The sequence below is a fragment of the Cydia splendana genome, chromosome 20 (genome assembly GCF_910591565.1).
Source record: "Cydia splendana chromosome 20, ilCydSple1.2, whole genome shotgun sequence".
Lineage (NCBI taxonomy): Eukaryota > Metazoa > Arthropoda > Insecta > Lepidoptera > Tortricidae > Cydia > Cydia splendana.
In genome coordinates, this window is record NC_085979.1 from 3,610,209 (window position 1) to 3,680,827 (window position 70,619).

The 70,619-nt window shown below is 38.9% G+C and overlaps 2 protein-coding genes and 2 long non-coding RNA genes across 4 annotated transcripts; 2 read left to right on the plus strand and 2 right to left on the minus strand.

Moving 5' to 3' along the window:
* Positions 1 to 11,129: 11,129 nt before the first annotated feature.
* On the minus strand, positions 11,130 to 13,280 carry LOC134800615 (zinc finger protein 883-like). Its single transcript, XM_063773099.1, has 2 exons — positions 13,193 to 13,280; positions 11,130 to 12,950 (listed from the first exon to the last, which is right to left on the minus strand). The coding sequence occupies exons 1-2, from the start codon at positions 13,278 to 13,280 to the stop codon at positions 11,131 to 11,133; spliced, it is 1,908 nt and encodes a 635-aa protein (XP_063629169.1). The 3' UTR covers position 11,130.
* Positions 13,281 to 44,957: 31,677 nt separating this feature from the next.
* LOC134800892 (uncharacterized) lies at positions 44,958 to 46,065 on the minus strand. Its single transcript, XR_010145589.1, has 2 exons — positions 45,612 to 46,065; positions 44,958 to 45,217 (listed from the first exon to the last, which is right to left on the minus strand). It is a non-coding gene; the product is annotated as an uncharacterized LOC134800892 (long non-coding RNA).
* A 5,701-nt stretch (positions 46,066 to 51,766) lies between these two features.
* Positions 51,767 to 53,234, plus strand: LOC134800616 (uncharacterized). Its single transcript, XM_063773100.1, has 2 exons — positions 51,767 to 52,106; positions 52,975 to 53,234. The coding sequence occupies exons 1-2, from the start codon at positions 51,800 to 51,802 to the stop codon at positions 53,232 to 53,234; spliced, it is 567 nt and encodes a 188-aa protein (XP_063629170.1). The 5' UTR covers positions 51,767 to 51,799.
* Positions 53,235 to 57,453: 4,219 nt separating this feature from the next.
* LOC134800451 (uncharacterized) lies at positions 57,454 to 58,778 on the plus strand. The gene is made up of 2 exons (XR_010145543.1): positions 57,454 to 57,612; positions 57,769 to 58,778. It is a non-coding gene; the product is annotated as an uncharacterized LOC134800451 (long non-coding RNA).
* The last annotated feature ends 11,841 nt before the right edge of the window (positions 58,779 to 70,619 follow it).

Sequence of the window (70,619 nt, forward strand, 5' to 3'; positions counted from 1 at the left end):
CGTTAAAAAGGTTAAGGCCAATTCCCAGTGGAATACTATACCAAAGATGTGAGCTTCTGCGTCACTTTCCTATCTACCTCTAATGGCAAATTTTAAGCGAGGCTAAAGGCTAAGCTCAACTTGTGCCGCATAGTTGATTTTCTCAATAGTTAATATTTTGCGAGGCTGAACAGCGATTGTCCGACCATAAGACCAAACGATTAGAATCAACCTAATAATAAAGTATTTCCATATGTTAAAATTACTTAAATTACTAGAGTTACACCAAGATAAGCTTGCAACAATTTTGATAGCACTCGCAGTGCAAGTGTTATTTTAAACGTCAAAACTTCTATGAAATTATGACGTATAATTTTAACACTTGCACTGCGTATGCTATCAAAATCATTGTAGACTTTTCTTGGTCTAACTCTATTCATTCACCAGTCAAGCTAACATGTAGATGATACAGGGTCAACTAAAGAACGAAAAATATACGCGAGCGCAGCGAGCGCGAAATTTTTTGTTAACAATATCGCAAATTGTGAAAGCGTGTTAAAAGGCCGGGTATGGATCTTCATCTGGGCCTAAAAGTTCGAAGTGCCCCAGTGAGGCGAGCTTTCATGCGAAGTCAAAGCCGTGCTTCATCAGGCTTCAGGATAAATAGTTGAGCTCAGACACGAACCAATGTCCATTGTATTAAAAACCGAGACCGCAGGCCGAGCTTGGCCAAAGGCTGAAGTAGAGGAGATGTGGAACACAAACCAATGGTAAATTGAGGTAAAAAGTGAGGCTGAAGGTCGAACGTTCCTATGAAAAACTGGGGACACGTTCGTCTTCTTTCTTTTTCTTTGTTTTAATCAATAGTCCTCGTTATTCTGAGTTGAAATAACCCAAAAGTTGTTGGTTGTTCGAAAAAAAGTGAACCATTTTTCCTAAAAACCCCTATTATTACAACTTTACAATAGGTCCGCAGAATACGCCCCGTAAACTGTAACGTATTGCTTCAATTTTATTACAGTATTTCATTAATTTAAAGAATGGATCGAAAAATAAAAAACCGGGCAAGTGCGAGTCGGACTCGCGCACGAAGGGTTCCGTACCATAATGCAAAAAAAAAACAAAAAAAAAACGGTCACCCATCCAAATACTGACCACTCCCGACGTTGCTTAACTTTGGTCAAAAATCACGTTTGTTGTATGGGAGCCCCATTTAAATCTTTATTTTATTCTGTTTTTAGTATTTGTTGTTATAGCGGCAACAGAAATACATCATCTGTGAAAATTTCAACTGTCTAGCTATCACGGTTCGTGAGATACAGCCTGGTGACAGACGGACGGACGGACGGACGGACGGACGGACGGACGGACAGCGAAGTCTTAGTAATAGGGTCCCGTTTTACCCTTTGGGTACGGAACCCTAAAAACAATAACAAAGCATACTCATTATTATAGGTAAGAATAAAAAATTTACTCATGAATTTTGACCCTATGGAACAAAATTTTATTTGGTGCGCGCTGAGCCGCCGGGGCCCCCTAGCCGAGGCGGGGCCCCTAGGCAGTTGCCTACTTTGACTTAGGGTTAATCCGGCCCTGATCCAGGGTCTTAAAAAAACATAAATTTGACACAATTCTAGGGATTGACAGGGCAAGCTATGATGGCGCCATCTGCTAAAAACTTCCACCGGCCAACCCCATTAGGTAGGTATATAAATACCTGGAAGACCGAGCTTTGCTTGGAAAACATATAAAAATTAATAAATGCGCGTTTTCGCAGAGGTAAGACATAGCTAGATCGATTTTTCGCCCCCGAAAACCCCCATATAGCAAATTTCATCGAAATCGTTAAGAGTCGTTTCCGATATCCCCGAAATATATAAATATACAAAAATTGCTCGTTTAAAGGTATTAGTAGTAGTAGTAGTAAAACACTTCATTGTACAAAAATCAAAACAAAACAGGAAAAATAACATTCGTCATTAGTACAAAGGCGAACTTATCCCTTTAAGGGATCTCTTCCATAAGGGGTCATCCATTAATTACATCACACTTTTAGGGGGAGGGAGGGGGTCAAGAAAATGTGACATGTTGTGACAAGGGGGAGGAGGAGTCACAAACTTTGTGACGTCACTTTAACTTCATCAGTAACCGAAAATGTATATAAATTATTTTATTCGCTATACAGTTAAACAACAAGTTTTTGAAACGATAATCGTTTTTATTCGTTTAATTTTATTTCTTAATCAGTTTTTGGGTTAAAATTACTAATATTTCTTTTATCAAAAATATTTCGATAAAATATTAAATAAATATTTGCCGATTTCGTTGAAGAAATGTGACGTCACACCAGGGGGGAGGGGTTTGCCAAATGTGACCAAGTGTGACAAGGAGGGGGGGAGGGGTAAAAAAACCTAGAAATTCGTGTGACGTAATTAATGGATGACCCCTAAGATATGTTTTAGGTGTCTTCGCAGGTGCTGTTTCAGGCTGCACTTGTTAGTTGCAATTATTAAGTACCTATAAAACCCTACTCAGAAGCCGAAAGGCTTCTCGCTGCAGAGAAAATACCTACTGGTGCCGCCTCAACAGAATCCGCACAGGTCATGGCAGGTGCAATTACATGCGACACAAATGGGGATGGAACGAGAGTCCGTTGTGTTATCTCTGTAAACTCTTATTATGTAGGTTACTCCGTAAATGTCATTTTAGTTCTATTAAAGTTCCGCCGTGTGGCGCCTCTATCAATGCGAAATAATGTAACTTGAACTTACGTGTTGGAAGATAAATAATAATACAGTTATATAGAATTCTCATAGTTTAATTGATTTGAGCCTGGCCCCGATATGTGTGACTGCGGCCTTCAAGATCAAACTACCCAGCACATTGTTGAACGACGCCCAAAGAGACGTTTCCAGGGCGGCCCGGAGGACCTCTATACCAAGCTGACACCTGACGCGATCAGTTGGCTGCGTAGCTTGGATGTCGACTTATGATAAGTTACACTATTAGCATATATTATATTGCCTACAATATTAATACGCCATACGCTTAAGGGGCTCCCCCACGCCAATGACCTTCGACTCGAATCCGTTAGTATTCTAAAGATTTTTGTAACTTATCATATTACCAGCAACGGCTTTGAGCAATATAGTATCCCATATTTACTTCAAAGTTCATTGTCTTCGAGATATTTGACATCAAAGTTGAATAATTTTAGGCCAAAAAAACTGGTATTATAGCCAAAACTTTTGTGTTAATTAGTTTAAAATTAAAATCCTAGACACGTTTTTCGAGACGTCAAAGATGAAACCAAATATGTATGTAGATTTCGTGTAAGATTCTTCACAGCAATCTAGTTACGAAAAAAGTGTTTTTTTAGACAATGTATAAAAAAACATAAAAAAATAAGACTAAAATGAAGATAAAAGATTGAAGAACCGAAATTTGTCTTATAAATCAATATGTAGTGCAAATGTAGGAGTTACGATTCAAAACTCGTCAAAAATCGATGAAAACTGCAGGTAGCGCCTTAAATAAATTACTTATAGGGTTCCGTACCTCACAAGGAAGAAATGGAACCCTTATAGGATCACTTGTGTGTCTGTCCTTTTTTCTCCAAAAGTACTGGACCAATTAAGTTGAAATTTGGTACACATATGTATCGTCCGTGGGCGCTCTGAGCAGACGTGTCGCAAAATTTATTTAAAATTGAATAAATCGTAATCAATCTAAAATCAACTAAGTGTGACGAGCATAAGTTATAATTTACCTATGCTCGTCTATTTACAACGACGCGTATACGCTGTATCAACTGTGCGTAACTTCGCTAATCACCTCGAGAAAAAAGGACAGGTTGTTATTTTTTATCCCTCTCCCTCGCCGGTAGCTACGTGTAAGTGCATCCGATATTATACCCTAACTACTCAAAAACGAAGAATGTCTGGAAGAAATTCGCCCGCTTTAACTACAAACAGCACGTCGAACCCCGAACTCTCGAAGTTGACGGATGACGAAGGCAAGTTAACTGCACTTAGAAAACGTAAGACGCCGCCAGGCCCGGACTGTGAATGCCAAAAAGAACTATCATTAATACGGCAAGATATAAGAGACATGCTTAAGGAATTCACTAATAACCAAAACCAATTCTTTAGTTCGATGCGTGAAGACGTGTCTCAAATAAAATCAAAAATAGAAAATATAGAATTGGCAACGCAACAGCTTACTTCTGAAAATGAGTTGATGGGTCAAACAGATCACTGTGTTATGTCTTTCCTGTAGACATACACAAGAGTTAAGGGCTATAAAGGTTAATTTTCTTATTTAACCCTTATCCACGTGAAAAGATCCTCCTTTTATTGAAAGAACTATGATAAAATCATTACTTACATGCCCACAAGCTGTTTACTATTGCCCACAGGAGAGAAAAGTAGGGTGTTATCGCGAACAGTACATTTTTCTCTTTTGTGGGCAATAGTTAACAGCTTGTGGGCATGTAAGCAATGATTTTATCATGGTTCTCTAAATAAAAGGAGGACCTTTTCACGTGGATAAGGGTTAAATAAGAAAATTTACCTTTATAGCCCTTAACTCTTGTGTATGTCTACAGGAAAGACATAACACAGTGATCTGTTTGACCCTGATACGTGCTGAGATATCACAACTCAAACAACACAATACTGCTACAGAAGAGAAAATGCAACACCTAGAGAGTGACATAAATCAACTAATTAACGGAACAACAAGTGCTTCTGCTGAACCTCAACCTTTAAATGAACACTTAATCCGCGAAATACGAGATCGCGCTGAACGTGAAAAGAACTTAATTATGTACGGTGTCACGGAATCTACTGATGAAGAGCAAGCAATGAGACGAGAATACGACAAAAATAAGGTTATCGAAATAATTCAAGCTGAAATCAATAACTTACCAGATCCTGTAGCTGTGATAAGACTAGGGAAACCGAGCACCGGAAAAAATAGACCAATCAAATTATGTTTCGCCTCTCCAGAAATTGCTAAACAAGTGTTAAGAAACAAGAGTCGAATTGACAAAGATGGAATAAAAATATTTTCCGACTTAACAGTCTCTCAACAGTCTTACTTAAAGAAATTACGTGAAGAGCTTCAGCAACGACATGATAATGGTGAAACTAATCTCACAATAAAATATATTAAAGGTACCCCAACAATAAAAGAAAAAAGTTCGCCGCCAAAAAACTAAAACATTTTGCTACAAACAACAAAGCCCATGTACAGACTGACCCTGACGTCAAGTTTCAGTTATTAAGCTCATATGAAGACTTAAAATTAAATGCAAATTCTATAAATTTCTTCTATACTAATATTCGCAGTATAGTTACACCTGGCAAGCTAGAAGAACTAAAGTGTATATTAAAATCGACTGGCAATAAAATTCACTTGATCGTTTTGACAGAAACATGGATTAAATCTGAACAAGAGGCACTATCTATACAAATACCAAACTACACTCATCATTTTAACTATCGCACAGATGCAAGAGGAGGTGGAGTATCCATATTTGTACGGAATGATTTAAAACATGACGTGAAAGAAGAAAAATATGCAAATGGGAATAACTACTTATGGATTCATTTAACTAAACCGGCTTTCGACATTGGCGTTACATATAAACCAGGTGATACAAACTTTAATAATTTTTTAGAGGACTTTGAACACCAGCTATTACAAAATCATCGAGCAATTGTTTTTGGAGACTTTAACATAAATCTGTTAACACCGTTGGATGCAAAGACTGATAAATATACAACTATGTTGCATGAAGTCGGATATTATACCCTCAACCAAATTGACGATAAATATTCCACACGAACAACGACTACAACGAAAACTATCTTAGACCACATCCACACCAACATAATGAATATCAACTACAATTTATCTTTATTGGATTCCTCACTATCTGATCACGCACAAATGTTCCTAGAAATACAGAAACAGAAACCTAAAACAATCCAGCGCACACAGTATGAGACTCTTGATTATGAAAATTTGAATAAATCAGCAGAGACATGTGACTTCCAATCCTCTGCGCAGGATTATTTGAAGCTGAAGACGACGATAAAAAACATAATTGGTAATAATACAATAAAGAAGACAAAGATTTTAAATGCTCCTCGCAGAGACTGGATTAACAAAAATATAATCACTGACATAAACAAAAGGAATAGCTTATGGCAACTAGCGAAGAAGAATCCAAGAAATGAAGATTTACAGGAAAAACTTAGGCAGAAAAGGAACGAAGTAACTCAGCTTATAACTAAAACAAAGGACAAATACTACTACGAACTGTTTACCAAGTGCAAAAACAACCCTAAGAAAACCTGGAATTTAATAAACGAGTTGTCCCAAAATAAAATAAAATGTAACCGTGCTCCTCCAAAGATCTTGACACAAACCGGACTAATTACTGATGGCCATGAGGTATGCGAATATTTTAATAATTTCTTTGCAAATATAGGATCACAATTGGCAAATCAAATACCAGCTCAATATCATAACAACAAAACTTATACACTTATCCACACTCAAGTCACAAATAAACTACAGATTTTTCCCCCATGTTCTGAAAATGAAATTTGTAAAATAATAGATGATTTGGATCCTAATTCTAGTGTTGGTATTGATTCTATAAGTACAAAAGCATTAAAATGTTTGAAAAACCATATTCTCAAAAGTCTTACCATCTGTATTAATAATCATCTATCAAATGGCACCTTTCCAGACGATCTTAAAGTTGCAAAGGTTAGTCCAATTTATAAATCTGGCGTCAAAAATGATCCTAGTAATTATCGACCGATTTCAGTTTTGCCAGTAATCTCAAAGGTATTCGAGAAAATCATATATACTAGACTTAATAACTATTTAACTGAAATTAATTTCTTATTCGCGCGACAATATGGCTTTCGTAAACAATCTAGTACTCTTTCGGCCACAATTGATTTAGTAACTAAAATTAAATCCAACATCGACTCTAGAAACGTTGGCCTTGGAATATTTATAGATCTAAAAAAGGCATTTGACACCGTCAGCCACTCTATACTATTAAACAAACTAGAAGACATTGGAATTACTGGCAAAGCTCATGAACTGATTAAATCGTATCTAACAAATAGGCGTCAAATAGTCAAGATAGGAAGCTACCAAAGCACCTCACAACTCTTGAATTACGGTGTTCCGCAAGGATCTATACTGGGGCCATTATTATATTTAATTTACGTTAATAATATCAGTGAACTCAAACTACACGGTGAAATTTCATTATACGCAGACGACACGTGCATTTTTTACTTTGGTCATTCGCTGGAAAACATTTTAGCACTCGCTCAAGAAGACCTTGATAATATACACAGATGGTTTCAGTGCAATTTACTTACAGTTAATATATCTAAAACTTCTTATATCATCTTTAAATCCAAAAACAAGAAAATTAATAACCATGTAGATTTAAGCATAAATAATACCAAACTAAAACATTCTTCTGAAGAAAAATATCTAGGATTGATTTTGGATAGTAATCTCACATGGAAACCTCACATTGCCAAAATTCGATCAAAGTTATCATCCCTCTTGGGATCACTTCGTGGTATTGTGAAATGTCTTCCGCGCCAAATTAGATATAATATTTATAATTCACTTGTCAAATCTCATCTAGATCATTTAATCGAAATATGGGGACACGCCGCGAAAACGACTCTAAAGGATCTTCAAGTCATACAAAATAAGATTGTCAAGGTACTTTTCCACTACGATTTCCTTACACCTACTAAAAAAGTATATGAAGAAACTAAGATCCTATCTCTTAACCAAATATATGATTTTAATACATGTATGTTAATAAGAAAAATAATTAAAAAACAGATACACTGTGAAACTGTTTTTTTCACTAACAGAGAAAAAGGACGGTGTAGACTTCGCAACGCAGACCATCTAGTAGTACAGTTTCCCCGCACAAAAAATTTTGGCACCAAAAATATAAAATTTGAAGGGGCACGGATGTATAATAAGATACCGAAACATATAAAAGAATCTCACACCATCAGCACTTTCAAAACTAACCTGAAAACTTATATTGTAAATAACATCCCTATAATCCGAACCTAAATGCGGCCCTGGCGAGTCACCGCTGACCATTACTTAGTGCAGTTGTACAGCGGTGCGCGTATGAATTTAACTTAAGTATGTATTTAAACTTACTTCTACCCACTATACTGTAACTCAACACAACTTTTGGTATTTAGTTATTGTTACTTACTTACCTACCTACTTACCTACTTGTATATACTTACTACTTAGTGTAATGAATTTAAAAATTGTAAATAGAATCAAATTGTCGCTCAAGGGCGCAAACTAACGAATTAGCATAGAATAGTATTAGTGCATGTATCTCATTAAGTGAAATGTAAATTTCTTTTGAGATGAATAAAAAAAAATCTTTAACCACAAATTCGAGACCCAAAGACGGACATCTTACGTAAACAAATTAATTTTAAACATGAAGGCCGTTTTTGGGGGGTAAATGAGTAAATTAACCTTTTGAACGCCAAACGGCGCATACATTTGCCATTTGCCGTGCCACTGACGCCACGGGGGTAAAATTTATATTTGTGAATAAATAATGCCAACCTAAAAGTGGGGCGATTTTCAGTAGATTTCCATCAAAAAACGTCGTTGTCACGATTTGGCGTTGACGTCAATTGCCGTCTGTGGCGTTCAAAAGGTTAAAAAAAAATGTTTTTTAAACTATATCGTGTTACATATCACACATACATGTCACATATTTCTGGAGTGGGTAGCTAGTGGTAAACCTAGGTCGGGAAGTATATACCATGACATGTGTGACAGTAGGCGCAGGTTTAAGTGTAGGTTAAAGTGGTGCCAAAACCACCAGGACCAAATTAAAATGGATGTTTTGGCCTCCCATCGCTCAATGGGTGATTTTAGGCCCTTCTGGAAGCACACTAATTCCCTTAATGTAAGACCTAGCCTGCCAGTTAGTGTAAATGGATGTAATGAGCCAGCGGAGATAGCACGGTTATTTAAAGATAAATTCAAGGTAGAATCACCTCTGGGTTCCACAGTACAGTCATGCAATGCTGAGTTCGGTGCTGAGTTCACCGTGTTCACATGTAAGGGAGTGTCCGATGTGATCCGTCATATGACGCGAGGAAAGTCACCGGGACACGATGGGCTCAGTATCGAGCATCTGCAGGCCGCTGGCGTACACTTACCCAGAGTGTTAGCCATGCTGTTTTCGCTGTGTATTGGTCATGCCTATTTGCCGGATGAAATGTTGAGGACAATTGTCGTACCAATAGTTAAAAATAAAACCGGGGACCTGTCAGACGCAGGTAACTATAGGCCCATCTCTTTGGCTACAATAACAGCTAAAGTACTAGACGGTGTGCTTGACTTGCGACTTGGTAGATACCTAAATGTACATGATGCGCAGTTTGGTTTTAGAGAAGGATTATCTACCGAGACCGCCATTTTAAGTCTAAAGCACACCGTCAAGTATTACACAGAGAGGAGCACGCCTGTATATGCGTGCTTCCTCGATCTGTCTAAAGCGTTTGACATGGTGTCCTATGGTGTTCTGTGGGAGAAACTAGCAGCAAGTAGGGTCCCGCGTGAAATAGATATTTTTAAATATTGGTACGGCAACCAGACCAGTACGGTTAGATGGGGGGTAGCACAGTCGGAAGCATATAGGTTGGAATGCGGAGTGAGGCAGGGGGGTTTAACCTCACCGAAGCTTTTCAACTTATATGTTAACGGACTGATAGAGGAGCTCAGCAGAATGCCGATGGGGTGTTATGTCGACGGCGTTAGTGTGAACAACATAAGCTACGCCGACGATATGGTGCTGCTGTCCCCCTCTGTCAGTGCACTCAGGAAAATGCTGAGTGGCTGTGAGGCCTACGCGAAAACTCATGGTCTGGTATACAACTCCAAAAAGAGCGAAGTCTTAGTCTTCAGGTCAAAGAAAATGAACCCTGAACATGTGCCTGCTATAACTTTGAATGGTAATGACCTACAGATGGTGTCACAGTTTAAATACCTCGGGCACTATGTGACTGAAGACCTCAAAGATGATCTCGATTTGGAGAGGGAACGAAGGGCATTAGCGGTCAGAAGCAATATGTTGGCTCGTAGGTTTGCCCGTTGCTCGAAACAAGTTAAAATCACCCTTTTTAAGGCGTTCTGCCAAGTATTTTACACGGGTAGTCTATGGGTCAACTACACGCTGAAAGCCTATAATGCCCTTCGTATCCAGTATAATGATGCCTTCAGAGTCCTGTTGAGGTTGCCACGGTTCTGTAGCGCGTCAGGAATGTTTGCCGAGGCACGTACCGACGACTTTTATGCGATCAGCCGAAAGCGGGTCGCATCTCTTCTAAACCGTATCCGACGCAGCGACAACAGGATACTGAAGGTAATCGCTGACAGACCAGATAGTTCCATCCTGTGCACTTGGGTCAACATTATTAATTGATAAGATAGGACATTTGTTTATTTTTATTTGTACTTTTGATATGAAATCATTATTTATTTGAATAACAATATTGTGACATCCTTTCAATTCTAGTCAATTATATTTTACTTATTTATTTTATTATATATTAATGATTTCAATTAATTTTAATGTATTTATAAATCTTGATCTCATGTAGCTGTAATGATATGATACTAACAATATTGTATGGATTTTTTTAATATTCTGAAATAAAGATATTTTATTTTATTTTTATTTTTTATTTATATCAAATGAAAGAGCTCATTTTGAGAATCTCAAATATATTTGTTTTATAATTTTAAAATAAATGGTTCAGAAGTTATTTAACAAAATAGTCATTAACTGACCCCCCCCCCCCTTTATCTCCGAAACTACTAGTAGTCTAAAATTTAGAAAAAAATATACATAATAGTTCTTTACCTATAGATGACAGGAAAACCTATTAGAAATGTGCAGTCAAGCGTGAGTCGGACTCCTAAGGGTTTTTTAAAGACAATTCACTCGCGTTTCACATATAAAAATAAATTGTTAAAAATTGAGTAATGTACGGAACCCTTGGAGCGCGAGTCCGACTCGCACTTGCCCGGTTTTTTAGGCTATGTCCCAGTATGCGTCTCCTGGTGACGTCGTAGGGTGGATTTATCACTGAATTTCCAATCACAGTAGCTACACTGAAAAGGCTTCTCGCCAGTATGTGTCCTTTCATGTTTTCGTAAGGTTGACAAATCACGCCACTTGGAACCGCAATAACTACATGTGTACGGCTTCTCTCCGGTGTGTATCCTCTGGTGTAATAGCAATCTTTCTTTCCGCCTACACTTGAATTCGCAATTGGTACATTTATATGGGGTTTCTCCAGTGTGTATCATCTGATGATTTCGCAAGTTATCTTTCCGACTACATTTGTATTCGCAACTGCTACATTTAAATGGCTTTGCCCCAGTGTGTGTCCTCTGGTGTAATTTTAAATATGATTTCCGATTGCATTTGTAATCACAGTGACTACACTGAAAAGGCTTCTCGCCAGTATGTGTCATTTCGTGATCCCGTAAGCTTAACTTATAACTGCAACTGTAATCACAGTAGCTACACTGAAAAGGCTTCTCGTCAGTATGTGTCATTTCGTGATTCCGTAAACTTAACTTATTACTGCTCTTGTAGTCACAATGACTACATTTGTAAGGCTTTTCCCCAGTGTGTATCCTCTGGTGTATTTTTAAGTGTGATTTCTGATTACATTTGTAATCACAGTGGCTACACTGGAAAGGCTTCTCGCCAGTATGTGTCATTTCGTGATTTCGTATGTTGAACTTATTACTGCACTTGTAGTCACAATGACTACACTTGTAAGGCTTTTCCCCAGTGTGTATCCTCTGGTGTATTATTAAGCGTGATTTATGATTACATTTGTAATCACAGTGGCTACACTGGAAAGGCTTCTCGCCAGTATGTGTCGTTTCGTGATTTCGTAAGTTCAACTTATTACTGCACTTGTAGTCACAATGACTACATTTGTAAGGCTTTTCCCCAGTGTGTATCCTCTGGTGTATTTTTAGGTGTGATTTCTGATTACTTTTGTAATCACAGTGGCTACACTGAAAAGGCTTCTCGCCAGTATGAGTCATTTCGTGATTTCGTAAGTTGAACTTATTACTGCACTTGTAGTCACAATGACTACATTTGTAAGGCTTTTCCCCAGTGTGTATCCTCTGGTGTATTTTTAAGTATGATGTTCGATTACATTTGTAATCACAGTAGCTACACTGAAAAGGCTTCTCACCTGTATGTGTCCTTTCATGTCTTCGTAACATAGAACTAACACTACACTTGTAGTTGCAATGACTACATTTGTAAGGTTGTTTTCCAGTGAGTATTCTCTGGTGCCTCCGGTTGTGCGTCTTCTGGTGACGTCGCAGATTTGATTCAACACTGCATTTGAAATCGCAGTCGCTACACTGAAAAGGTTTTCCAGCCATGTGTATTGTTTGGTGTTTGTGTAAATCACGTTTCCACGAACTCGTGTAACTACAGTGACTACAACTAAAATTATTCTTATCTGAGTGACTTTTTAAATGAGTCTCCAAACTTTTCTTGAAACTTGTTGTATACTCACATTCAGCACACATGAAATTTGTAACACCGTGTTCACTTTTCTCGTGTTCGATTACAAGAAATTTGGTTTGAAAAGTAGAACTACAAAAATCACAAGCAAATGGTGTTGGTCCGGTGGCCAAGTGTGTGTTTTCTATGTGTTTTCTTAAAATAGTCTTGCTTCTGAAATGCTTGCCACAGTGTCCGCAGTAGTATGGTGTGTCTCCACTGTGAACAGACGCGTCGTCGCGGAGGCGCTCGAGCACCACGGAACAAGCCATCGCGAGCTGTTCCCTGGAGCGGGCGGCGCTGCCGTCCGAACAGCCTGAAACACAAATTTACAAAGCATCTCAGTCTCAAAAACTGAGTCGAGTCTGAAGCAGAGGACTCAGAGGACTCTAGTCTTAACCAACACTAAATTAACCAATATTTGGTATATTTTTTTATATTGAAGAACATTGATTGTTGTAAGTAAAGTTTTATTTCAGGACTTTTACAACAAAATAAAAACACTACGAAAACTTATAAATAAAAAGGCACGAGCCTCTCTGCCGTCTAACTAGGAACCGTCTCCTAGATTCGGCACATAGTCCGACAGATCGAGCTCGTCTTCTTGCCACTGCGGAATGGGAGTCGGGTCTGTGGTTACAGACATTACCATCCACAACTGTTGGCATATTTTTGGATAACACAACATTCCGTTTGGCCACATGTCTCAGACTAGGGGCACCAACAAACATGCCCCACCGGTGCCAATGCGGAGATATGGTTGATAATCTGGGCCACCACGGCCTCTCATGCAGCCGTAGCGCTGGAAGGATCCCCCGCCACGTCAGCCTCAACGACGTCATCCGAAGGGCCCTTATCAGTGCCAAGATACCGGCAGTCCTCGAGCCCAACGGTCTGGCCAGGGTCGATGGCAAGAGGCCTGACGGAATGACGCTGGTGCCTTGGAGTATGGGACGGCCACTTGTCTGGGACGCTACGTGCGTAGATACCCTGGCGCCGTCCCATATTCCAAGCACCAAAGTTGGCGCTGGTGCGGCCGCATCCTCGGCCGAAAGCCTCAAACGCCGCAAATATGTCACACTAGGTAGTAGCTACATATTTGCGGCGTTTGGAGTGGAAACCCTGGGGCTGTGGGGACCTAGCGCGCGTCGCCTCTATGAGGAGCTGTCAATGCGCCTCATAGAGGTCTCCGGTGACCAGAGGGCTGGCCAATATTTTGCCCAAAGGATCAGCATTGCTATCCAGCGGGGCAATGCGGCCAGCCTTCTGGGCACCCTACCTACAGACCACGATTTAGGGCAAATTTTTATTATTATTATTATTCTCTTTATTCATTTCTCATCTTAAGTTAAGTTATTTATAATATGAATATAAAAAGAAAATATAAAAACACTTACAAAACAATAAAAATTAATATAAACACAGTATAAAAAACCTAACCTAGGGTGCCGCCAGCAGCGGGGCAAGGCCCAAGCTACCGGTGGTCAGGGCTGCAGAGAGAGGAACCGGCGGACTATCCGCGCCGTGTCCAAGATCACCGCCTTCTGCATCTGACCCTTGATCCAACCACCTAGCGAGAGTCTCTCAAGGTGTTGGTCGAGACTCTTCGCTATTAGACCATTCACTGAAACGACTATCGGGACAATTATCGTCGAGTCAACATCCCACATGGCTGTTATCTCGTGAGCCAAGTCTAGGTACTTACTGGACTTGTCCTTCTCGGCTTTCACGAGATTCTCATCATGGGGGATGGTGATGTCAACGAGCACGGCCCGACGTTGCGATCGGTCTATTATCACGATGTCAGGCTTATTGGCTACAATAGTCCTGTCAGTGATGATAGATCGATCCCAATAGAGCGTGGCACGACCATTCTCGAGAACAGGCGCAGGTAAGTACTTGTAGTACGGTACTTCGCGGTCCACAAGGCCGTATAGAAGAGCAAGTTGCTGGTGAATAATCCTGGCTACGAGATTATGTCTGTGCAAGTACTCGCCGTTAGCAAGATGAGAACAACCGGAAATGATATGCCTGAGTGACTCTCCGGGACGGCGGCATGCCCGACAAATGTCGACCGTACCGTCCTTCAGGATATATTTCCGATAGTTGTTCGTCATCATCACTTCGTCCGCAATTGCACAGGCAAAACCCTCGGTTTCTCCGAAGAGGTCCCCGAATCGTAACCAGTTCACCGACGCGAGCAGGTCCACGTCGGGTCCCGTGAGGGCCTTGTAGAACCGCCCGTGTAGCACCTTACTCTCCCATGCCACCTTGCGATCCGCAGTACTTAGTACCACAGGTTTGCGCCAGTTCTCGTTTGCCAAGGAGAGCGGCGTTAGGTTCCTGTCTACTGCCACCACATCACGATGTATCCCACACTCGTTGTTAAGGAAATAATTCCTGAGATTGTACACCTCGCGGTTATGGAGATCCTTGGCATTTAGGAAGCCTCGGCCTCCACACTTCCGTGGGATGTACAATCTCATAACTGACGAGCGTGGGTGTAGCATACGATGTGTGGTGAGCAGTGATCGGACCTGGATCGGAGGATCCAGGGCGTCCAGCTCGGTCTGAGTCCACCTTAGTATGCCAAAGGAGTATGTGAGTAGGGGCATTACCCAGGCGTTGAAGGCGCGCACTTGTTGCCTCCTGACAAAAGACTGTTTAGGACTTTAGTGAGCCGACTGTAAAAGCGCTCCTTCACCGACCGTCTAATACCCTCATCCTCAATACCCAACGACTGTGACATACCAAGGTATTTATAGGTTTCTGATTCAGAGATAGATCTGGCCCCTGTTTCACCAACGTGACAGGTGCGACGAATTGTAAAATCACTGTTGCTGACGTCACAGGCATCCATGGGCTACGGTTACCGCTTACCATCGGGCGGGCCGTATTCCTGTTTGCCACCATCATTGTATTATTAAAAAAAACTTTATTATATCGGATAAAAACAGATATTTCTCCTGCGAGGTTTCTGACAATTGTCACAAGAAACACTACAATTGTCACGAAATTCCGACATATAACTCATTACCTGTCAAGAATTACCTACAATTCTTCTAAATCTTTGACAATTGTCAGAAACCTCGCAAGAGAAATATAGTTTTTATCCGATATAATAAAGTTTTTTTAAATAATACAATGATGGTGGCAAACAGGAGTACGGCCCGCCCGATGGTAAGTGGTAATCGTAGCCCATGGATGCCTGTGACGTCAGCAACAGAGATTTTACAATTCGTCGCACCTGTCACCGATGTGAAATTGGGGCCTGAAAGACATTGTCTCAGAGAGTTGTAAATTTGTTGAATTTACAACCCCCCCCCCCGCTGTACATGCATAACCGCACATTTATCGATACCAAATTCCATGTTGATGGCATTACTGAAGACTTCGGTGGTTTTCAGTAGCTCCAACAAGTCTTGGCTATTTGGTGCAAATAATTTGAGGTCATCCATGTACAGAAGGTGAGAAATGACTTCACCCTCTCTCTGAAGCCGGCAACCTAGTCCCAAATCTTTCAGCAGGGAGCTGAGGGGATTCAGAGCTAGGCAGAACCACAGGGGACTCAGACTGTCGCCATGAAAGATTCCTCGCTCAATCCTTATAAAATCCTGCGGGCCAGGGCGGTCATCCCCGCCTCCTGGTTGACGAAGGACTGTGATCCACTGCCTCATACACGTGCTTAGGAAGGCTCTCAAAGCTGCATCAACTTTATACAACTCTAAGACCCTCCCCAACCATGAATGAGGCACCGAATCATAGGCCTTCTTGTAGTCAATCCAAGCGGCTGAGAGGGCCCCCCTGTTCCGTCGGATTTGTTGGCAGATGGTCATGTCTATAAGGAGGAGCTCTTTAGTACCACGGGACCCAACCCTACATCCATTTTGAGCGGAAGCCAGAATATTGTTTGCAACAATGTGCGCGTTGATTTTTGCTCTCAAAATGGATATAAGGAGCTTGTATAGTGTAGGCAAGCATGTGATGGGTCTGTAGTTCTTCGCTTCCGTGGTACTACCGGACTTATAGAGCAGGAAGGTGACACCAGTTGTTAAGGAAGGTGGAAGAGAACCAAGCTCGAGGGCTTGTTGAAATTGTGCTGCCAAGCGCGAGTGCGAGCATCGGAACCACTTTAGCCAGAAGTTGTGCAATCCATCCGGCCCAGGACTTTTCCAGTTCTGGGCCGTGCGGATGGCACAACTCACGTCATCGGGGCTGATGATGACTGCCCCCATGGGTTCGATGGACTCGCACTCATGCTCGACAACACTCATCCAACTCCCCTCGGTGTGCCCGGCAGGCACCGACCAGATGCTACGCCAGAAGTCAGTCATGGCAGTAGCATCCGGCGGCTGCGTGTCGGGCGTACGAAGGTTGGCTTCCTCCCACTTTCGGTACACTTTCCTTTGGTCACTTTGAAAAAGGCGATTCTGCTGGAATCGATCCACACGCTCTCTGTAGCGGCGAATACGGTTTGCCCATGCATAGACTTTTTGCTTTAGAAAGTCGATGCGCTCTGTGACATTGGCCATGTAGTCGCGGGGCCTGATAGCCGTTCCCGCGAACGCCTGGTTCACAAAGCGCATTACTCGGGGGCGATTGTTGCCGCCCCTGAAGCAGATCAGCTTTGCGATGAGAGTCCTAAACGAGCTGATACGTCGCTCGATCCGCACTTGCCATGCAGGGACACCACCGACGGTCCTAGGTGCACGTTCAGCGTCCGGAAACTTGACGCGAGCAACACGGCACGCCGCGATGGCTCCGCAGTACATGATCGAGTGCGTATCATCTAAATCTTTACTAGTCCGTAAATATATATGGCTCTAGTAAAGCGTTTAGGGCTCCCATTAGCGCTAGATTGCGTCTATTCATAGGCAGACGTGGTAATCGTGGCCTAGAGTTGGTTGTGACGCGATACTGCGTAATCGCCTCTTCCAAAGTCCTCCTCAGTTGCTCATTAGCAGTCGAACTCACATTCTGACTCGCGAAGTCCCCCTCGTCGGTACAGAAATCAACCCGTGGCGCCTCCGGTGCCAGGTCGGGTACGGGCACCGGATCCGGCGACGTGGCGGGTAGATCTCGCACCAAGGTGGAGTCCGCGCGAGCAGAGAGAGCCTCCTGGCGAAGTCGATCAAGTGTCGCGTCATCCAAGCGCTTTAGCCGCTGAATGACGCGCACCTGATCCGATAATCGCTGCTCCGACACGGTGATGGTGGGTTCAAGAGTCTGAAACAAAGGCAGTATTCTCGAACGATAGGCGGACAGCTGTGTTCCCCCCTCTGTAGCCCCATAATAGGAGCGCATGACATTCTCGTTCATGTCTCGAGTCCATCTCATGCGTCGCACTATACCACCGGTAGCGGGAGCCGTGGGCGGGGCAGGATGTCCCGCAGGCCCCAAGCGTGCCGGCAGCGGTGGCCGCCCTCGTCGCGCAGGTGGTCGTGGCGGCGGCGGCGGTGGCGGCCCGCTCTCGTCACTGGACCCGTCTGTGTCAGGCGCCGTTGCGAACTCGTCGCCTGACGACGATGTGGATGAGGAAGTGGACGAGGCGGGCGGGGGTGGTGGGCGTGCGCTTGTTGTTACCGCTTTAGTTCGACTTCTTGTTATCATTTCTAATTGCCTGGTTTTGCCGGTGGTGTATGACTAATGTCAACACGGTAGTAACGACTGCAACCCATTGTCGTGGTTTTTAATACTCAATTATATCAGTTGTCCGTTATTATTATTATTATTTCGTTTTAGACAGGCAGCAGATGCTGGTGCGTCTAAATCATAGTTCACTTAGCACGATTTCACTGTTTAGATAGTTTTTTATTTATAAGTTTTCGTAGAACATTGATTTATGAAGGAAAACTTTAAAAAATATACTATCCTATTCAGAAGTCGACTAAAGAAAAATTTATAAAAACATCTTAAACATTACAGGAGGATAAGTTGGTATACAACGTATACGACCACGGCCATCCTCTGAATGTCATTATGAATGTACGAGTATAGTAGCAGGAAGGAGAAGAGCAGGACAACATGACCGCACTAACCCGCCGCTGACGAGTCGCCGTCACTCATAACATCATCCGTCTCCGATTTGACGAGGGGGTCTTCATCTGGAACAATAACAAGGAGATGTGTTACATGTACTCAATAAAATATTTAAAAGATTATTTTTTTGTGCTACACATGTGTGGTATGAAAGAAATAAATTGTTTATTTCTAAACAGCAACACAAACACTTATTTACCAAAATAAATGAAGTGTCCAAGGGATAATGATTGGCAAATATTATTGCCCTTTTTTTGACATCGTAATTAGTAGAATAAGTAGGTACACGTTTGTACAAATTTACCTTTACAATATGATATATTATATGTATCAAGATATGAACTCACCCATGAGCTCCTTGCTCTTCTCTTCGCCGACCTGTGACTGATCCACCAGTATGGGCTCCTCGTCTGAAGCAAAACTTAATTATATAAACCTCAGAACAAACACCACTTTATGAAGCATTCACAAAGAGTCGTGACAACCATAACTCACTAATTACTACCACAAGCTCACAGTAATAGTGAACCGTAGTAGTACCAAAACTAGCTTGATTTTGTTAAGTAATGCCGTTGGACTTAGTAATTGAATTACCTGGTAAAATAGTGCCTAGGATAAATAAATCTAGTTCCAATTTTAATTTTTATAAAGCTGACTATGACATTATTGTAAGAGAGTTAAATAAATTTTCATGGCGCGACGTACTAGACAAATATAGCGATATAGATGAAATGGTAGAAAGGTTCTATGAGATTTTGCGTGACATAATCAAAAGAAATGTGCCCATGACTAAACACAATTGCAACCGTGCCTTTCCGGTATGGTACTCAACTCATCTAATATATCTTTTAAATAGAAAACACAAATATCACGTTAGATTTAAAAAGTACCAAAATCCACTAGATAAGCTAGAGTTTGATTACCTGAGGGTTGACTGTGAAAAGATTATGAAAACATGTTACAATAGTTACATACATTCTATAGAATCACAGATTAAAAAAAATCCTAAGTATTTCTGGACCCATATTAAGAACATACGTAAAAATAGTTCAAATTATCCTCCAGTCATGTTGTATGAGGATAAACAAGCTAGTAATTCTAGTGAGATTGGTAACTTATTTGCAGAGCATTTTAGTTCAGTGTATGATGACAGCGATACGAATAATAGTGTATATTCGTCACTATTGTATGTCAATATTGTATGTTCGTCAATTAAAGAGTAAAGCAACTTTCAAAATAAAATATCGACTTCAACTTCTTAACCAACAAAAGCATATGCCTTAAACTCACTCTTGCTCCCTTCTTTTTCTTGTTCTTCTTAAACCACTTTTTACTTTGCCAACCGCACTATTCGGGTAGTACCTAATAATTACGAAATTTTTAATACTGTAACGTTACTAAATGTCCAAAAATACACACACACACACACACACACACACATACACTCACACAATAATGTACACGTCACACACAAATTGCACAGTAGTTTTTTCTTATATTACTCGTACCAACTATTTTTAAATAAGCGTTGCATATTTGTATGTAAGGTACTGGCAGAATACCAGCGATGTGGCTTGCCGCATCACAATGCTGAGCCAGCGCCTTTTCTGTGCCACGACACATGGCTTCATAATTTTTTAATGTAATAGTTAATAGTTTTTAGTAATTAAGTTGCTTTGCATGTTCTTATCTTGTACTTTTTCAATGCCGTGTATGTTGTGGGTATGAATAAAGAAATTATCTATCTATCTATCTATCTATCTATATCAACCAAATTGGAGTAGCGGGGAACTAGCTGTAATACGGACGGGAGATGTATCTGGTGTATTAGCTTTCACACAGTTTGAGGTTGAATTACAATTGCGAAGGTTAAATGCTACGAAGGGTAAAGGCCCAGATGATATTCCCCCCGTATTTCTAAAAAACTGCGCGAAGTCACTTTCCATGCCACTTATGATTATATATAATGCATCTCTAAAGTCAGGGTTATTCCCATCAGCGTGGAAACGAGCCAGAGTTATTCCGGTATTTAAAAGCGGCCGTCGGGAATTAGTTGCAAATTATAGACCCGTTTCCATATTGTCTTCGGTGGTCAAAGTGTTCGAGAGGCTGGTGTATGCTGCACTATTTGATCAGGTTAAAGGCGGGCTCTCTCCATATCAACATGGGTTTATGCCCAAGCGATCGACTTGTACAAATCTTTTTAGCTACGTCACTGACCTTACAGAAGCTGTCGATGGTGGTCATCAGGTAGACGCGGTTTACACTGACTTTTCGAAGGCTTTTGATAAGGTTAATCACAAAATCTTAATTAATAAATTGCACAATTTCGGCATTACAGGTAGGTTACTTAATTGGTGCCAGTCTTACCTTCAGGGCAGACCTTCAACTGTGGTAATTGAAGGCACTCAGTCTGACTGCTACACGGCACTCTCCGGTGTACCGCAGGGGTCTAATTTGGGGCCATTATTATTTAACATATTTATTAACGACATTACCTATGAGTTCAATAATTCGGCTGTATCGCTGTTTGCGGATGATCTAAAATTGGTACGGGTAATAAAAAATCCGTCGGACGTCCATCTGTTACAAGAGGACGTGGACGTATTAGTAAAGTGGTGTAGGACTAACAAAATGGTTCTGAACCCTAGTAAATGTTACCACATAAAATTTAATCGGAAACAAAATCCTATACCATCAAAATACTTCATTCTCAACAAGGCTTTGCAGGAAGTCAATGAAATAAGAGACTTGGGTGTCACAATGGACAGCAAATTACGTTTTGTGAGTCATGTAGATAAAACAATAAATGCTGCCTTTAAATCTCTAGGGTTTGTGTTAAGATGTGCTAGGGAGTTTAAAGAATGTTCAACAATGGTGACCCTCTTTAACTGTTTTGTAAGAAGTAAACTAGAGTACTGTAGCATTATCTGGAATCCTAGTTACAAAGTACATATTGAAAGGATTGAACGACTGCAAAAACGATTTACTAGACATCTTGCGTATCGCTTTGGAACAGGCCGCCAAGGATATAATACAAGACTTAAACAATTTAAATTAATATCTCTTAGTAGTAGGCGTAGTACGCTGGACCTGATGTTCATGCATAAGCTTCTAAACGACAAGATTGATTGTATGCATATGGTTAGTCAGATAGGGCTAAAAGTGCCGTCTCGTTTGCCACGTTATCCTTGTGCCTTACTCTATGTGCGTCGTAGTCGAACTAACCTATTAGCTCACTCCCCTCTGCCTCGCCTGGCTCGCCTATACAACAAGCATGCTAACATTGTCCCCTCACTGGATGTGTTTCACGACAGTGAAGCCTCATTTAAAAACAAATTATTATCTGCTGGCAACCTCAGCTAGCTCGTCTAACTCACCTTAGTTACGTTGTGTGGAAAAATTATTGTTAATATTGAGTTGTTAATTAGTATTTTATAGTGACTTATTCTAATTATTGTAACTTATACTTACTTAGTTTTTTCTTGAGTGTTAACTTGAATGTGTAAATTATACATTATAATACTTAATGCATGCTGTGATTGCCTGTAAGTGGGGGAGCAATAATAAATGTGCCCTCTTAGTATGTTACTTATATTTAGTATGTAAATTGTATCTTCTGTTGGTGATCCTAATAAATAAATAAATAAACAAATAAACAAGTAATTCAGGTAATCATGTCATGCGTGTGTAAAAATAGTTCTTTTTTAGGGTTCCGTACCCAAAGGGTAAAACGGGACCCTATTACTAAGACTTCGCTGTCCGTCCGTCCGTCCGTCTGTCACCAGGCTGTATCTCACGAACCGTGATAGCTAGACAGTTGAAATTTTCACAGATGATGTATTTCTGTTGCCGCTATAACAACAAATACTAAAAACAGAATAAAATAAAGATTTAAATGGGGCTCCCATACAACAAACGTGATTTTTGACCAAAGTTAAGCAACGTCGGGAGTGGTCAGTACATGGATGGGTGACCGTTTTTTTTTTGCTTTTTTTTCGTTTTTTTTTTTGCATTATCGTACGGAACCCTTCGTGCGCGAGTCCGACTCGCACTTGCCCGGTTTTTTTACCGTTGGTGGCTATATTATTACACATTTGTACCTATAAACTTATTTAAATATGTTTATTGAGCTATAGAGCAGTTCACTGGATCAGCTGTTGATGGAAAAAGTTACTTTTTCCATACCAACCGACTTCTATATTTATGTGGGTACTGTTGCCATACAAGAGGGCATTGGGGTTACAAAGACAACAATATTGTATTTATAGTTATATATTAAAATTATGTCAACAGACAAGTACTTACATAACACATCGAACACAGAATCATCATCCGCGCCGTCATCAGCCTGCTCAGGTTTGACTGCAGACTCCACTGAACAACACAAGAAATGTTATTTAAAAATAGAAACAAACTAAGAGAATTTTAACTGTCTACCATTCCTGAGAGTCTGCTCAGAGGCGTAGCGTGGGGGGTGCTAGGGGGGCCATGGCCCCGGGCGGCACATGAGAGGGGGCGGCTAACACAGCATTTAAAAAATTTTAAATTAAGAAATCTAAATTTTCAAATAGCGCTACGAAACGCGCCAATGCACCACGGGGCGAACGGTGCGAGACGGCGGTGCGGGGGCGGTCGATCGCTGCCGGAGTGTGGCGTTCCGACTGTTCCGAGCGTTCTCTGTGAGCGATCTAATGCAGGGCGCCTTCGGCGCCCTCATACTAAGAGAGTCGGGCATAGCCCGACGTACTTGGCGCGCTGCGTGTGTTCTAATGCCGAGCGCCCTCATGCCAAAATAGTCGAGCGTAGCCCGATGAACGTGGCGCGCTGCGCTCGATTCGATGCCAAACGCCTTTGGCGCCCTCATACTAAAAGAGTCGTGCGCTCGTGCGTAATCCGGCGTACGTGGCGCGCTGCACACGATCTAATGCCGGGTGCCTTCGGTACCCTCATACTAAAAGAGTACTACGTACATGGCACGTATTGGGCGCTTTGCGTGCGCTGCTTTACTGAAGGCGCCCTCACGCAAATATAATGTAAACGTAAAATTACTTTAAATTAATACCTAATTAATCACGAACCCCAAAATTAATTAAATAAAAAATAAGTTCAGAAACTAAAACCAGACTACCTACTCAAAATCGCGATCTAAATGCGTATGCAACAAGAAAAAAATCGCATCTGAAAGCTTATGACCATGGCTGTCCTTTGAATATTTTTTTGAATTTTGAATATACACCGTGGGAACGAGTAACCCGAACAGATTTTAAAGGTGTATTCTTGAACGCATTTTCAGACTAAAATAGAGTAAAGTTTTCTCAAATCGGTCTTGTTATAGATGTGTCTTTTTATTGCAAAACACGTTTTATAAATAAGTCACGGCAAATATGTAACAATTATGAATCTAATACGATCATTTATATACTTCTACTTTCATAAATAATAGTTAGTGATTTTTGAAAAGCGTTTTTCAATTAAAAGACATGTCAAGATCGCTTACCTTCTTTCTAATGCTAAAAAAAACGAACTATAGTAACAATTCTTGTGAAAATTTGTTTGTGTAATAACGCGCCTGTATGGCTTCGACGCTGACACTATGTGACTTGGTTTAGATATACCTACTGAAAGACGTTGAAGTTTTAACGTTTATGTAAAATTTTTTGCTCCTTTATTATGACCTCGGGTTACTCGTGCCCACGGTCTATACAAAATGTTGCCAATTATGTTACTATGTATTTCTATACCTATTGAAAAGATGATAAGGGTCAATTTTCAAATAGGCATTTTTTGCTGTCCCACGGCTATAACTCGAAGTCCATAGGACTAAAAGACTGGTTATGTATATATTTTCATCCAATGTATTGTGAACTTTAAATAGAATGTACAACTGTACCTTAAGTATTATTTGTTTCTGACAAAATCGCATTTTGAAGTTCCAAAAACGGCGAAATTTGCTGTTTTTTGCGTGTCCCAGTGGCGGGACACACCCAATAAAAAAATCATAACTTTGGATGTAGGCAACGTATTATGAATAACTTTATATTTTTATAAAGAGCATTTTCTAGAGAACTGATCTAATAATTTCGATAATTTATTGCGTTATTTAAGAAAACAGGGGAAGCCTTTTTTTCGTTGTCCCACGCGGCACTTGTTTTGTTATGACTTAAAGATACCCCCCAAAATTTTATTTTTCTATTGAATAATGGTTAAATTAAATTTACGACGCAATAGTGCGGTTAGTTGGGCGTCGATCAACATCAAATATGGACGTGGAAGCAGTATTATTTATATAAAAACAGGCAAGAATCCCTTTCGATATATTTTGGTACAACTACAACGACATTTGTATGGACGCTTAATATGTTGGTATAGAGTCGAAATAAAAATGTGTATTTTGCAATAATAGTTACAAGTACAGTGTTAAAATATATTGTAAACTGAATAAGTGAATCGGTTATATTGTGTAGGAAATTTCGCAAAAAAATATTATTGGCAACATTTGTATGGCGACATTTGTACGGCTATTTTGACCATATAAATGTCGATTGTGGTATACAAATGTCGATATACTGCCATACAAATGTCGAAAAGGTGCCATACAAATGTTGTTAGGGTCTTATAAATGCCACAAAAACAATAAGTAGTGCCATAAAAATGTTGATACTGCCATACAATATCGAAAAAATTCCATATACATGTCAAAAGCGCCTTACAAATGGCTAAATAGTGCCATACAAATGTCGATATTTAAACGTCCATATAAAAGCTGAAAAGAGAGCTAACTATAAAAAGTAGAGTGGTGCCTCGTACAGTATATTTTTTGTTGTTAAAAACCCTTTCTAAAGCGATGATTATAAATCTGATTTTCTAAAAATAAAAAATTGCCATACAAATGTCGAAAAAACACCCTCTTCAAAAATTGACCCATAAATAAAAAAAAAATTATTTGTGATTATTTCACAGAACATTTTTAAATTTTTTTAGTTTTCACTTTCAGTAGTTGGGTTTTAGGTTTTGAACTTATGTTTTGTATTCTACCATTTTTACGGAACCTTGTCTTGTCTAATTAACTAATGTTGATCATAAACGGGGCGGCAAATTTCTGGTCGGCCCCGGGCGGCAAACACATACGCTACGCCGCTGAGTCTGCTGACAGACAGTTTGGTAATAGGTAATATGGGTTTGGAATAATTGGAACCCTAAAAATATTATAAAGTACTTAAACTGAAGCAAAAAGACTGATGTAGCAAATAACAGTAACTCATATATTTATTGTGATTTTCTAAATAAAATTTTAATTTAGTTCAATTATTTTCTTGACACACCAAACACACATTAAAATTAGTTGTTAAAGCCAACCTTTAACAAGCAGTGCCTGCAGCTCGGCCTGGCTGCGCTGCACTTGCAGCTTGAAGTCGCTCGCGTCTCGCAGGCGGCCCACGCACGCCGAGCAGATGCCGCACGAGCCCGAGCCGCCGAGTACCAGCTGCAAGTTATACAAACAAAAACATCTAAGTTTTCACATTTGTTGGTTTGTGTAGATGTTTCAATAACTAGATTGACATACTTTTACTTACATGTATGTCGAAGGACTCTTTGATCATGTCGGCATATATCTCCGTTTTGTCCAGATGTGTGTACGGCGTCGTCAGGTCCTTGTCCGGAGCACGCCGCAGGCAGCAGCGACACGCGTGCGTCACGTCCATCACGGCAACCGTGCGGTGCGCGAGAATACTCTAATGGACTTAAAACAAATACCACAACAATACGAGTGTACGTACGTACGAGAAAAAGCAGATAATTCACAAGAAAAACAACGTATCGTATGAGCCGTGTAGCGTAGTCCCATGACACTGACAGACAGTTAACATTTGACCCATTTGACCATAGATCATTTGACAGTGACAGATAGCGGAGACGCCGGGTACGTTCAGAAAAAGTAGTAAATTTAAAAGCTAGACCGTCAGGTCGTACCGAACCGTGAACTTAGTCCGAAGCCTGTTCGATCGTGTGGTAGATAGTTAATAAATAGTTATAGGCTAGTCCAGTTGGATGAGATTGACGCATACTTCTTTTCTGGGCGCGTAGCTAACGTGCCAAATGTTAACGCTCTGTAGCGTCTCCTGGTCATCTCTCTATATTTATTATTCTTCTCTCTATCATACAGTAACAGTTCCGTTTCATTCGCTATGTAGTGTTAACGATTGCACGTTGGCTAATTACCCTGATCAAATCGGTCGATTTGATCATTCCGTCCGGGCTAGCCTTTAACTATTTATTAATCTGTATACCACACGATCAAAAGGCTTCGGATTAAATTCGCGGTCCGGTACGTCCGTCTGTTACAGCTTTTAGACTACTACTTTTTCTAGGCCCCGTTCGCACGGCAGCTTTTTCAACGCGCGTTAAAAAAGCGTTTGAATGACACAAATGGATAACCATGTATGTATTCACACGATAGCGGTGGCGCTTTTTATCAAGCGTTGTTGGATTTTCGACTTTAACCCTTGGTCGTTAAGTCGAATTTAGAGCTTGGACAGATTCAAGCGCTTTTTAACGCGCGTTGAAAAAGCTGTCGTGCGAATGCGGGCTTAGTCACCGATATCTGTTACTGTCAAATGTCAACTGTTAGTGTCATGGGAGTCGCTCATATACGTAGTGATTATATTCTCTTTGATATGACGCTCATACACGGCTCATACGCTGTTTTTTCTTATTAATTATCTGTTCTTCTATAATTATCTGCTATATCTCTAATATAATATTAGCACTGTACACTCGTATTGTTGTGGTATTTGTCATTCTTGCGCACCGCACGGTTGCCGTGATGGACGTGACGCACGCGTGTCGCTGCTGCCTGCGGTGTGCTCCGGACAAGGACCTGACGACGCCGTACACACATCTCGGCAAACCGGAGATATATGCCGACATGATCAAAGAGAGCTTCGATATACAGGTAAGTAAAAGACAATCTAGTTATTGAATCATCTACATTAGGCTTGTGCCTGCTGGGTCACTACAGAGAGCGCTCCGCTCTCGGTCAATCGGTCAAACGAACTAGTTCGGTCTTTTAGTTCCTTTAGTTCAGTTCGGTCGTTGAGAGCCGGGAATGAATAGGAGTAGATTTTTCATTGGTTTCTTTCCAATCTTTGGTAACTGAATACTAGGCTTGTGCCTGCTCGGTCACTACAGAGAGCGCTCCGCTCTCGGTCAATCGGTCAAACGAACTAGTTCAGTCTTTTAGTTCCTTTAGTTCAGTTCGGTCTTTGAGAGCTGGGAATGTATGAATTGATTTTACAGTAGTTTTTTCCTAAATCTTTGGCAACTGAATTACGATTCAAGTTGTACGATACTATATGACGATTAAACAAGCTAGACATAATAAAATAATATAAAAAATACAGAAAAAAAATTTGATTTTTCTTCATACTTTTCAGGTTTAGGACTGTTTGTCACTCTTTTATCTCATTCGCACTCGTGCCAGCGTCATTGTGAACCATTTCGTTCAGTCTATTTTCTGTTTCACTCATGTCAAGCGCTCACCAATCCCACTGAACTAAAGGACCTAAAGACCGATTAAGAGTGTACAAAAAGATTTAGTTCCTTTCGGTCCTTGATGGGATTTCATTCTTAACAGTTCTTAGTTCATGACCGACACAAGCCTACTGAATACAATTCAACTTGTACGATACGATGTGTCGGTATTAAACATTAAAACACCTTAACATAATTTAATAATGTGAAATATGTCGAAATATATTTGATTTTCCTTCATATTTTACGGGCTTAGGAGTGTCACGTCGTTCTTTCATCTCATTCACACTCGTGCCAGCGACATTGACAACCGTTTCGTTCCGTCTATTTTACATTTCACTCAGTCAAGCACTCTCGATTCCTGCTGAACTAAAGGACCTAAAGACCGATTAAGAGCGCGCAAAAAGATTTAGTTCCTTTCGGTCCTTGATGGGATTTCATTCTTAATAGTTCTTAGTTCAGGACCGACTCAAGCCTAATCTACATAAACCAACAATTGTGAAAATGTAGAGGTTTTAGTTTCAATTACTGAACTTGCAGCTGGTGGTAGGCGGCTCGGGCTCGTGCGGCATCTGCTCGGCGTGCGTGGGCCGCCTGCGAGATGCGAGCGACTTCAAGCTGCAAGTGCAGCGCAGCCAGGTGGAGCTGCAGGCGCTGCTGCTGGGAGCGAATCGCGTCAAAGGTAGAGAAGGACAACCCATAAACAATTAGTGAAGTTTCTTCATTTTGTACAGTCACATACAGTCAGCAACAGAAGTTGCTAAGCAGGCCAGGTGTTCAAAATTATCTTAATTAGGTTTATAATTTTAAAGAAGTTCAATAACACCATGCTGGGGGGGGGGACCAACCCTTAGCTGGTGTGTGTATGGTGCGACCATCAAGCTTAACACACTTTAGTGTGTCAAGTTAATTTTGGACGCCTCACCCGCTTAGCAACTTCTGCTGCTGACTGTACAAAGGAAAAAATAACCTAAACACTATCGTACTAGTGTACTTGATATAACATAAATTTAATTATTTTCATACAAAGTAATTCAATTTGTTCTTAGAGTTCTTAACAATTGCTGTGTGAGCGTAACTATAACAGGAAGATAATGTAATCTATGTTGTGTTTGCTCTAGAGGACGACTCCGCAGTTGATCCAGGGAATCCTGAGCTGCAGGATGGAGGTGGGACCAGAGAGCCTGTATCAGGTCTGTATACTCTACTGATAGAAATAGTCATTATTATTTTTTAATAAGCTTCTAATAATCTTCAGATACTTGTTAAGTATTAGAAGACACATCAGACATATTATTGTCTAAGAGATGTTGCATGAGAAATTAGTTTTAATGACTGGTTGAAGGCAGCAGCCGGCTAACTTCACATGAAATAACCCAGTGAAGTTACTTAAAATCTATGGGACCCGGGTATGTCCTTAAACTACGTCCAAGACCACCGGTGGACGGGCAGCAGCGTCCCTCAAATTCGGCGTACTCGACTGCGATCGCCAACCCGCCTGCCAAGCATGGCGATTATGGCATACACCCCCCAAAGGGGGAGGCCTATGTTCAGCAGTGGACGTCTTATGGCTGAGATGATGATGATATGGGCATTGGGATAACATACAAACTTAAAAAAATTTAATGTTATCATTTGTATATGAACAGTAAAAAATGTGAGAGGAAAATTAATTACTTCTAGATAACAAGTGTACTATAAATCTCCTGTGACTTAATCAACTGGTAATAGTTGGGGTGGGTTGGCGTGGCTCACTCCGCGATTTCGTCGCGTCGCTACAAGTACATGCGGCCCACACCAATTTCGGTGTCTAGCAGTAGTAGTTGACGCGCACCGCTACGGAACGGACGCTTGCTCGCGCATGCGCCACCTTGCGGTCATATCTGTCGTTATAGACGCGCTTTGTTAGAGAGTGAGCCGTCTATACCTAGTAGGTACTATTATTTATACTGTAAAAATAAAAAATAAAACACTCAGTCCCGGTTACTGCGCAGAACATGGGGTTTAATATAGTGTTGTTTCTCTAGATGACATGCTCCGGTTAATCATGGCGGCCGGAGACGGGGCGAGCGACGAGGGTGACCCGCTGTTGCGTGAGTACCTGCTTCATATCCAGAGTGGCTTAAAAACAACTGCATTCCCGTTACCAGGGAGAGTTTCGGATTATACTGAGCAACTTTTACTATGGGACCAACCCCGAATACGCGAAATAAAAATTTTGCTTATTCATAGATTTTGGCTGGAAATCAGACTCTGTTTGTTCAGATATTGTTTACTATGGCGCTCTAAATGCCTTCAATATTCGCGTCGATAAATTGTCTTATAGGTGTCGAAGATATTATTACTCATGGTAATATCAGATTTCTCTCGTGAGCTGTAAACAAATTCAAATGTCATGATACTGTCCCACTATTAACTGCTTGATCCATCTCAATCACTGATTAAATGTATATTTAATTACACAAACGGGTCTACCGCGATATACTTTCATTAATTTTACCTTAAATTCCAACGTTTCAGCTGAGTTGCGGTAGACCCGTTTGTGTAATTAAATATGTGTACAAAACGCGAGAGTTTAACACATTCAGTGCCGAAAACCCGACTATCGGGTATTTTATGATTTCGTTCCCAGACCGGACCACGCGATAGTCGAGATCGTGGTACTACTGCTTTATATGACAAAATATTTGATATTTAGTGGAGTAACAAGGCCCACAACTGCTAGCCAATCTCCCCCACGACACTGGCAGCGTTGCCACACTGAACTATGAGATCTGGTGCACTAGGCACGACCCGGACCGGAGCATGGATTCGAGATGCCTGAGTCGTCGACACAAGCCACAAATAGTATGTTTGTTTCAGATGAAGAGCTCATAATCAAGCCAGAATCGAACGAAGATGAGACAAGCGATGAGATGTCGCGTAAGTACCAACTTGAATAGCAACGGTGACTAATTATTAGAGAATACACAAACTGTAGCATTGGGAAGGATTCCCAATCGGTGAACCAATCTACCAATATACCGGGATATATCAATCTGGATGTTATAATTATAAATAAATTAAATAATCTTCGAAATAAAGGTTCTTCTGTGAATTTGTAATATTTATGTGTATCTAAATCTCTTAATTGTTGTAGATCAATACTCCAGTTTAGGCTGAATAGCCTACGAAAAGTCCTATCACAATATACGGATGTAGATTGTGATAGGACTTTTCGTAACTTAAGATCCACTGTACAGTATGAGTCCCAACTAAAATACCCACGTCGCCATACTAGCTGTATCGAAAAGTGGATACTCAATCTGGCCTCCGCTTAACGACTAAGCCCAAGAATTGGCTTAGGCACTAGTTATTACGAAAACGATTGCCATCTGACCTTCCAACCCATAGGGAAATGTAGGTCTTATTGGGAAAACCTATTGCGTAAATCCACAATCGCAAATGCGAGTATTTAATGCTATTTCATTTTAAATACAACTGTACCGTTTTATAAGACATAGCATGAAGTAGAGTTGTTGTTGTAGTGGAGGTGCGAGCAGTCAAGTCGGAGGTGTCGGACGCGGCGAGTGACGAGGACTGCGTGTCGGGTGAGTACTGCGACACCACGATACTACGGCACAGGCCTCCTCTCGTGCGCGTGAGAGCTTGGGCTATAGTCCCCACGTTGGCCCACTGCGGGTTAGAGACTTCACTTAAGTACACCTATGAATTTCTTCGCTGATGTATGCCGATTTTATAAGGATGTACGGAATATGAACTAACATTCTGTACATAAGTTCCTAAAATGTATGGGTACGAGCGAGGATTTGAACCCGCGACCTTCGGATTGAAAGTCGGACGTCATATCCTCTCGACCACCACCACCTCCGACCATTGTTTTTTATGACAATCCTGGACAGAGTCTAAATTGTTGTTAAATTAATTATACGCGTATTAGTCTATTACGCGTATTAAATTATTTTATTAATTTGTGTTTCAGTGTGTTCGTTGGGCAGCGCCGCCCGCGCCAGGGAACAGCTCGCGATGGCTTGTTCCGTGGTGCTCGAGCGCCTCCGCGACGACGCGACAGTTCACAGTAGAGGCAAACCATACTACTGCGAAGACTGTGGCAAGCATTTCAGAAACAAGACTATTTTAAGAAAACACATAGAAAACACACACTTGTCGACCGGATCAAAATCGTTTGTTTGTGATTTTTGTAGCTCAACGTTTCAAACCGAATTGCTTGTGATAGAACACGAGAAAAGCGAACATGGTGTTTCAAATTTCATGCGTGCTGAATGTGAGTATACGACAAGTTCCAAGAAAACTTTAGAGACTCATGTAAAGAGTCATTCTTTGGATAATAATTTCAATTGTAGTCACTGTAGTTACACGAGTTCGTGTAAAAGTGATTTACATAAACACCAAACAATACACATTGCTGGAGAAGCTTTTGAGTGTAGCGACTGTGATTTCAAGTGCAGTGTTGAATCAAACCTGCGACGTCACCAGAAGACGCACGAAGGGAGGCACCAGAGAATGCTCGCTGAAAAACAGCTTTACGAATGTAGTCATTGCGACTACAAGTGCAGTGCTACTTCTAAGTTACGAAGACACGAAACATCACATACTGGCGAGAAACGTTTTACGTGCAGCTATTGTGATAATAAATTCAGTCGTACATCAAGCTTACGAGATCACCTGATGATACATACTGGCGCCAAGCCATTCAAATGTAGCGATTGCGACTACAGGTGCAGGCAGAAAGGACACTTGCTAATACACCAAAGAATACACACTGGTGAAAAGCCGTGCAAATGTAGTCATTGCGACTACAAGTGCAGAGATAGGTCAATCTTACGTATACACGAAAGGACACATACTGGCGAGAAGCCTTTTCAGTGTAGCCACTGTGATTACAAATCCACTCAAAAATTAGCCTTACAACGTCACATAAGAATACACACCGGTGAAAAGCCGTACAAATGTAGTTATTGCGACTACAAGTGCAATCAGAGTTCAAGCTTACGACATCACGAAATGACACATACTGGCGAGAAGCCGTTTCAGTGTAGTCACTGTGATTACAAATGCAGTCGGAAATCAAATTTAAAAACACACCAGACAATACATGCTAGGCAAAAGCCTTTCAAATGTAAGTAGTGATCGTGATATAAAATATATGAACGAATTCCATTCATGTGTCCATGCAATTTTGCAAATCGTTGTACATGTTTCACAATCTATTTTGAACTTTCGGAGAGTAAGGAAGAGTTTAAATTAAAAGTTTTAGGCGTAATTTCATTTTTGTTACAAGCTTTTATCGCTGACTGTATTTTTCTTTCTACTTGCAACACACATCTCATCGACACACTAACAACCCTAAATACAATTAGTGTGCGTTGTTTTATTACAGAGTTCCTATGGATAGTATTGCATTGTCATTCAATTTACATCTTCTTCTTTATATTTAAGAGCTGTGCTCTTGTCGGTGGAGCAATCTCCAACTCGTCCAGTCCCCTGCCAACTCCTTAAACTTCTACACACGTATGCAAAAATGCAGCTCAATCGGAAATCGGGAAGTGGGTCAAATGTAGCTTCCATGATTTGACCCACACTAACTAAACGAACATACCTTCATACATACTAACAGGGCAAGTTAAATAAAAGCTTGTATTAAAAATAACTGCTTCTAGTTCTCAGGAAGATATAAAGACATAAACAAAAAGTTAGCGATTAAACTACAACGATTTGTCATACACACGGTAGATAAAACTGCGGTTCGGACTGCACAGTTTAATCGCTACGATTTATCGTTACGTATGTAGCCGGCATTATGTAACATCCCTTTCATCAAAGATTCAATGATTGTATAATATATGTGTCAAGTGTAAGGCTTTGGATTTGACAGCTGGTGTAGATGGCGCTATACGGCGGTATTATGCGGTCATTCTGTTTCTCATAAGTTGACGTTTGATAAAATGAACACAGAATAATATGGCGCCGTACAGCGCCATCTATTCCATTCAGTCATTTGTATATTTTTTATGATTAAACTCATAGTAACTACGTTGGAGTTCATATTCAGCATCCACAAACCAGATTGGCCCTTCAACACTATAGTAGCCGCACTATTACCAACTGGCGAGTCAGGTCATAATGCCATCTCTTTCACTCTTGGTCGATCTTAACAAGGTTAAAGGAGATAGCATTATGACCTCAGTCGCCAATTGGTATTGCAATGAGTATAGCACTGGCGCTGTGTGCGAATTTTATGAGTATATAGGTGTGAGTGCGTCGCAGTACCACATAATAAATAATGGGAAGTAATTTAATGATCAGCCGTTTTTAAAACTGATCTGCGAAAAAAAATTGCCATTAAATCATTTGGACAGCAGACAAATATTTTGCTGGCAATAAATGAAAATCGGGCTGCACCTAATGTTCAGCAAATAATTCACAAACGGTCAACATTATAAACCAATATCGGTCCGCTTCTGTTATAATTTATCAGCGCGCCATTCGTAAAGGGGTATCCAGACGGGATGATCAATTCGACCGATTTGGTCAGAAATGAAATTGGCATCAATATCCAATGTGATCACCAATTTTAGATTTATGGTGATATTAGACCCTCTAAATTGAAAAAATGCCCCAGAACTAAACTGACGTCACAAATTGGTATTCTTGCGTTCGCACCTCATTTTATCGGTAATATCGGTCATTATCGGCGGTTGAATTCGGCGAGCCCAATTGGCGTTTGCGTCCGCACGGCCTGATTTGACCGGACAATTTAATCAGATTGGCGAAAAATTGTCCATGTCTGGACACGCCTTTATAAATAAACTACATATAGTTTGCCAAAGGACTGTCTCATTTCAAACATATACAGAGAGAATCATACTGTCTTTGTCTTACACTCGTACTAGCACCCAAAAGAAAAGGATGAGTATAGTTTTCCTGGTTCTTACTGACTAACAAATCGGTTTGTCCAACTATTTGTGGGAGAGTGATCCCGAATTGTTAATTCTAGAAATCGAGTCTCGACATTTCCTCTATGTTAAATCTTTACCGGAATACGGAAATAGTCTACTTAAAAATGAACCGTGTTTTTATTACTACACGTTCAAAAGGCAGGCAGAATGATATTTTAAGCGTTCATATGAACAGACAAATATTGGAACCGGTAAAAAAGCGACGACGTCGGATTTTAACGCGACGCTTTTTAAGCTCTCGTGCTCATGGGGCATAAAATATAACTTCATGGACGTATCTCATTGTTCGAATACGGCTGGCTGTCCTTCTTTAGGAATATTATATCTATGGGTACGCGCATCCTTTTCTTATCTGTAGCTAGAAAGGATTCTTTGGCGGGAACTTGAAAAAAGTAGTCAGAAAATTTTCGCTCCAACTTTTAAAATTGTGATTTATTAGTTTAAAGTACTTTAAACTAACTTAAATTGTATGTATTTAATGTAAAAGTTGTAAATAGTTATAGTTAGTGTCTAAACAATGTTAGGTAACGAGGGGGGCGGGGAACACCCGCCCACCCTCAAGCGCTCCAAAAGTTCCAAAACCGACGGCCAAGGCGGCACGGACGATGGCGGCGGGGGTGAGCAATCTAATAGTGCTTATTTACCGTACTTTAAACCGGACTACAATAGTACATTATTGTCGAGGCTCGGAAGTAGCTACTTGCAGGCTGAGGATTCGTTTTAAACGGACGACCTTGGGAGTCCGTTTAATTGAATCCGAAGCCAGCAAGTAGCCTTCCAGCCGAGTCATATATAGTGCTTTTCTCAAAAATGGTGCAAGAAATATAAATATCATACAAATATTTTACAAAAGCAACTTTCTTACGTATATATTTTCACAGAAAAAAGTAGAAACAATTGAAAAAATTAGCTTTGCCGCCTTTTTATTTTTTTAATAAAAAAATAGAAGTGTATTTTTCTGCCGAAAATACGCCAACCTATTTGAGACAGCTAAATAGTCGCGGTACTAATCATCTGTTTGGCTGTTTAATGGGCCTGTGCCTTCATTTGATATGGCCATTTCAACTTTTAAAAAGTTTGGAACTCGACAAATAATGGAATTTGTATGCAACATTGCAGTCCCAAAATCAAGACTGCAATGTTTTTAACTTTTTAATTTTTGACTGACCATAAACTACGCGCTTCGCAACCTATTTTTTAAACGGCAAAGTCGACTTTGCCGTCCATTTTTGAGAAAAATACTATACCCTGAGAACTCGGGAAAACTAGAATTTAAAGTTTTTGTAGAGCATGTGGACGCAAAGGACAGATTGGGAAATAAAAGTCCAATATTTCTCAACCACATATTCACAAATGGCATAAAAGGTGTAACGGCTATGCAGCGCGTAAACGCTAACAGAATTGCAGTCGTTTTCAGGCAATATATTAATGCAAACAATTTTCTAAACAACACTGCATTTTTGACCCAAAATAACATGAAGGCGTACATACCGGCGAACCAAATCGAAAAAACTGGGATAATCAGATTTGTGCCAGTCAATATCTCTAACAAGCATTTATACACAAAGTGGAGCTCTATTTATGAGATCATAGAGGTTCGCCGCTTCACCAAAAAAGTCGGACAGGATCGTGTTCCCTTACAGACAGTGAGCATTACGTTCTTGTCGCATATACTACCGGACAATGTACAATACGATTTATTCTCGTACAGAATCTTTGAATATGTGCCTCCACTACTGCAGTGTTTCAAATTTAATCATGCAGCTAAAGTATGTAACGGAAAACAGCGTTGCTCCATTTGCTCGGGCGACCACTTCTATATATAAGGAGTGTGACAAACCGAATGAGTTATGTTGTGCCAATTGTAGCGGACCTCACTTGGCAATTTCAAAAGCTTGTCCTGTAAAACTTAAAAAAATAATGGAAAAGAAGACAAACATCACATATGCTTCTAAGGCTGAAACGAGAAAAGTCGAGTTTCCGGCGATACTTGACAAAAACAAAACTGTAAGACCTGAAAAAACACCAAAAACACAATCGCAAAAAACTGTTCCTTCGACACCAGCAGAAACCCCGAAATTTGACATCAAAAAAGAATTGTTACAGAATACAGATTTAATGAATGCACTGGTTAACACTCTCATAGAATTAGCCAACAAAACCGATTCCAAACCAATCACTAATAGTTATATTAAAGATATGCTTATTAAAAACATAATGGATCCTACACACATTCGTATTGCTCAATTCAATATTCAATCTATTTCAAATAAAAAATCGTTGCTAATTAACTTTTTAAAACTAAATAATATTGATGTTTGTCTTCTTAATGAAACCTGGTTAAAACCAACTACTGCTTTTAGAATACCTAATTATAATATTTACTGCAAATATGGTAAAAATGGACATGGCGGAGTTGTTATACTTGTTAAAAATATATATAAACATACTTTTATACAGACTAACTTTTATGAAAGTATTCAAAATGTAGCAGTCTCAATTGTGACTGAACGCGGGCCTTTATCAGTTTTATGTGTGTGCTGTCCTCCAAATCGTCCACACATAAGACTAAATAGACTTAAAAATATAATTGAAAAATTACCAACACCTATAATAATATCAGGAGACTTCAATGCACATCATACAGCGTTTGGTTGCGCTACTAACCAATCTCGAGGTAACACCCTGTTCGATATTATAAGTGACTTAGACTTATGTATCTTAAATGACGGAAACCCAACTACAGTTACTTACCCCAATCGAAATACTTCAGCGATCGATGTTAGCTTGTGCAGTGCAAGTGTGGCACCTCTGTGCGAGTGGCAAGTCCACGATGACCCTATGGGCAGCTATCACTACCCTACTATAGTCAGTATATTGACCTCTCTTGAAAAATATCAAATAAGTGATCCAATAACTAAATTTATATATACTAAAACAGACTGGAATAAATATAACGAGCTTTCAGAAGAGGTATTCTCGAATTTTCCTTTAAATGAGAATGATCCTATACAATTATATGACAAATTTAGTTCTGAACTCCACCTATTAAAAATACAATGTATCCCAAAACTTACTAAAAATACAAACTTTATTAGCAGACCGTCGGTTCCTTGGTGGAATAAAAAATGTGAGGATAGTGTCATTAAAGCCTATGAGGCATTAAAATATTACAGGGCGAATCCATCTTTAGAAAACCATATTACGTACAAGAAACTTGTTGGTCTTAAAAAACGCACAATAGCAGAGGAGAGAACTAGTAGTTGGCGTAGTTTTTGTGCTTCTTTAAATCGATGTACACCTATTGGGTTAATATGGAATAATATTAAACGTTTTAAGGGATTAAAATCTAAGCAGATAATTAAAAATGATGAATTTATAGAACCATATATAACTAAACTAACCCAAGGTTATAGTAACGATTCTAGCTCTATAGTAAGTTTATTTGAAAGTAACAATGATAATACTGAGTCTAAGTAGGTACCTTATTGAACCTTTTACTTGGGAGGAATTCGTTGTAAGTCTGCAATCTAGGAAAAATACTACCCCAGGCTTAGATGATATACCATACCTGCTTTTAAAGAAGCTGCATGTTAATGGTCAAAAAGTTTTGCTAAGAATTATGAATTTACTTTGGGTACATGGGAAAATACCTCAATCTTGGAAAACACAATGTGTAATACCTATTTTAAAACCAGACAAACCTCCTAGTGAGGCCAATTCTTATAGACCAATTTCTCTATCATCACGTATTGGTAAGGTTTTTGAGAATATGATAAAGACTAGACTTGATTGGTATGTCGAGGCAAACAACATATTGCCTCCATTTCAAAACGGCTTTCGACGAGGTAGAAGCTGTTCTTGTAGTAAAGATCGGGGCCTGTACAGTGGGACACGGCGTGTCAATGGCGGCAAGGAGTTGGCGTGGAAATAATAATAAACACTCACGGTTCTGCATATGAAGCTGTGTATTTCTCAGAATACCATACATTCATGTTTGTCAGGCAGGTTAGACGACACACGATAACTATTTAACTATTAATTAGAATTTAAAATACGAGGATAGCAAAAACACAGCAGCCATTACGTTAGCCGTCAAGGAAAGAGAACGGAACAGTATTCGGTGTTGCCAGAGTTGAGAATATAATTTCCAACACTTCCCCTTATTCTCAACAATAGCAACATTCATATACATAAAATAACTATGTTTTAACACATATATATGAAGTTACATGCCATAAAAAATTCTACAATACATATTTCTAACACAATATGTATCTATTCTTATATTCACAGAAACATTTTACATGTCAAATATAAAAATAATTAAAATATTGTTTGCAGGCAAAACTAACCATTAACATTATCATTTCAATAAAATATTACAATAACTCATGCTTATCATTTAAATTTAAACCTTTCATAAACGTGTAATGTTTAGTTGTACATAATGGTTTAGTAAATATGTCGGCTGTCATGTTGTTTGTAGGCAGATATTTTACAGTTATACAATGCTTTAGAATCAGATCTTTTACGAAATGATATCGAATATCGATATGCTTAGTGCGTTTATGTGAATACTCCTTTGCCAACAACAATTTTTGAGCGCTTTGATTATCATTAAAGATAACTGGATCATAATGTTTATCAATAATTTCACACAGGAAATTCTTAATAAAACACAACTCTTTCGCTACATCACTAATGGCTAAGTATTCAGCCTCTGTACTGCTTAAGGCCACACAACGCTGCTTCCTAGATTCCCAGCTTACACAATTCATGCCTAACTTTACTACAAAGCCTGTGTATGATTTTCTATCACATAAGTCGTTAGCCCAGTCAGCGTCAGTATAGGCTGTTATATCTAAGCCCTTACTTTTATAAAAACATAGACCTACATCTATAGTTCCTGCCAGGTATCTTAGAACACGCTTTGCAGCCATCCAGTGACTTTTATCAAAGTTACATAAAAATTGACTTAGCTGACTACAGCTGAATGTAATATCAGGCCTTGTACACACTGAAAGATACATAAGGCAGCCGACCAATTGCCTGTATTTGTAAACATCATCATCTAGTGGTTCCGTGTCTGATTTTAATTTACAGTTTGGTACTAAAGGTGTGGAAACAGTTTTACGTTGCAACATATTAAATTTATTAAGCAATTTGCGAATATATTCCTTTTGATCTAATATTAATACATTTTTATCTCTAGTGACTCGCATTTCCAAACAGCTGGTTAATGAACCTAAATGTTTTACATTAAAATTTTGCTGTAACAAATTATATAATGCTTTTGTATCACATGTAGAAAAAATGTAAAAATCATCCACATAGAGAGCTATGATGGTAAGATCCCTATCACACTTTCGCACGTAAACACAAGGTTCATTTTTGCTCTGTATGTAACCATTTTTAGAGAGCAAATCATGCACTTTCAGGTTCCACATGCGACTGGCTTGTTTTAGCCCATATATGCTCTTTCGCAATAAACAAACCTTTTGTTCATCAGACACAAAACCCTTTGGTTGCTCCATATAGATCCTCTCATTCAGGTCGCCATTCAGAAATGCCGTGGTGACATCGATATGCTCTATGGACATATCATATTCATGAGCCAATGAGAATAGAATACGCATCGTTGAATGACGCACTACGGGAGAGAATGTATCTATATAATCTATACCTTCTTTTTGTGTAAAGCCGCGAGCAACTAAGCGCGCTTTATATCTATCAAAATTACCTGATGTGTCATGTTTAAGTTTATAAACCCACTTGCACTTAATGACATTTGCGTCAGTGGGTCTATCTACTAATTGCCACACATTGTTCTCAATCAATGAATTATATTCAATTTCCATTGACTTTTTCCATTCGTGAGCGTTACATGATGCTACCGCCTCTTCGTAGGTTTGAGGTTCATCTAATATAGAGCTGGCAAACATACCCATTTCGTAGTCACCATACCTAGTTGGTGGTTTACCACGAGTGGCACGAACGGGGCGGCTGCTGACAGTTACAGGTTCCACTGAACTAGTCGCGCCTTCCCCTTGAACTGCAGTGTCTCCTGCGGGCATAGGCTCCGAAAGCAGCTCCGCATTGGGTGACCACTGCTCAGCAGAGGAGTCTTCCTCGCCGTTGCTCTCTTTGCCAGACTCAGCATCTGTAAATTCATACGAAAAATTATGAGGATTGTTCTGTGCATCATCATTTGTATCAGACAATTTATTTATGTTTTGACTAGAATTTTCATTTAATTGACTAGAATCTAAATCATTATTTGAATATTGTTCAATGTTTATTTCATTATTAGTTCCATTCAATTCATCATAATATTGCACAGAAGGAATTATCAAGTAATCATTAACATTATTATTATTTTGTTCATTTTTAAAATTCTTATAAAACTTATTTTCTAAAAAGTCTACATTCCTTGACAAAATAGCCTTAGTGGGATTTGATGGCTCAATAAGTCTGTATCCCTTTGTAGTCTCTGAATAGCCAACAAAAATACACATTTTTGACTTAGCTGACAACTTACTAGTGCGAGTAGGCTCCGGCAACAAAGAAAATGCTATGCAACCAAACACTCGAAGGTGTCCAAGATCAACGCTGTGTCCGGACCAGACCTCCTCCGGCAACTGTCCTGCCAACGCCCTAGTAGGGCTGCGATTCTTGAGGTAAATTGCTGTCATAACAGCCTCACCCCAAAATCGATTGCAGAGACCTGCCTGTAAAAGCATGCACCTTGCCTTCTCCAAAATCACCCTATTCTGGCGTTCAGATACACCATTCTGGGGAGCACAGTAAGGTACTGTCAGTTGGTGAAGTATGCCCTCCTTTGCTAAGAACTCCTTAAAAGCTGCATTGCAATACTCACCACCATTATCAGAGCGCAAACACTTAATCTGCAAACCAGTCTGCTTTTCAACTACATTTTTAAAATTAACAAAACAAGACATTACCTCAGATTTCCTTTTCATTAAGTATCCAAAGGTTTTTCTCGAGTAGTCATCAGTAAGGGTCAAGAGGTAACGCGCACCACCCCAGCTGTCGTCACTCATCGGGCCGCAGACGTCTGAATGCACCAGCTCGAGAAGCTTGCTTGCACGCCTCGCTCCATCCTTAGGGTAAGCCTTGGCCACCGGCTTCCCCTTAAGACACGCGACGCACTGCTGTATGCTGTCATCGCTCATCTGAAAAGAGACACCACGTGCAGCACTCTCTCTCACCATACGCATTCCATTCAAACCAAGATGTCCTAAACGCGAATGCCACAAAGATGCTTTCTTTGCATCTGACACAGCTAACTTTGCAGTCTGTGATCCCTGCACTTCATGCAGAGTAGCCATCGACTGCTCCTTTGCACAAATACCTCGTAACCGGTACACACCCTTACACAAATCAGCTGACATAACAGGTTTGCCCTCTAAAGTGCATTTATCATAAATAAAACAGCCATCACTTTTAAACACCACTACCAAACCCTTTTCACACATCTTACTTACAGACAGCAAATTTTGAGATAGATGAGGCACATACATTACATTCTTAATAACTCTATCAGAATTTTCAAGTCTTACATGTACATCTCCGATACCACAGCTCTCTAATTTTGAAGACTTGTCAGCACAGTTAATATTAATTTTAGAGTCCTTTAAATTATCAAAAAATTATTATTATTAACCATGTGAGATGTTGTACCACTGTCCACAATAAAGTCCACTGAAGCCGCTTCCGCTGAAGCCATGAATGCAGAAACCTCTTCTTGAAGGTAGAGAGTCTTTTCTTCCTTTTCCTTCTTATTTTGCCTTTTTAGTTTGAAGCATTTTGACTTAGTGTGTCCTGGTCTGTGGCAATAGTGGCACACAATCTTCTTTTTATAATTGCTGACAGCAAAAGCGCTATTCCCATTTCCATTAATGTCAGCGCTAACTCGCCGGAAGTCCTCTTGTAGTAGCCTGGTTCGAACTATTTCTGATGTTAAAGAGTTTGAGATTGAAGCAGTTCCTAAGGCGGAAACTAGAGTATCGTAATCCTGCGGGAGCCCTGCAAGGAGAATCTCCGCTATCTCCCCGTCTTCAATCGTTTTTCCAATGTCTGCCAATTGGGAAACCAATGTAAATACAGTATCTATATAAGCTGTCATGCTGGAGCACTGTCCCAATTCTATTCTATGTAACCGGCGAAGCAAGCTCACACGCCTGAACAAGCCTTTATCTTCAAAGACAGAACTGAGCTTCTCCCAAGCTTCTTTTGCTGTGTTAATTCCATGCAGTAATTGAAAGAGTGTGGGTTTTAGGCTTAAAGATATTCTAGCTAAGGCACGCTGTATTTTAACTGGATCGTTGTCATCACCCGTGACAGATGGCCAAAGTCCTTCCAAAATTAAAGCATTTTTGCACATAAATTTCCATGACGAGAAATTTCCAAGGCCATTCAATTTCTCAATTAGTATTCCGCCGCTGAAGCTCGAAGTCGAAGGGTTAGCAAGAGCGTTCTCCATTTTATGCGGCGACAAACACGATTGAGGTTATGCCAAGCACGTTGCAGTAAGGTTATGTAAATGAATGTTAGTGTCAAATTTCAAGTTATTTTCCAGCCAACCGCTTATAGCTTTCTGCTTTCAAGTCTACGCCAATAATCTGAGCCCATAAACTGTAGTAAAGATCGGGGCCTGTACAGTGGGACACGCCGTGTCCCACTGTACAGGCCCCGATCTTTACTACAGTTCTGACAGCTTCATATCTCTTATATCGGATTTAAAATTAGCTAACTATAACAAGTCAAATGCTGTTTGTATATTTTTAGATGTACAAGGAGCATGACAATGTTGATCCTACAATACTAGTAAAAGTTCTATCTAATATTAATATCCCTGGGAAATTATGCAAATGGATATTTAATAGATGATAGAGAGCTATATGTAAAATTTAATAACATATTACATGGACCACAACAAGTTTTCAAAGGCACAATGCAAGGAGCAACGCTGTCTCCTTTACTGTATAATTTGTATACTAGCGAGATAAACTCATTTGTAAATAGTTCTAATGTTAATATACTGCAATTTGCAGATGATCTTGTAATATATTCTATTAATTCTAATCTAGATGTAGATGATGTGTATTTGCTCACATTAATAATGCACTAAATGAACTTCATGTTTATTACAATAATTATTTACACTTAAATATTAATCCTGACAAAAGCAAGTTATTAATATTGAGCAAAGACACAACAAATGTAAATATTGTATATAATAATGAGATTATTAGAGAAGTCCCTTCTCATAAGTTTCTAGGCGTAGTCATAGATAATCATTTAAATTTTGACCTACATGCTAAACACATAATTTCTAATTCTGTTAAAGGTTTAAATGTTATGAGATGTCTTGCCGGTATATCTTGGGGTGCAGACCCTAAAGTACTGTCCTTACTGTACAAAACCCTAGTCAGAAGTCTCTTTGACTATAGTTTTCTTGTACATATGAATACTGATCACACACATAAGTTACAAATAATTCAAAATAAGGCAATGCTAGCAGCGGCAGTTACATTCAACCCCAATAAGAGCAATGGAAGTAGAGACTAAAACAATGCCTTTACCTGTCAGATGGGTGTTGTTAGCTTATAGATATTTAATTAAGATATATGCTAAAAATAATCAAAGTATAATAAGAAGAATAAAGGGTCATCCCAGAATTCCTAAGTTAACAGCATTACTCTTACAGGTGGAAGCTGAGTTTAGTAATATATATAAAAATGAAATTTGGCCATGTTATGAAGATAGCTTTAATAGTAAACTTTTAAAAATTACAGTATGCACAAAATCTATCAATAATAATACTGATTTTCTACATTTCTTGTCACAAATTCCCAATTTTTACAAATTATACACAGATGGTAGTAAAGCAGAGTCTCATGTTTGAAGTGCTGTGTATGATCCTCAGACTAAATTTGTACAAAGCTTTAGGTTGCATGATTTATGTTCCATATTTACGGCTGAAGCATATGCTGTATTTGAAGCCCTGAAAGTTATAATAAGAGTGTCAGAATATAAACATTTCTTTATTTTCACTGATTCACTTAGCTTAATTTATGGATTACAGAATAATCAATTGCATTATAAAGATAATTTTATTTTGTACAAAATTAAAAAGATGTTATTACAATTGAAAAATAATAATGTAAATATTAATTTTATGTGGATTCCATCCCATACTGGTATAACAGGGAATGAAGTTGCAGACAAAGCTGCTTATTTAGGTATTAATGAATTAGATGTAAGATGTAGTACTAGAATTCCACTAACTGATTGTCAAGCTTCTGTTAAGACTGTTGTCGCTAAGATGTGGATAGATTTATGGACCAAAGATAGAGAGACAAAAGGAAGATGGTACGCTAGTATTCAAACCGACTTACCTGGAAAGCCTTGGTATGAGAAGATAAAGATGGGAAGTCGTAGCTTTATTACCACCATCAATAGATTGAGGTTTGGTCACAACTGTGCACCAGCGCACTTAGCCAGATTTTCGATTATAGCCGATGGTACATGTCCTCACTGCAGATGTTGAACACCTTATATTTAAATGCCAAGTGTTTGCGTTTGAAAGACTCATCCTTGCAAGTGAATTAAGTGAAGTGTTTGATAATAATGTCCCCCGCCGCCTCACTGATATTCTTAAAAACGTTGACAGTTATGTTCCATTATACAAGTATATCAAAAATACAGTGTTGAAGATTTAAAGTGAAGTGTGTTTTAATAAAATTACTAGTGCATTCTCTGCCATTTAACTCTTTAAATGAAGTGTTCGAACAAAAGTAAAATAAAGACTTGGCTTAAAGGACTCGCATCCAGGCCATAATTATGAAAAAAAAAAAAGTTTTTAGAAAATGTCAATGTCAAACAAAATGATTGAGGTTAGATTTGTTGTTAATTTGTTAATGTATTATTAAGTTCTTTGTTTTCGAGTCCTGTTGGTGCGTTGGTCGTGCTCTTGTGATCGAAGATAAAGCATACACAGATAGGTGTGTATTACATACTGTTAACTGTATTTGTTATGTATATCTGTTTATTCTGAACATAAATGACTTTTTCCAACTACCTAAGAATAAACAGACGTTGCGTCGCTGAGACCCGACTGTGATTACAGAATCAATAATACTGTGCTGTACTGTACTTCATAACGCGCCTATTTCTCCGTGTTTACGCCGACTTATTTCTTAATGTTGTCTTAGAAACCCTTCTGGTTATCTTTAAAGCACTGTGCACATCCACCCTGTCAGATCAGATGATTAAAGAATAATGTTCTAGACAGTTGTGACACAGTTTTGTGGGACAGGATGGTGCATAGTATTTCAGGTTTGAAACAGGGACCGAATACCAGTATATTTTTCATACAAATTAACCGGTATCAATTTCGGCATCTCGGTTGTTTATGTATATATTTGCACTTAATTTAGCTAATCTGATCAATCATTATTCTGATCAATACTATTCTATAATATCCAAGAAATAATGTGAAAGCTATGAGATATTTTGATTTTTAGTTATACCGGTAACGGTACCTGGTTTGAAATAAATGTTATTGTTTTGTATGAATTAAACATTCTTGTCTTTTTAAATGACAACATGCTCATGACATGAAGAATCTGAAGGACTTGCGTTGCGTGACAGTCAAAACACTACCCGAAGTACAATTTGAATAAATAAAATATTTGTTTTTGGTAATGTTTTTTTTTACATTTAACCTTTTGAACGCCACAGACAGCAATTGAAGTCAACGCAAAATCGTGACAACGACGCCAAAGATGGCATTTGACGTAGATCGTTTTTAGGATTCCGTACCCAAAGGGTAAATGGGGACCCTATTACTAAGACTCCGCTGTCCTTCCGTCCGTCCGTCTGTCACCAGGCTGTATTTCACGAACCGTGATAGCTAGACAGTTGAAATTTTTCACAGATGATGTATATTTCTGTTGCCGCTATAACAAGAAATACTAAAAACAGAATAAAATAAAGATTTAAGTGGGGCTCCCATACAACAAACGTGATTTTTGACCAAAGTTAAGCAACGTTGGGCGGGGTCAGTACTTGGATGGGTGACCGTTTTTATAGATAATGGTACGGAACCCTTCGTTTGCGAGTTGTGTGCGAGTGGCCGGTTTTTTTGATGAAAATCTACTGAAAAACACCCCACTTTTAGGTTGGCATTATTTATTCACAAAACTAAATTTTACCCCAGCGGCGTCAGTGGCACGGCAAATGGATGCGCCGTTTGGCGTTCAAAAGGTTAAACTACTTAATGACAAACTCACTATCTCATAGAAACTTATTTATTCATTTTAGATATCTGATTTTCCAAAAAATATTTTTTTTCATGTAGATACTTACCAAAGAGTTATTGACATATTTTGATATTTTTAAATTGATATGTCATGTTATTTGCCTTTTTTTACTTCAGTTAAATCTTTTGGGTTCCTTGTGGGGCTCCCAGTATATACAGGTTGATCAATCCAAATGGGCCAGTATGGAGAAATCAGAAACTATAAGAAATAGCGAAATATGTTCTTAGGAACCATGGCTTCGATTTTAGATTTAATAATAATAACATTCAAACTTTTTTTTAATCTCTCATACATAACCGGGAATCGAACCTGGTCAATATCATATATATAAAATTGAAAAACCAGAACGGGATAAAAAACGAGGGAAGAAGCGAGATGGCGCCTTACAAATTTCTAAAAAAGTTTTTGACACGTTTCTCGAATACGACACACGTATGATAAGAAAAACCTGTTCAAATAAATTATCTACATATGGGAATAGAACTAGAGCATAAAAACTATCGCTTCCGATGCGTATTTAATTTACAATAAGGAAAAGAAATTTTCATAACAATCTTCATTTTACGACATCGGCCATTTCTCGGCAACTCTCGGTTGCTTTCGTTTGGCGGTGCTACAGATTAGACCAAATAATCCGTAAGTTAAAGTAAACTAAATTATGTTTGTCATGTTGGTATACAGGTAATTCTGAGATTTTTTACACGAAGTAAAATAAAAAGTGCTGTCAACCTCAACCTTAGTCTATAGAGCCCATACGAGTGATTTATGTCATATATGACTTATCATTCTTATCAATCAAAGTAAATTCAATTTGTATTTTGTTGTTTTAAATTTATTTTTGAGTTATATTATTCAAATTGACTTTCACGGCTTCGGCAAACATGCCATCCGGGGAACGGGCTAAGAATGCTGAGATGGGCCAAAAATACAAAGTTGAGAGTAAGTTATGTAGGTAGATTAAAGTGCATGTTCAGATATTATTGAGCGACCTGATAAAAATAAGCAAATGTACAGTCAGCAGTCAGCCAAATATCGTAATATAATTTTGTTGCCATAGAAATAAGGATGTGGTCCGATATAGTGGCGAAATATTGAGAGACAAAAGCGGCTAAATTCAGTGGTGGCTCGGACACTTAGAGAGAATGGGAGAAGATCGTGCCGTGAAGAGAGCGCAGGTACTTGGGACAACAAAATGGGAGACGCCCGAGTGGACGTCCTAGGTACCGCTGAAACAAGACCTGCTCAACCTCGGCCATGGCGACTGGCGAGAGCTATCGCAAGACCGAGAGGACTAGACTACCTATGTTTGTATGAAAAGGCGATTTAAGGGCGGTGGTCGTCCATATTCGTCTTAAGGCGAAAATTAATCTAATGAACGTTTTTGCAACTAGGCTTATAAGAACAAATAATAATTTTATCTTGAAACAAGTTTTAAATAAATACGTACAAAAATACAATCTTGCCTTTTATCAAATCACATCATTTTTTGACAAATTTGCTAATTGAGTTATCCAAATAACGGCTACAAATAAGAAATCCCTATCACAGTTTTTAACCATGGCAGGGTTGAATACATAATAATGTCGGTAGATATTTAACTAAACATAAGACGAACTCTTTATTTCATTTACGCGAGCGGAGCTGCGGGCCCGTCTAGTTCTTTATGTAATCGCGTGTAGTACCAAGAAAACAAAAAGTTATTAAGTGTTCCATTTTCAAATTTTAAACAAATTGGCACGCCCGCTGAACCAATGCGTTCTGATTATAAATAAACGCAATTTGTAATGCATAATATCGATGCAGATAAGATATGCATAAGTGGTCTATTCAGATCTGGGGGCACGGCAGTGCCCCCGCCAAGTCGAGCAAAACAAAGACGCACGGCCGTACCATCCTTTTCCCGAAGCGATTCAGGCGATTTTCGACGTCCTGTAATTTTGTGCTGGCTAAAGCTAGAACCCTGAATTTTTAGTGACATATAGGGCTTAACATGCTTTAGATATATTCTCAATAACATTCAATTTGAACTTGTAGTTTAAGAATTATTGTACGTCAAAGTTCCTTAGTTTCGACACTCACTCACTCACGATCATCATAATTCTAAGGTACTTCTAACATACCCACAAGCTTCAAATTTTAAACATAAGTAGTTTTCAGCTTATCAAGCCATAGAAAACCTAAAAATATTGCAAATCAGTCACGTTTTAAAGAAATTTGAATAACGTTATATGAACGTAATATAACGTTATATTAATAGTATAAATGAACGTATAAATTCGTACTAAGTAGGTATGTACGAAATGTAATGAGTCCGAAATGTATAATGGGGATGAGATATAATTATAAATGTATAACATTATATACAATATTTTACAAGTTAGGAGCTTAGGAGAAAAGTAGCTAAGTTTGAGCCAAATAAGAATCTAATTAAGGAGGAACAGTATATTGTTTATTTTAGAATTTTGGGGAGTACAGTCTGTTAGATTAAAATGTGGCGCCCCACGTTGGGCGCCAGTGCGAGGGGGCAGGTAGAGGAGCCTCACGGGGATGATGGGAATGAAAAGGCAGGATCCAGAGCGATGAGGGGTATTTATTATTTAAATAAAAAGGCACAATATGTGCCTTGGTGATGATGTAGATATATGTCTGGAAGGTGTGCAGGGCCACAAAACGAGCACTATACTGAACTGCACGCACTTATGAATAATTACGTTTACGTTTCACTAATAAAAATCACACTTAAACGGTCGTGTTTAGAAAACTTGGGAAGTACAGTCTGCTAGATTAAAATGATGTTCATCGATCAGAGTATGTGATTGAACTGAAAATAAAAATCATTGAATGGAATTTGGAATAGGATTTGAATTTCAAAAGGGAATTTAGAATTTGTATGGTGCCAGAATTAGTATGAAGGTTAATAGTGTAACGTTTCGTTACACGCACCGTTACAATTATATGTGTATAGAACGAGTAGGTATGGTATGGCTATGAGTATGGTATTTAAGGATATGAATGAATATGGCATAGGTATGAGACATGAGTGCGGCTATGGTGTGGGAGTTGTAGGATTGGGTACTTGGGTATTGAGTATTGTATGATGAGTACAAGTATAGTTTGGTATGGCCATGAGTATTGTATAGGTATAGTGCGGGATGGGTAGGAGCTTTAATAAAAGTGGTAGCTGACGTACAAGAAGTGGTACCCGAAAAGAAGGACTACCTACAAAAAGAGATGATATCCCATCAAAAACATTACATGTAAAAAGATGCAAGTCTCGCAATGCAATTCTTCTACTACAAAAAAGTTTTGAGATGTAATGTGAAACCAAGTCGGTTATTTTAGTCAGTGCCAGGGGGTGTTAAACCGTATCAATAAGATATCTTTAATTTTTAATACATATAATGACTTGGCAATCGCACATAATGCTTTACTCGAACCGTAATCGTAAATATGTATAATGCTCAAACTGCAGCGCGCTAGCGTTACGTTTAATTATTTTTATTAGTTGACGATGATCCTTGTGTCATTATGCAGCCGTGCGATGGCCAAGTCATTATACGTATTAAAAAATAAAGATATCTTATTGATACGGTTTAACACCCCCTGGCACTGACTAAAATAACCGACTTGGTTTCACATTACATCTCAAAACTTTTTTGTAGTAGAAGAATTGCATTTCGAGACTTGCATCTTTTTACATGTAATGTTTTTGATGGGATAAATGATTCATAATGATGAGCGATTCATATTAATGACTGATTTTGCAAATTATTTAAATTGTGGGCATTTCAGTCTAATGTTTACACAAGATTTCATAGCAAAATTTGGTCCATATACTTTCAGGATCAATTATACAAACAAATACTACACGCGATTACATAAGGATATTGACCAGTTTCGATTCCCGGTTATGTACGAGAGTTAAAAAAAAGTTTGAATGTCATTATTATTAATCTAAATTCGACGCCATGGTTCCTAAGAACAGATTTTAATTTGCTATCTCTCATAGTTTCTGACTTCTCCATACTGACCCATTTGGATTTATCACCCTGTATATCACAGTAGATATATCATAGACCTTCCTGATTTGTTGTTTTGGTCAACACAAGTCATCTTGTACATGTCTTGTAGTTGCCCCCCTGCATACAAACAGTGTATGCATTTATCTCTGCATCTGACTGTACATCAACATTCTTGTTTTGTTGATTGTTAATGCATTGCAGGTGTTATCAGGACCAGTAACTACAGCTATAGTGCACAACATGTCTCTTGAGACAGCACACGTTAAGGAGGCAGAGGCGCTGTCTGTGAAGACGGAGTCCGGAGAGGTGTGTGTGAAGACAGAGCCCGGAGAGTTGTGTGTGAAGACGGAGCCCGGAGAGGTGTGTGTGAAGACGGAGCCGGGAGAGGTGTGTGTGAAGACGGAGCCTGAAGAGGCGTGTGTGAAGGAAGAGCGGGAGTGCGAGGACAGCGTGCTGAGAGGAGTGAACCCGTTGCATACCGACCACGAGGTCAAGGACGAGCTGGTGCTGGGCCCCGAGGAGTGGCACCATCCTAAAGGGTCTCAAGGTCTGTATATGATAAAATCCTTTACCTTTTGATTAAGTACTTAATTTGCGATATTGCGAGTGAGACGTCAGTTTTAGTGGAGCGTATATGCTTCATTAGCTGCGTGTCATCTGCATACATGTGGTACGAATCGAAAAGGCACGCAGTGTACAGACTGTATACAGTCGGACCCAATATTGACCCTTGGATAAGTCCTCTGTCGAGCATACGGGGTGATGAGCAAGCAATTTTACCTTCGTCGTTTGGGCATTCAACTAATGGGTTTCTGTCTGAGAAATAGGAATAGAACCATCTACAAAGTGACTCAGAAAATCCGGAGCCGTCCTTTTAAGTAGCACGGGTATCAATCAATATACTATCAAACGCGCGGCTAAAGTCTAACAAGACAAGAATTGTCGCACTTGTCGTACTTTGTCGCAGAACTTCACATTAAATCACCGAGTGCAGTTACATTGACATTAAAATAACATAGAACCTATTGTAAAAATTTTAATGTTATCATTTAGAACAGTAAAAAATGTGAATGGAAAATTAATTACTTCTAGATAACAAGTGTACTATAAATCTCCTTTGACTTAATCAACTATTTACCCGGCGTGGCTCACTCCGCGATTTCGTTGCGTCACTACAAGTACATGCGGCCCACACCAATTTCGGTGTCTAGCAGTAGTAGCTAGTACGCACCGCTACGGAACGGATGCTTGATCGCGCTTGCACCACCTTACGGTCATATCTGTCGTAATAGACGCGTTTTGTTAGAGAGTGAACCTTCTGTACCTAGTAATATTATTTATTCTGTGCTAATACAAATCACTCAGTCCCGGTTACTGCGCAGAGCATGGGGTTTAATATAGTGTTGTTGCTCTAGATGACATGCTCCAGTTAAACATGGCGGCCGGAGGCGGGGCGAGCGATGAGGGTCAGCCGCTGTTGTGTGAGTACCTGCTTCATGTACAAGTCAGTAGTTCAAGTGGAAATGGAAGTACAGTTTGTTCAGATATTGTTTACTATGGCGCTCTAAACGCCTTCAACATTCGCAAGACAAGACAAGACTGCGCCACACCCAGCCGGGGACATGCCCGCTCCGGTCTAACCGGCATACCAGGGGACGAAATTTGTGAGGAGTGACACGCTCTGGGATGGGAGAGGGATAGAATCAGCCGGCTATGCAGCCTCAAGCCAATATTGGAATGTAGGAGGGGTAGGTTATGTCGTCGAAGGAGAGCGTTGGTGACTGCTGCGCGTCGTTTCCGCTTCGGTCTTCGAGATATCTTGTATCAAGTAGGGTCGATGTCGTCTTGAGGTGCCGTTTGCTCGTCGATTCGAGGTGATGGTTCTTCTTCGTCTGGTTCCGTCCAGTTGATATATTTCTCTTGCTGCTTTGATGAATTCGCCTTTGTCGTCTGCCATGTTGATCCACTCATATGTGCGTCCACCGTCATACAAGTTTGTTCCTAGGCCGCTGGCAGTGAATGCATTAATATCACTCGACACAATAAACTTAATATAAAATAATAATAAAGAGTATACACACGCACTCAACACTTTCAACGTAGCAATTAACACATTAAATTGTTTACATTATTTTAGACAATTACAGCATCAGATGTCGACAGTAGTTTAATCACGCTAGGGCACGCTAGGACATACAAAATTGGATTTTAGCACTGCACAACACAGATACTTCTAGCACAAGAAAACCGCAAAAACACATCGAGATTGCACACCGACATACAAGTTTACTTTAAGCATAAGAAACTTGCACTATCACTTTAATTTAAAAAACACGAATTCAATAAAAATAGAGAAAAATATTTTAATAGAGTGTCACTTGGATTGACTGTTATTTGAATGTGATTTGGTAGTTAGGGCTAAAGACCCATGCCACCCTCTTCCCGTTCCGGTACCTATCTTATCGGTCATACTTGGTATCTCTTTGTTTGCAACTCGTATCGATATTATAAAACAATTGTTTGGTATTATTTGAAGTCTCTACCAGCATCTCTATTATATTGCTTGCGCCCCGGCGTGGTGAAAGTAGCCGCGCCGCGTACCCTTTTTTTGCATTTATTGCAACTGCACATGTTGTGATGGGCTAAGACCCTTTAAGCGGTGACCGCTTTGACTTTTGCGGGGCTTTGTATTTTGATTCGTTTGTTTGAGCCGACTCTCTTCCGTATTTTGCTCGCCTTTTACAACCCTTTACAATCGCCCAATATGCCTCACACTCGTTGTATACATTGAGATCAGTGGGTTCCGTAAGAGGTCCCTTCTTTCCCTTGTTGCAGCCACCTTCAGGCATAAGCATATTTCTTACTCAATGGCCTCTATCCTAACCCAGTCGAGTACGAGTAGGTAGGAATAAAATAAGGTTGCCGCTATATACATCACGCACATGAGACCGCCACAACAGTATCTAAAGTAACAACTGAAACAAAGGAAAATAATTTGTGTACTGAACCCACCGAGCTTGTCCCAGATATGCAGCGTCCCTCGTGACTCGTGAGAGCCCTATAAATCGTTAATTTAGAATAAAATTAGGATGGTATTTTAACGACGAAATTAACATAGAGTTCGTTTATTAACCTGCGTCTTTCGGTAGACTAATAGTTGCCTGTTTTTGGGCAAGGGTAAAGATAGATATCTATATTTGCTCGTTGAAAGACAGCATATTATAGGTACTCAACATAGTTCAAACACTGCTTCTACTACCTGCTTAAAACAAACATATGCAATTATGCAGACTCGAACCACATGAGCATGTTATTTAGAGGTAAAATGGAAAGCTCTCACCAGGTAACTTGTACTCTTGTCTTGACTTCGCTGAGGTTTAACTTCGGCGTATGCGCAGGGATTTTACACATTTTAAAATCATTATACTTCAAACCGGCATTTCTCGGGATAAGATATTTTAATAGAATCGAAACCGAAACAAACGAAACCCGCGCGGTCAGTTAAATAAAAAAAAAAGAAACACGGTCCGGCCCGCACATCTGGCGACAAAATGGTATTGCACCGTACACCATTGAAAAACCTTCCCGGGACGCGTCCGACCTCGGTGACGGTCAAAACAGAACTCCGCTCTAAACGCCTTCAACATTCGCGTCGATAAATTGTCTTATAGCTGTCGAAGATATTATTTATTTATATAAAGTATACCGCGATATACTTTCATTATTTTTACCTTAAATTCCGAAGTTTCAGCTGAGTTGCGGTAGACCCGTTTGTGAAAGTAATTATGTGTACAAAACGCGAGAGTTTAAAGTGTTATATGATTAAATGTAATATCAAGGCCCACAGCCGCTAGCTCAATCTCCCCCACAACACTGGCAGCGTTGCCACACTGAACTATGAGATCTGGTGCACCAGGCACGACCCGGACCGGAGCGAGGATGCGAGATCCCTGAGTCGTCGACACAAGCCACAAATAGTATGTTTGTTTCAGTTGAAGAGCTCCTACTTAAGCCAGAATCGAACGAAGATGAGACAAGTGATGAGATGTCGCGTAAGTACCAACTTGAATAGCAACGGTGACTAATTGGCCTGATGACAAATTTTGAAATCCCTTTTATTATTGTCGGTACACTTATACTGGTTCCGAAAAACACAATATTTCAGCTATACTCATAAGATTTAACATAAATAATTGCATTTTTTTATACCTAGTTCAAACCTCGCCCGAAAACGCCTCGCAAGCCATTTGTGACGGCATTAATTAGTTGGTGGAAGGGTGATAGACATTGTTTACATACTTACAGTTACGAATTTTCCCTTGAATCCGAATGATATTGTAAATTCAGTACCATATACACGGTGTAACATGAGGAAACCGAATAATTTTAACAGCGTATTAGAAATCATATTTAGAGACAAAAATATCCTATAAACTTTTTTGAAATTCCCCTAGTTTCAGAGATAATATTAATTTAAAAAAAAACCTAGTTTTTATTGTTACATAGTGTAAAAGGCCTTTTTGATGGTGATGTTGCTGCTATGGGACGTAGTCTAAATATCCTTATTGATAGATGTCAAAAAGTGACAAGTAACACTTTGCAAAAAGTAGGTTTTACGAAAAAAAAATTTAAAAATCAATTTTAAGTGACAAGTTTACCAATAACATTTATTTTTTATGTAATAGAAATGCGACCTCAGAAGAGGTCAAAAGAAGGAAAAAATGTAATATGAGTTTAGGTCAATTTCGCCAAAACAAAAATAAGTTTCTCAAAACTCATATTACATTTTTCCTTCTTTTGACCTCTTCTGAGGTCGCATTTCTATGCGTGGTTAAAATTATTAGGTTTATTCGGTTGTGTATTATGATTAGGGATGATACATATATTACAAACATTAATCACAATAAATCATTTTATACAAAAACTCTCACACGGTTGCAATTTAAGATGAATTATTTAGATACATGCAAATTCTGAGTGAAAATCACCGAGCGCCGGTTTTACTTTTTAATTTTTCCTGGTTACGACAGCCAACATGGCAATGATAGTTCCATTCAGCCAAATAATTAAAAAAGTTTTTTGGTGAAATATCATATTATTTAGCATTTTATTTATTTAATAACAAATAAATATTTACTTTACATCGTGTAATAATATTTTCTGGACGTTATAAATGTTTAGTGGCGAAATAACATTTTTTTGAACCTCCCAAACTCTTTGGTGAGGATGTATGGATTACGGTCAATGAGGTTGTCTATGCTGCTCTAAGAAATACGTCATGGATTGATGACGTCACTCCTTAGGTCGCTTCTGATTGGCGTTTCAGTCAAAATGGCTGATTGGAGAATTTTGCACTTTTATTTTATTGAATAAGTATATTAATAATCCTAATGTTTATTTTTTTAGAATTATTTTTAGAATTAGAATTATTTATTTTCGTAAAATATACACGTGTTTATAAAGTAGGGGATAGTGCTGCCCGGTAAGCAAAATTTGCCTGTGTTGGGCAACACCGCTCTTCCTTAATTAACAGATTGTTACACGAAAATTTCAAGTACTAGTTTAAGTAAGTCTAATAGTATAACATATGGATACAATTAAGATCATATATAACAATTGTTTATAGAACTAGGTAAATATCTGGGTTGTCAGACATGCAGTAATAAATAAAGGAATAAAGGAGCCAGTAAGTGTGTGTGTGTGTGTGTGTGCGCGCGCGCGTGCGCGTGTGTGTGTGTGCGTGCGTGCGCGTGTGCGTGTGTGTGTTTGTGGCTGTATATGTATGTATGGATTGTATGTATTTACTTAGTTTATAAAGTTGATGTGTGAATCTCTAGTAAGTTATAGTATCTGGTTAGTTTTGTAAGTCTTCTATTTCATTGTAGCTTTTTGATTTTAACCATTTTGTAATTGTTGATTTGCAATCGTAGTAAAGTTTTGGGTAAATATTTAGGCACCTATTTACTTTGTTGTAAATGTGACTAGACTTCAAATTGTATTGTGAGCGTGCAAACTTGGTTTTAGTTTTAGTTATATTAGCAACGTTTTTTATTGTCCTTCTAGAGAAATAGTCGGCACTGTAGGAAAGGGTTTTATGTTTTTTTAAAGTAATTTGTAAAATATATAGTTTTCTTATTGATAATACGTCGCTTAGTTGGTATAATGATTCTGTAGGGTAACGGATTTTTTTAAAATACATTGTTTTTAAGAGTGCACGCTGAGCTCTTTCCAGACTAATGAATCGCGTTTTAGCCGCCCCACCCCAGACAGGTATACAGTAAACCAAGACAGACTGTACCAGGGATGTGTAAATCTCTGTTAGTATATTCCGTTGTTTTGACGGGGTTGTTTGTGATCTACCTGGTACAATATGCCTTAGTGTCCTGAAAATCCAGTGCAGCTTACGGACCCTATTGATTAGCTGGTCAATGTGAGTGTACCAATTTAGGTGCTCGTCTAAGGTGACTCCTAGGTATTTAATTGTTGATACTTTTTCAATGATTGGGCAGCTACAATTTTTGAGATTCGTACTGTCACAAGTGTGGATTTTGAGGTTTACATCAAAGTTGGGTTGTGTGAAATTCGTGATGCTGAAACACATGTATTTTGTTTTATCTGTGTTAAGCGTTAACAGATTTAGTTTTAACCATCTAGAAATCTGAGCTAGACCCTTTTCAGCACTTGTTTTTGCTTCCATCCAGGTTTTACCGGAGAAGACTATGGCTGTATCGTCAGCGTATGAGAATACTTTAGCATTAGTTATTGCCATGTCACAAAGATCGTTTATGTAGGCCAAGAACAGTGTTGGTCCTAAGACGCTACCCTGCGGAACTCCATACGATACATGCTCATCGTTGCTAACATGCACACCCAGCTTAACTCGTTGCTTCCTGTCCGATAGGTAACTTTTAAATAAGGACAAAGCAGTTCCCCTAACCCCCATCTTTTCAAGTTTTTGAATAAGGATAGGGATAGAGACGGTGTCAAAAGCCTTTTTTAGGTCTAGAAAGACTGCCAAGCATTTGTTCTTATCATCTACGTTATCTACGACTACCGAGGTGAGAGCTGTTATAGTATCTTCCGTCGATTTCCCCTGCCTAAAGCCAAACTGCGATTCTGATAGAAGATTATATTTTGTAAAAAAGTTTAGTAGTCTAGTATTAAGAATTTTTTCAAGGATCTTCGACACTGCAGGCAAAACAGATATTGGCCTATAATTGCTGAACATCGCCTCTATCCCCACTCTTATAAACAGGAGTGATCAGAGATTTTTTTAGAGAATTAGGGAAAATTCCTGAGTTTAAACACAGGTTTATGAGGTGTGTTATGACTGGAACTATTTCTTTAGCTGTATATTTTTGAAACTTTGTTGACACATTGTCCCAGCCAGGTGCGCTACTAGATTTCAGACTGGACAGAGTGTTGAAGACTTCATCCTGGCTTACAGATAATAGGACCAAAGAATTGGATTGAACAGGTAGGCTATTTATATATGCGTTTAAGTTGTCTTGAGGATCGGGGCTAATTTTTAGGGCTAGCTCTCTCCCGATATTAACAAAGTACTCATTTATAAAATGAGCTGATTCCGATGGGGTGGTTTTAATGTTTAATAGTTCTGTGTTAGGTTTATTTGAGTTGGTAGTATAAGTTAGGGTTTTTATATTTTTCCATAGAAGTTTATTAGTATGCATTGAGTTGGCTAATAGCTCCTGTTCGTATTTTCTTTTTAATTTTTTTATCAGATTATTACAATAATTTCTGTATCGGGTGTAGGTTATTTTCAAAATTTTATTGTCAGGGTCATTATTAAATTGTTGTTGGAGTTTATTACGGTTGCGGATACAACGCAGGATCCCGGGAGTGATCCAGGGCTTCATTATACGATTTTTGCAAGGTATAGAAGTGGTAGTAGAGTTCTTTTCTACTGTTTCATTTAACACGTGTATTAATCGATTGGTTAAATCGTCGGGGTCATTAGAGAGCAACAGATTAGTTAAGTTTTTTTCTTTTAGGTATTTCAGAGCGTCTTCAAAGTTTAGAGTTGTTTTAGTTTTATTTACCGGTGGAGTTGTACATTTATTTTTTGACAGTGAGAGGAAGGTTGAATAGTGATCCGATGTAGTGGTTTTTATAATAGCAATGGTAGGAGAGTACTTAATTTTATTAATTTTTAATATAAAATGGTCTAGGCAATTCTTTCCCCTAGTCGGTCTCGTGTGTCCAGCCAAGAGTCCAAACGTGGATAACATGTTTAGGTAGTTATTTCTATTTTTGTACTCATGCGAGGGTTCTAACAGTTTGGGTCTTATATTAATGTTAATGTCACCTGCGATGATTATGTTACTGCTCGATTTTAATAATTCTAAATGATTTTGTAGCGACTCAATAAAATTATCTGCGTTCACAATTGATGGAGATCTATATATGCCCAGAATTGTGTTATTTAGTACCTCTAGCTGTAGGCAAGACGCATGATTTAATTGAATTTCCGTGACTTTATGTTTTAGAATACTTTTTACATATATGACTACACCGTCATTCTGGTTCAGCTGAGATGAAGTAGAGTAAGCGTCATATGCTGCCAACTGAGGGAGAGGTTTGTTACAGTTTAATCTGCATTCAGTAAGAATAATGACATCTGGTTTAGATGTAAAGCTTGACAATGTAATAACAAAATCGTCGAAATTGCAATAGATGCTCCTAATGTTCTGCGCTATTAACGTAAAGTCGTTTTTATATACTCGTATTTGTTTCATTAGGTCCCCAACGTTGTTACATTCTATGGTACGTGCAATTTCAATCTCATCTATATTTGTTATGGTTTGTAGGGTGTCACTCATTCTTAGTGTGACAGAGTAAACGCGTCAGTGTAAGTACATTGATATGCAGAGGGACAATTTTATTAATGTTGAACATAAGATAGCGCGGTATGCGGGACAGTTTTAATTTATATTGGCAGCAGAGAAATAAGTTTTTTTTACGAGTTGAGTAAATAGCAAACAAGTGTAAATATGTGTTTAGATTGTGTGTATGTGTATCTAAGTAGATGTGTATGAATGTGTTTATGTTTATAGTATTACTGGCTATACAAAGTGTAGTTATTATAGCGAATTCAGACATATGATATAAACTTAAATATATCTTAAAATTAATTAAATTAGAGCAGAGACCGTTGCCGGCTAGTCAATTTTGTAGAAGACGTTGTACTTGATCCTCAGAGTGTATTAGGATGATTGGAGATTCGTCTGTTTTTCGTACATATACCTTGCCATATGACGTCCAGCAGTGCTTGTAGTTTTGAGACTTCTTCAGGTCTCTAGCCAAGAAGTGTAGCCGGGAGCCCTTAGATGTGAGGTGCTCCGAGATGAAAACCTGGACGTCCTCGTTCGTGGTGAAACCTAGGTGTTTAGCGCATAGTCTAGACTGTGACCTACTATTAAAGGTTTTCGCCGCTTTTAACAGCTCTAATTTTAATAAAGCGGAGTTCGTCTCGACGATAATTGGTGTGTTACGTTGTTCTTGGTTCCTGCCTCGCACCCGGTATATATCCTTTATGTCCATTTTGTTTATTTGACAGCCTAGACTTTCCGACAAGCGCATAACCATGTCTAGCAGGTCTTGCTTGGTCTCATTTTGTTTCCTAGGTACATTTTTGAGCTCTATATTTGTTTTACGGCAACCTGTTTGCAATTCTTCGATTTTATTCTCTAAGAAAACTACGTACTCGCCGTCCTCCTTTGCCTGCCTTTCCACCTGGTCCAGCCTTAATTTAAACTCTTCGTTCTGTTTTGATAACTCATTTATGGAGGCCTCAATGGAGTTATTTGTGTGCTTAATCTAAGTGTAATAACTTTCATAGTCTCCTTTATTTCTCGGAGTTCGGCTGTTTGGGAGGTCGTGAAAAACGTTATGAGCTGCCTCATTTCTATTCTGAAAGCGTCTAGTCCCCCACCCGTTACGCCATATGATTCGTCCTTTTGTATGTGCCGGCGCTGCGTTACATAATCTGGGGATGATTCATGTCCCGATCCCTGTTCTTCATCAATGCCGCAGATAGACATATTCGTTTCACTCATTGTACTAGGATACCAGAATATGGTAAGAGATAAGCGGCGCACGTGAATGGGCGACGGGGGCGTGGCCGCGCGTGTTGCTTTGCAAGTGGTGTCGGTGCGGAGCTCGCTGATTGGAGCCCGTGGGTGGAGCTTAAATGCGTACGCGCAGTAAAATGGAGAATGACTCACGCGTACCAGGCGTCGTACCAGGCGCTGCTGTGTTTGCGATACCTCCTTGTTCTTATGCACTCCTATTTTTTTTTTAACTTTATTTAACAAGAATTTCGTATTTCATTTCGAATATAATTTTTCGCGGAAACAGTGGACATGTCTAAGCCTTGCGGCGGTCCGGGGGGAAGAGGATTTATACTGAGATTGGGCCATTTTTTAGAACTATATTAAGATATGTTTCTTTGAAACTATTATTTCCATGATTCTTTGTTACTATCATCAGGCCAATTATTAGAGAATACACAAACTGTAGCATTGGGAAGGTTTTCCAATCGGTGAACCAATCTACCAATATACCGGGATATATCAATCTGGTTGTTATAATTATAAATAATCTTCGAAATAAAAGTACTTCTGTGAATTGATAATATTTATGTGTAATGTATCTAAATCTCTCCAGGCTATCCGTAGATTGTGATAGGACTTTTCGTAACTTAAGATCCATTGTACAGTATGAGCCCCGACTACAGTACCCACGTCGCCATACTAGCTGTATCGAAAAGTGGATACTCAACCTGGCCTCCGTTTGACGACTAAGCCGAAGAATTGGCTTAGGCACTAGTTTTTACGAAAACGATTGCCATCTGACCTTCCAACCCATAGGGAAAAGTAGGTCTTATTGGGAATAGTCCGGTTTCCTGACGATGTTTCCTTCACCGTGTGTTGCCTTGATTGCAGCATTATTGTTTTAGAAATATACCAAAACCTATCGCGGTAATCCACAATAGCAAATGCGAGTATTTAATACTATTTCATTTAAAATACAACTGTACCGTTTTATAAGACATAGCATGAAGTAGAGTTGTTGTTGTAGTGGAGGTGCATCTGGTGGACGCGGCGAGTGACGAGGACTGCGTGTCGGGTGAGTACTGCAACACTACGATACTACGGCACAGGCCTCCTCTCGTGCGCGAGAGAGTTTGGGCTATAGTCCCCACGTTGGCCCACTGCGGGTTGGAGACTTCACATAAGTACTCGTACATCTATGAATTTCTTCGCTGATGTATACAGATTTTATCAGGATGTACGGAATATGAATAAATATTCCGTACATAAGTTCCAAAAATGTATGGGTACGAGCCAGGATTTGAACCCGCGACCTTCGGATTAAAAGTCTTAATTGTTGTAGGTCTCGTACTCCAGTCCAGGCTATCCGTAGATTGTGATAGGACTTTTCGTAACTTAAGATCCATTGTACAGTATGAGCCCCGACTAAAGTACCCACGTCGCCATACTAGCTGTATCGAAAAGTGGATACTCAACCTGGCCTCCGTTTGACGACTAAGCCCAAGAATTGGCTTAGGCACTAGTTTTTACGAAAACGATTGCCATCTGACCTTCCAACCCATAGGGAAAAGTAGGTCTTATTGGGAATAGTCCGGTTTCCTGACGATGTTTCCTTCACCGTGTGTTGCATAAAAAATAAAAATGCCTTGACTGCAGCATTATTGTTTTCGAAATATACCAAAACCTATCGCGGTAATCCACAATGGCAAATGCGAGTATTTCATTTCACATACAACTGTACCGTTTTATAAGACATAGCATGAAGTGGAGTTGTTGTTGTAGTGGAGGTGCACCTGGTGCGGGCAGTCAAGTCGGACGTGTCGGACGCGGCGAGTGACGAGGACTGCGTGTCGGGTGAGTACTGCGACACCACGATACTACGGCACAGGCCTGCTCTCGTGCGCGAGAGAGCTTGGGATATAGTCCCCACTTTGGCCCACTGCGGGTTGGAGACTTCACATAAGTACACCTATGAATTTCTTCGCTGATGTATACAGATTTTATCAGGATGTAAAGCCTGACAACAGTTTATTTAACCCTGAGATAGTGTCGCTGTAAACAGCTTACGTATGGCAATAATGTGCGTACGTCATGTATAAATAGTCGGGGTAGTGGGCATTGGCTTCATGTTGATACTCGTATAATGTCAAAACATTGCTTACAGATACAGAGAATTCGGTTCTTTCAATTTACCTATTCGTCAAAATCTGATTCTAAATATTCAATATTTATATATTCTTCGTTTTTTGACACTGACGAAGTCTGATTTTCATCAGATGTTGTGTCGCTTTCAGGACCACCAACCTCGATTATAAAACGTTCAGTCTCCAATTCGATTATAGGATTTTTATCGTCGATCTACATAAACCTTAAATGAAATATTAAAGTTTAAACCAAACAACTAACCAGTTCAATAAAACCGCACTATAAAATGTCAATACCGGTCATGTCAACAACCAACTTTAAAACATTGTTTATTGGAATGCTATGTAATCCTTCGTCTTTTTTAAGCTGTAAGTATTTGATTGCATTCACTACAATTTTTTTCGCATCTTTGGTAATTTTTTTTTGCATTTTTGTAATAAAACCGTTTATATTTGAATATATTCGTAGATATTTTCCGTTGGTTTACATCGGTGACATTCGATGTCATCCAACGTTCGTTGTCAAAGAGTACTTGTTGCCAGTAAAAGAAATTAGTACCATTGAAAATCCGCAAAATGGCGAGGGTCAAATAAACTGTTGTCAGGCTTTACGGAATATGAACAAATATTCCGTACATAAGTTCCAAAAATGTATTGGTACGAGCCAGGATTTGAACCCGCGACCTTTGAAACTCTGACGTCATATCCTTTCGACCACCTTATTTTTAATGACAATCCTGGACAAAGTCGAAATTGTTGTTAAATTAATTATACGCGTTGTAATCTGTTTAAATTGTTTTCTTAATTTGTGTTTCAGTGAGTTCGGAGGGCAGCGCCAGCTTACGTTATCATGAAATCACACATACTGGCAGGAAGCCTTTTCAGTGTAGCCACTGTGATTACAAATGCAGTCTGAAATCAAATTTACAAAAACACATAATGATACATACTAGGGCGAAGCCATTTCAATGCAGCAACTGCGACTACAAGACCAGTTGGGAAGCAAACTTACGAATTCACGAAAGAATACACACCGGAGAAAAGCCATACACATGCAGTTATTGCGACTACAGGTGCAGTCAAATTTCAACTTTACGAATACACGAAAGGACGCATACTGGCAGGAAGCCTTTTCAGTGTAGCCACTGTGATTTCAAAAGCAGTAATAATTCAAATTTAAAAAGACACCAGATGATACACACTGGAGAAAAGCATTACACATGTAGTCATTGTGACTACAAGTGCAGAGATAGGACAAGATTACGAAATCACGAAGATAAACATACCGGCAGAAAGCCTTTTCAGTGTAGCCACTGTGATTACAAATGCTGTCAGAAATCAAGCTTACAACGTCACATAAGAATACACACCGGAGAAAAGCCGTACAAATGTAGTCATTGCGACTACAAGTGCCGTCAGAGTTCAAGCTTACGTTATCACGAAAGGACACATACTGGCACGAAGCCTTTTCAGTGTAGCCTATGTGATTACAAGTGCAGCCAAAGTTCACATTTAAAAAGTCACCAGAGGATGCACACGAGGATGGAGGAAAGCCTTTCAAATGTACCTAAGTAGTGATCGTGATTACAATATGGTGATAAACAATTTATGAATGAATTCCATTCAAGTGTCCATGCAAGTTTGCAAATCGCTGTACACGTTTCACAATCTATTTTGGACTTATGGTAACTAAGTTTAAATAAAAAAGAAGTTTTGGCGAAATTAAATTTTTGGTACAAGCTGTTATCGCTTACTGTACTTTTCTTTCCACAGGCAACACACATCTCATCGACACACTAACAACCCCAAACACAATCAGTTTGAGTTGTTTTATCACAGAGTTCCTATGGCCATCATCAGCTCAGCTCCATTTCATCATAATATTGCATTGTCATCCAATTTACCTACGTATGCAAAAATTCAGCTCAATCGGAAATCGGGCAGTGGGTCAAATTTAGCTTCCATGATTTGACCCACACTAACTAAACTAACATACCTTCATACATACTAACAGGGCAAATTGAATAAAAGCTTGTATTAAAAATGACTGCTTCTAGTTCTCAGGAAGATATGAAGACAACCAAAAAGTTTATTGTATTTATTATAGTTTATAAGTCGTACTCTTATTTAAAATGAAGCTATAAATGAGTTTTACCTTCAATATACTGATAGTTATTATTTTATGTATGGTAAAAATGTCAAATTGTAATGATCACGCGGTTAATCAACGATCATTGTTAGATATTTATATTGTTCTTTCTATTGTAGTTAGTATAGTTGAATTATCGAGAAGATGGAATTGCATTTGTAGTGGTTGTATGCTGATAGTACAAGAAAATAGAAAATTCAAATATAGAATGCCTGTAAACAAACAATACTACTACATATGCAATTCCACGCTCTCGATGATTCAACTATAGTTGTTAGATTCGTCATTCATATGAAAGGAAGTGAATAAATTGGTAGATTTACGTTTAGTTTTAAATAATAGTAAGTAGGAACTTATATTCAGATTTCAATTTAGTTGTTAACCGAGGGTCAAGGTTACAATTATAGGGAGTCAATTCAAGAGCTGGAGAAGTATAACAGGTGTCATTGAGTTGTCAAAACTTATTAGTTTTTCATTTATCATTTATCATTTATTTCATATTGTATTGTCATGTACATTGGGTGTTACATTATATATAGTCAGATCATGACACCCTGTTAGGGCACACAATAGTATTATTATTCTATTCTATTCTAGGCTAGTCTATAAGGCAACATAATAACATTAATAACATTTACTTATTAGTAATAAATTAAATTAAAAAATAAATGACGTCAAAGCTTAAAACTAAGTCTAAGTAAGTATATAACGTCAACAATATATTGATTAATGGTTATTTGTAATAATGTGTCAATTTATTATTAATAGCAATTATTTTAAATTATTGATGTCATTTCTTATTGTGTAGGTTGTAATAATGTGCTAATAATGTGAATAGAGGCAGACCGACGATATTTTGTCATTTTTCTTCGGTATCATCAATAAATTGTTGAAGGCTATAGTAGTTGTTATTTAATAGAAATTGTTTAAGTTTATGTATAAATTTATTATCAGATGTTTCGTTTTTTAATTTATCTGGGAGCTTGTTATATATCTTAATAGCCATCATGTTTGGACTTGCTTGGTACAGTTTTAAATTAGTATTTGTTGTAATTGCCAAATTATTTTTGTATCTCGCGGGGTATCGTCGTGGTTGTTCATCGACTTTTGTGAAAAATTGAGGGTATTTCCGAACAAATTTGCATATTTCTAGGATATAGATTGATGTTAAGGTTAGTAGATTGTGTTTTACAAAGAGCGGCTTACAACTCTCTGGGCTTTTGATGTTGGCAAGAATACGAACGCATTTTTTTTGAAGTATGAACAAATCTTCAATGTTTTTAGAATCACCCCAATGAATAATACCGTATTTTAACCACGAGTAGGCATATGCGTAATAGGCATTGAGAGCTGTTCTTAGGTCGGTGCATTTCTTTAGTTCTCTTAAGGCGTATATGAATGTTGACAGTTTGTTTTTAATTTTTATCACATGTGCCTTCCAATTCAGGTGCGAGTCGATGTCTAGTCCGAGGAGCGTGAAAGTATCGACACACTCGATTTGGGTTCCCATAAATGAAAATGTTATTTGCAAGGGATCTTTTTGTCTGGGTCTAAATTGCATCATCTTAGTTTTTGTGAAGTTTATTTCTAAATTGTGCTCTTTTAACCACTGTGTGAGTTTTGTGAGTATGTTATTTAGGTCAGCGCATAGGTTTTCATTGTCATTACAAGATGTTATAATAGAGATATCATCTGCAAACATTACACACGTTTCATTAAGTATTTTAGGCAGGTCATTAATGTATATTAAGAATAATAGACACGAGAGGGCGCCACCTTGTGGTATTGAGCTTATCATTGGCAGTGAATTGGATTTAATTTTATTAATATTTCCTGATCTTTTGTCAATATGTTGGATTTCGACGTATTGTATGCGGTTTTGCAGATATGATGAAAACCATTTGTGTGCCTCGCCTCTGACACCTATTCCATATAATTTGTCCAAGAGTATGTGATGTTGCACCCTATCGTATGCTTTGGACATATCGAGAAGAATACCTATTGCGTATTTTTTTTCATTTAATATGTTTGATATTTCTTGCATGTATTTGTAGGTAGCTAAGGTGGTGGGTCTATTTTTTCTGAAACCATTTTGGGATTCGTGAAAAATGTTGTATTTCTTCAAAATGAGTATAATCGATCACACATTGCCATGTCAAATATTTTCGCTGATGTTGGTAAGAGTGATATAGGGCGGTAGTTATTTGCCTCCGTTTTTTTACCCTTTTTAAATATCGGTTTGATAATTGAAGTTTTTAAAATATCTGGATAGGTTCCTTCCAAAAAAGATTGGTTAATAAGAATGTAGTATGGTATTGTTAGCTCGTCAGCACATTTCCTAATTAGCGCAGGCGGTAAATCGTCGTTGCCGTAACTATATTTATTTTTTAAAGATTTTATTATTTTGTTTACCTCTCTCGGTTCAGCTGGTCGTAGGAATAATGAGTTGGTCACCGGGTCAAGAACAGGTAATCCGCGCGGGGGCGCTCCCCCGGCGGGGGCGCCGACCGATGCAAAAAATGCATTGAAGTGATTTGCTACTTGATAAGAGTCCGTCGTCGTAAGATTATTGTGGATCGTGAGCTCGATATTTTGTTTGGTCGGTTTATTGTTTTTATTAGTGCGTTCTTTTATAACATTCCACATACATTTTGTTACATTTTCTGCTTTATTTATTTCCCTTATGTATGCATGTTTTTTTGACTGCCTTATAATACGTTTTAAAACTTTACTGTACATTTTGTAATGTTTAATTAGAATAGGGTCTTTTGAGTATCTAACTAGTATTTGTAATAGCCTTTTATTTTTGCACGAAGTTTTTATGCCTCTTGTAAGCCATTTTTTTCTCATTTTTGATTTAATTCGAATTTCTGTAACGGGTATGCAAGTATCGAGAATGTTTCTTAGAGTGGTGTCAAATATTTTGTAGTTTAATTGTATGTTTTTGTTTTCTTTGAGGAGAGTTGTCCATTCTATTTTTTGTAACTGTAGTTTGAATTTGTTTATATTCGTGTCATTAAATATCCTTTTTTTTACTATATAAACGGGATTGGTGTTAATTTTACTCATGTTAGGTATACATATACTAGTGCACCTGTGGTCAGAAAAACCATGATCCTGTACATCTGTTGTTAGAAACTTGTCGGTAAAATTTATGAATATCAGATCTAGACAAGTCGAGCTGTTTTTCGTAACTCTTGTTGGTAGTGTGACTTTTTGCATGAAGTTATATCCTAGCATAAAATTTAGAAAAAAAGTGGCATATTTGTCGTTCTGTAATATGTTTACATTGAAATCGCCCCCGATGATTTTTTTTTTATTTTTATATTTGTTAGTCAATAGTTCTAATAGTTGTCTCATTTGTTTATAAAACACGTCAGTCTCTCTGCTATTCCAATAGACTATTACTAAAATTATATTTAAGCCTTTTAATTCGACCGCGCAAATTTCGATAACGTATTCAACCGTCATATCCATTATATCCTTTCGTTCGATGTACTCCAGTTCTTCCCGTAGAAGTATGCATACGCCGCCGCCAGTGTAGTTCGTGCGACAATAAGATGATGCCATGACGTATCCGTTGATTTGCACTAATTCTAGTTTTTTTTCTGTGAGCCAGGTTTCGGAAATACAGATGGCATGGTACTCGTAGTTTCCCTGGTCAACAAATGATTCTAGTATAGATAGTTTATTGTACATACTTTGCATGTTTTGGAACATAACTAGGAACGTTTCTTTTTTAGTGACGAAAAAAATTATTTTTATCGGTTGTGTTGTGTTGAGTGATTTGAGTGTTGGACGGCGCTTTAATGGTGTTTAAACAGTTTTCCTCGGCAGTTCCTCCTGTGTTACTCGATACATCTGGGTGTCTCTCGTCGGTGGATTTATTGGTAAGTGGTTCAATTATTGATATCTTTGTTGGGTTTTGAGTACCTAGGCGTTGGTCATATGAGTCTGTCGCTGGTTTATACTCTGCACCGTTTATATATAGTTTATTGTCTCGTATTATGGCGTATTTTCCATGCCTACGTGCGTCGATTAGAATTTGTCGTAGTTTCTTTCTGTCTTCCAAGGCTTCGCTACTAAGTACATCGACCACAGAGTAACCGGTGCCCTTGAAATAGTGTGCATTGTTCAAAACGTAGTTTTTCATTCTTTGGCTAATAAGTTCAATGATAAGAGGTCTTCGTTGTCCTTTTCTCCCTACTCGCTTGATAGATTCTATATATCCATCGATCTCTATGTTAAGAATATCTCTGAACATGTAGTTTATTCGTGGAAACAAGTCCTGCTCAGTCTCCTTGTAGTGCTCGTCCAGTCCGTACAATACAAATTTCTTATGGCTATCACATGGATGGATGGATGGATTGGTGGATGTTTTTGAGTGCTCTTGATTGGTGGGGTATGTCATCTGCAGATTTTCTAGTTGTAACTTTATCTTTTCATTTTCTGTTTCTAATATTTGTATTTTATTGTTGGTGTTTTGTATTTGCTGGGCTAGGGCTTGTTGTTGTTGTGACAAATCTCGGTTTTTTCCTAGTACGTCTTGTTTAAATTTGTTTAGGGCTGAATCTATTTCCGAATGTATCAGTTTTTTTAGGTCGTCTATAATGCTTTTATTATTTTTTATCAGTTTTGACTCCATAAGCACACCTATCTGGTCAATCATAGTGTCCGGTATACTTGGTTGAGTC

Coding starts and splice junctions, on each gene's coding strand:
- LOC134800615 (XM_063773099.1), bottom strand. CDS start 13,280: ATGTCTGTAACCACAGACCCGACTCCCATTCCGCAGTGGCAAGAAGAC. Junction 12,951..13,192: donor TGTGCCGAATCTAGGAGACG/GTTCCTAGTTAG, acceptor TTTGTGTTTCAG/GCTGTTCGGACGGCAGCGCC.
- LOC134800616 (XM_063773100.1), top strand. CDS start 51,800: ATGTCTCTTGAGACAGCACACGTTAAGGAGGCAGAGGCGCTGTCTGTG. Junction 52,107..52,974: donor CCATCCTAAAGGGTCTCAAG/GTCTGTATATGA, acceptor TTGTTGCTCTAG/ATGACATGCTCCAGTTAAAC.